The sequence below is a fragment of the Parasteatoda tepidariorum genome, chromosome 4 (genome assembly GCF_982258835.1).
Source record: "Parasteatoda tepidariorum strain Cologne lab strain chromosome 4, Ptep-v5.0, whole genome shotgun sequence".
NCBI lineage: Eukaryota > Metazoa > Arthropoda > Arachnida > Araneae > Theridiidae > Parasteatoda > Parasteatoda tepidariorum.
Genome location: NC_141758.1, coordinates 3,300,040 through 3,365,937, shown reverse-complemented (window position 1 = coordinate 3,365,937; position 65,898 = coordinate 3,300,040). Strand labels below are relative to the sequence as shown.

Sequence of the window (65,898 nt, the reverse complement as noted above, 5' to 3'; positions counted from 1 at the left end):
GATTTCTTTTTATTTTATTTTGGCATACAAAAAACAACGTGCCAAGATAACTTAATACAAGACATAATAACAATGCAGCTTAAAAATTGTTTTTTAAATTATTTCAATGAAATGCTTAATTGAAACTGATTTCAAATAGCATATTGATCACAATAAATAATTTTTTTAAATTATTTTTTATATGAAATAATGTTTGGATTAATACGTTTTATAATTGTGTGCGCACAATTTTCGATTTGTTTAAAAAGTTCCCTTGCAAAAATTTACGGTGTTTTTGAGGTTTATTTGAGGTTGTTTTGAGGTGTCAAGGTTAATTGAAAGTTTATTTGAAGTTGACTTCAAAAACAACTTTCAAAGATCAATCTCTCAAGGTGTATAATGAAGGTGTAGGAAGTTGTTTTATTTACACCTGAGGTTGTTAGAAATCTCTTTCAGTCGTAGTTCATTTACGTCGCACTCTGCACAATGGGCTATTGGCGACGGTCAGGGAAACATCCCTGACTATGATCCGAAAACATGTCATCACAATTTTGATCCTCTGTAGAGAGGATGGCACCCCCTAAATCTATTTTAGAGCAACCAGCTTAGAGAGGTTATTTTTGAAGTTTTATTTATTTATTTATTTCAAATGGCAAAGGTAATTGACATGAAAAAGCAAAAACATAGGAACAAAACAAGAAAGTAAAAAGTCATTTCCTTAGGAGCGCTCTTGCTTCCCAATATCGCTCAGTAGACGACGACCCGCGGAGGGCCCTGCAGCACAGGATGTGGCTGCCATCCAAAACAGCTTGGCTCATGCATAGAGAACAATAGGGATCAGTTGCCAGCCCTAAACGAAACAGGTGCGCGGCAAGGCAGTCATGTCCGGTATATAGTCGAAACTGAGCCACGGCTTCGCGGCGCGGCTAGTCTGGAATGGTGTTCTGTCGAAGATCTCTCCACACTTTGGTTTTTACCCTTTCTGACAATTGATGGTGGAAATCCCCATTGATTTTTGATCTAATAATCCTCTTTAAAGTTGAAACGGGGACTGGGCTACTAAGAGCCTGGAGAATTCTTGTGCCTCTCTTTGCCAAAACATCAGCCCTCTCATTTCCTGCAATATCACAATGCCCGGGAATCCATTGTAGGGCTACAGTTTTGCCAAAATGGTGAAGTTTACGTATCGCATCCTGACATTTTAGAACGTCGCAATTGGAAGGGCGATGCACAGATTCAATCGAGCAAAGCGCCGCCTTCGAGTCTGAAAGGATAACCACGTTTGAAAAAGACTCAATAAAACAAAAAAGCTGTTCAAGAGCAATACGGATTGCAACAACTTCCCCGTCAAAAGCAGATCTATTGGCACCCACTGGAGCACCAAAGGAGAAGAGATTACAAGAGATACCAGCTCCAGCATTTGGTTGATCCGGATGGAAAGAGCCATCCGTAAAAACTCTCAGCCAGAGCGGTTCCGGGTAACGGATTCCCATTGTCTCCAGCGCAAGAAGGTGGAGAGCAGCGGTAGATGTTTCACTTTTAACAATGTCCTGTTCAAGAGAGAGCCTGACATTAATTCAAGAGGGCTCACCAGTTCCACCTGACCTTCCAGTTGGGGTGGATCGATCCCAACCAATTGATCTTTGACAGTCTGAATAAATTTATTTTGAGTTTTTAAATTACGAGGAGTAAGTTGATAGTTAGTCCAGAAATTATCCATTTGGGTAAGTTTAAAGTATAGTAAGACAGCCCTTTCCCTAAAGACAACATCCAAAGGTTTAATGCCTGTGAGCAAAGTCATTGCGTCTATAGGTGTAGTTTTTACAGCACCAGTTATTAGTCTAAGGGCCTGGTTTTGTAAGACCTCAAGCTTTTGAAGTGAAATGTAGGCATAGAGAAAATTGGAAGGATGTCTTTTTGATAAGTCAGAGCGAGGGTAGACCAGGCACATCCCCAGAGAGTGCCAGCAAGTCGTTTTAAAATAGGGAGGCGTCTTATTACCCGTTCGGCAACAAATGCAACATGAATCAAAAACGGTTCCGAGATAAGTGAAGGAATCAACATTTTCAAGCGTAGTGCCAGAAAAAGAGAGATTTGGTATAATAGGTCGATGCATTAGTGAGAAAGTTTGAGTGGCACATTTATTTCAGATTTACTACCATATTAGTTTCCTCACGCCAACGACTGAGGGATTCCAGTGCAAGATTAAGTGTAGTCTCAACAGTTGATTTAGCGTGGCGCTTTGATGCTGTGGTCCAGAAAACAAGATCATCCGCATATAGGAGGCAATGGATGTTAGGCACTGCCGTTAAGGTGATTATCAAGTCATTGATGTAGACGTTGAAAAGAGTACAGCTGGTAACAGCTCCCTGTGGGAGACCAGTACGGAGATTAAAACTTCTCGATTTTCCATTTCCGAATTCAACTATGCAGCTTCTTCCACAAAGGAAAGATCGAAACCAATTAAGCATTCATGAGTGGACACCAAAGTCAGCGAGTTTTTGTATCAAGAGTTCTCTCCAAACGGAGTCATAGGCAGATTTAAAATCTATATAAACAGCAGTCAGTACCTCTCTATTATCCAAGGAATCCTTTACCACCTGACTGAAAAAGGTAACTTGGTCAACAGTGGATCGATTTCTTCTAAAACCTGCTTGCTCGTGACGTATTAAATTGAAATGTTCCAGATACCAGTTGAGTCTCGTATTGACCATTCTTTCCATTAGTTTGGCAGTAGTACTTGTCAGAGAGATGGGCCTAAAATTTTCAATGGAGTCTGGGCTTTTGCTCTTTTTTTAGATTGGGATAATTTTGGCACTCTTCCAGCAATTAGGTACGACTCCCCTTTTCCAAAAAACATTGAAGATTTCTAAAAGTACCTTTTTTGCGTAATTTCCCATGTGCTTCAAAAATTCAGAGTGTATCCCGTCATCGCCAGGAGACTTTTTTTATAGGAAGTCTTTTTAAAGACAGATCCAATTCATATTCGCTGAAAATATCAGAGAAGATATGATCGTCTTTTTGCCGATCTTCAGCGTGAGGGCCATTAAATTTTCTCTTGAGAACCTTCGAGTTCTTTCTTGCAAAGCAGCGCTTTCTTTGTGAAGAGTGATAGAAATTTCCAAACGCGTTTGCAATTTTGGTTTCATCAGTTAGGCATCGATGATCAGCATGGATAGGTTGTCTTTGAGGCGGGGAAAACTTATTCTGGATTTTGCTAAGGAACTTATAAGTTTTGGTACTGTTTTCCCTAAAGTTGAGGTTGTTAATAAAACGCTGAAAAGACATTCGTTTTGCAGAAAGTACTGCCTTTTTAAAAAAGGCTGTCTGTTTCCTCCAAGCAGAGATATCTACAGATCTTCCAGTAAGCTCAGCTTTTCTTCTGAGACGGTCTCGCTTTGTCTTAATTTCATTCAATGTTAAGGACCAAAAACACTTATATGCCTTGGGTCTACCTCTTGGTATAGATCTACGAGCTGAGTACATTCTGTGTTTATTAAACTGGTTGATGAAGGTAGATGGGTGAGACGACAGGTTAATAGTTATTTTTGAAGTGAACAAGCTATTTTTTCTAAAATTCAAGCGAATAAATATATTTGAGGTGTGAATAATTTTACCCAATCTCAACTAAAAGTATTGCTGAGTTATGTATGACGATGATTTTATGAGGTGTAAATGAAAGTAAAATTGAGATTTATTAATAAGGTTATTGTTGGTGCGAAACATAACCTCATTTTTTACCACAAATGTATTTTTTTTTTACTTTTGTCAATCGCAAAACATCTTCAAAAACCTCCCACTTTTTTTTGAGGGTTACTCCGATGTGCTACGTAAAATTTACTCGAAACGTGAAATTTACATTAAGGGGTCCAAACATTCGACCACGGTATTGGCCACGCTATTAGGACCCTATTCTTCAGAATATAATTATCTTATATTTTAGTGTTCGAAAATATATAGATAAATACTCGTAGAAAAAAATATAGGTATGTTAAGCATTGTTTTCGTGACATGTCTCAAAAGAGTCTGATTTCTTAACTAAATTTATTGGTAAAACTAATTATTTAGCCTATTTTAGGCCAACTACTTAAGCCGTAATACGTGATCATGAGAATGAAATTTATTTAGGGCAAAGCACAGCAAGATTTAAATCAATGTTTAGTGGTATTTGCATATTACACATTTAGTTCAATATAACATTACTTCATCCATTATATTATCCGCTTTCAGATTATTTCGATTAACATTATATCGATTTTATATTTGACTTGATTTATTTAGATAATAATCCCCAACATTTTAATTTGATTTGTTAAGAATGGATCATTTTTCTTAACAGTTTAAATAAATAAATGAAAAAATACTAACATTTGGTCTTATAGATAATAAATTATGAAATAAATATTTGTTCGAATTTAAAATTGATCTTAAAGCAACACTGATTGAAAGTTGCTTTTATTAATATTTACATAGACTTCAATAGAAATATTTGAAATTGTATTCCTAATAAATGCGTAACCAAGGCGATAATCAAAACTCGGAACCATTAATTCTGTGCATAAAACTATTACTTTTTTCAAAGCTATCATAACTTTTTTTTATATGTATTTTTCACACTGCTTAAAGCAAAGGCCAGTTTCAAATGAGCCAATATTATAAATTGTTTGTATTCAATATTTAATTTTTTTAAAAATATTTAATTTTAAATTTTTGGAAATTTTACGAAAAGGACAGTGAAAATATCGAGCAATAATTTTTTTTAAATAGCTTAAGTTAAATTTGATTAAAATCATTTAAAAGAGTCGAATTGAATGAAATCATTTATTTGAAACTCATTGTATAAAAGGTAATCAAAATTTAACTGAAATTATTCATTGAAATAAAAAATTGCAAAATCATTTAAAGCAGTTAATTTTGAATGATCGGAAATAAAGATTAGATTGAAATCGTTCTGAAAATAGAGATTTACGGAAGAATTTATAAAAGGTAAGTTTGTAATAAATAGAAATTTTTTGTATTTTTTTTTTCAATACTTTTAAAGATGGGTCACTTTTTCATTTGGAAATGATTGGAGTTATGTTTGTTGAGAATTTAGAGTTGTAATAAAATTAGTTTTAAATGTTAAGTGTTTCCTGTAATTCCTTGGTTATTTGTCAATTGTTGAACCTGGGTAACTGTTACCAAAGTTAAATTTAGCGATCACAGCCTAACCAAAGTTTGAAGGGTAACAGTACAATTTTGAATGGATAATTGGTAATCAAAGCTGAAATCATGTATATAAATTATATAGAAATGAATGATAAAATCCAAATTTGATTAAAATCAACGAAATTGAGACATAATAATTTTGAACGTTTCTAAATCAGTTGAATCGAAAACAAAGGATACCAGATGAAAGAAAAACATGCAACAATGTCGTATTAATGATATAATCATAATAACACAATAGTATTATAAGAGCAGAAATAATACTTTAAGCTGAAGTTTTAATGAAATCAGGGACTGTAAATGTTTGGGCTGAATACAAGAACAGTTAGACTGAAATCGTTCCTGTAACGATATCAGTATTGTTGAGAACATAACTACTATAAAGTATTGGTTAAATGAATTGATGTAATGAAATTTTGGTTTTAAATCATTATTACAAAGATAAATAGTTGATTCAAAATAAATATTTAGTCTAAATCATATCTACATTAAAGGTTCATCTGAAATCATTTTGAAAAGCATTATGACTTATGAAGAGGTAGCATTAAAAAGATTTTGCTTAAAAAATGATACAACGAAAACAATTAGAATGAAATCATTGCTAAAATAATGCTTGATGGAAATTTTGACTTTTTTGTTACGAAAAGTTTCATGTAAATTATTGATTCCAATGTAAATTTGTATGATGTAAATTTTAATTCCTATGTCGAAGAGTCTCTCTCAAAACCTTGTCGTGTCGAATATTTTTCGAAATGAAACATGAATTTCAATTTATGAATAGAACATGAATCGACCTTTCAACTTATAAGATATCGAAAGTGTAAGAAGATAATCTAATCATTTAAGGATTTAATAATATTTAAACTAAATTGCATTTAAAGTATTCAGGTAAAAAGTATTCTATTAAAATATTTAAAATAAATTATATTTAAATCAACCTTTCTTAATTAATAGTATTTCATTGAGAACAAACATAAAATCGTATAAAATATTCTACCCTAAGTCTAATTGTTGGCCGAAACGCTCTGTTCAATCTTACAGAAACTGGTTATTGTGGTTATGTTGAGTGTAGATATAGATATTAATTCAAGTCAGGATTCAAGATATCTCTTTGTTTCATCATTTGAGATAAAGAAACTATTGAACATTATTCATTAATTTGAATCCAGTTTCACTCTAACTCTTTTAGTGTTTCAGATAACAAGACTTTTGATCATTATTCATTAATTTGATTTCGAGCTTAACGGTTATTCTTGGGCTTAGTATTTCAGGTCATGAAACTATTGAACATGATTTATTCATTTGACTCGATTTTCCCTATATTTTTTTGTTTTAGTATCTTAGATAACGGAACTATTGAGGGAATCTATACGAATTTGACTCACGATTCATGATATACCTCTTAGTGTAAATATTAGTCTAACTCGAGTTTTGCTGAAAATTACTGAACTATTGAGTAAATAGATGTTTATATGACTCAAGCTTCACGATATCTCTTTTAATATTTCAGATAATAAAACTGCTGAACATTATTCTTCAATTTGTATCAAGTTTCACGACATCTCTCTTTTATACCATTTCCAATAACAAAACTAATAAGCTCGATGCCTAAGTCAACCTTAGAGAAACTTATCATTGTGGTCATGCTAAGTGTAGGAATAAATATTAACTCTAATCGGGCTTCACGATATCTCTTTGCTTTAGCATTTCACATAACGAGAGTTATGGCTGTATCGAAAGTCATACTTTGCCTGTATATGGGGCAAATGCCCCTAAGTATTACTTTCATTCTAGGCTTTTCATACGTCTTGGTTCAACTGCTTTGGTATTCCTTGTATATGAAACGATGTAGAATTCACAGGTTTTTCAAAATCTTGGCGAGCAACAGAGATAAAACGAAGGATAAAAGGATTGTCCAATGCACAGTTGGTTCTGTCATTCTTCTATTTCCTTTCTTTGGCGCTATCGCAAAGGACTTGGTCATCAATATCTTGCACGATAAAAACCCTCGAGTAAGCTGTGAAACTTTCAACGTACCGTCTTACTTTCCTCACTTTTGGATCATCAATTTTGTTATTGCCACTCTATCATCATACACGTCATACTGTATGTTTTTTGTGGTGACTTTGCTTTACTGTCTGAGTTGTTGGCTTGTAGTTGATCGATGGAAAATGAATGAACTGAGTTCGATTGATCCATGGATCAGTTGCAAAGAGCAGATTTCATTCACAAAGAAGATGGAAGATATAATGTCCTTTCCGATCTTTGGTGTGATTTGTAAAATCGGAATGGACGTTTTCACTTTGGTGCTGATGCTTACTAGTCCCGGGCATAGACGTGGTTATGACGTTACCTTTATCGTTGCCTGTGCTCAGCAGTCAATTATGCTGGTGTGTATAGTTTTCAGTGCGGATTACCTACAAAAAAGTTGTATGAATAATATGAGAATGGCTATACGTTATAAAGCATTCGGAAAAAAATCTGACAGAGAATTGGAATGTGTGTCTTTGCTCAAAAAAAGCAAACTCACTGGATGGAAGATATTTCACATTCGGAAACCCTTTCTCATGACTTCTGTGGCAACGTTGCTGTCCTATAGTATTCTTCTAAAAGAACTGAACAGTGAAGACTGAAGTTAATTCACGCGAAATAAAAAAAAAATTCTATTCTGCTTTATTATCCTTTAATACACAGTGTGCACGAAAAGAAGAAAAGAATCGGCGCACAATTCGAAAATTTTTCGACTGTTATTAAATAAATTTATGAAAAAATAATAAGCAGTCATCAAAAAATATTTTCTACATAGAATTTTTTCTTTAGAATTTTGTTGCAAAAACTTCTCAATTTGCTTAGTGATTTCTCGATTTGCATGGAAATTAACATTAAGGGATTTAAACTTTCGAAGGCTTTCTTACTTAAACTATTAACTAGCGGTGCAGCCCGCAAAAAAAAAGATATCACCCTGAATAACTTTCCTTCTAATGATCGGATTTTCACGTACTAAGTGCCAATCTTAATGGTTTTTGGGGGTGACCTCAAATATGCTAATTGGTGCTAACTATTAAATAAGTTGCAAAATTGAACACAAAAATGTACTTTCTCTGAATAAACATGCATTTTTTTACATATTTGGATTCTTTATCTTCAAAATATAGGGGGTAACCGAAATCTGGTAACCGAAATGTGATCCCCATAGTTTGGCCAGGAGAGCGATTCAAAGTTTGGAACCCTTAATAATAATTTCACTTTTTGCGTTTTTAGTCATATATTAAAAACTAATTAAGATATTCAAAAAAAGTTGCACCTACTTATAAAACTCATTTACCCAAGGATAATGTCATGCAAAAAATAATTTATAATAACTATTTATTATTTTTTATTATTTAATTAAATTGAGGATGAAAAAATATTGAATTATAAGTTAGGAATTTTTATTATACCATATTAATCTACATATTTTTCAATTGAAAAATCTAAAGTTTCAACTGTTTTTATTTCAACTGTCATTATACTTAATTTTCTGAACTATGAAGCTCAGAAAAATTAAAATAAATTATTTTTAGAAAAATAATTTGGCGACAATGAAGAAATAATTAAATAGGGAGATTAATATTAAAATGTGTTTAACTTACGAGGAACTTGACGTTGCGTGCATAGCGTAAAATTTCATTCATATTTTTTTTCTCTAATAATCGATTGCTAATCTTTTTATTTTAATTTTTTTAAAACTGTAAAATACGATGGTTTCTTTAGTCTCTGATAATTTATTTCCAATTTAGTAAAGAAATTTGAATAAATCATTTTATTGAATAAAAAACATTATATTCAACGAAAGTCGAGTTTTATAAAAGCGTGCTTCTGATAGAATATGATTATACACCACATTGTGCTTATTTAATGTGATTATTTTTTATTTTTAGTTAGTTTTCTCAATAACTGATACAATTTCACTAATTTACTTACGTATGCATAGATTTGGAATAATATATTTATCAATTTCTTAAATATATATTTTATAATTGTCAGTCGTAACCTTTTACAAAAGAAATAACGCAAAATTCTACAAAAACTAATTCACCATTTTATTATTCTTTTTCATCCATCGTCCAAAAAACCAAAACAAAAAAATGATCATATCTATAATATCAAGCTTTTAGCTCGCAACATCAGAAAATGCGTGTTATTACATCACGTGACCCTTTGTCAGGGTCACGTGATGTAATAACACGCATTTTCTGATGTTGCGAGCTAAAAGCTTGATATTATAGATATGATCATTTTTTTTTGTTTTGGTTTTTGAACGATGGATAAAAAAGGAATAATAAAATGGTGAATTAGTTTTTGTAGAATTTTGCGTTATTTCTTTTGTAAAAGGTTACGACTGACAAATGCGCGGGGAAACCCCAATGGATTTCAAAATAAAAGATTGGTAGTTGTTTGTTCTATGAATTTCAAGTTGTTTGATGGAAGATAGTGAGTTATTTAGATTGTCTTGAAATTGGTTTAGGAAGTGGCATTTTTTTTTGTAAGAAGGTGCAGTTTAGAAAGTAGTAGGTGAAAAATGGCATTTTTAGGAAGAGCTTTAAAAGTAGATTTGAAGTGTTTGGCGGAAGAGTTAGGAGAAACGGCAACGGAAGACATGAGAGTTACCGAATTAAAGAAGATTATATTGGCAAGTACGGAGTACGAAGAGGAGTTTGTGAAGGAATTATTAAAAAGAATAGTTAGTGGAAGAGAAGAAATAAAGCGCCAACAAAAAGAAGATGAAATTAGGCGACAAGAATATGAAATTAAGCAACAGGAAAGGGAAGACGAATTAAAGCGGCGAGAACAGGAAAGGGAAGATGAATTAAAGAGGCGAGAACAGGAAAGGGAAGGTGAATTAAAGCGGCGAGAACAGGAAAGGGAAGATGAATTAAAGCGGCAAGAAAAGGAATATGAATTGGAGAGGTTGAAGATAGAAGCTTCATTGGTACATACTGGTACTATAGGAGAGACGAGCAGCTCTCGAAATGAAGAAGCAAGAGAACAGGTACCTGGTGGATTGCAAAAATTAATGCGTACTTTTGATCCAAAAGAAGGTGATATAAGTTTTTATCTAATATTGTTTGAAAGACAAGCACGAAGAGTCCATATAAAAGAAGAAGATTGGGTAACGCATCTTGTTGGATTATTGCCTCTAGAAATGGCGAATTTAATTGCAAGGGAGCCTGAAGAAAAAGCAAATGATTATAAACATGTAAAATGTATGTTATTGAAAAGGTTTAAATTGAGCCCAGAAGCATTTAAAATAAAGTTTAAGAGACATTGTAAAGCGGCTGAGAGCACTTGGCGAGATTTTGGATTTGAATTGGCGAACTATTTTAACGAATGGGTTTCGGGACTAAAAATTAATGATTTCGACAGCCTGAAACAACTTGTCATTGTCGAACAGATAAAAGAACGAGTACCTGGAGACATACAAAATCATTTTATTGATGAGTGGAGTAGAATTTGCTCAGTTGACACACTTGCTGAGAAGTTAGATTAGTACGAGAATGCAAGGAAATATAACCAAACTACTAAATTCATTGCTTCTCAACCATATAGGAACTTATACCGGGAAAAACCAAACATGGTTAGTAGAAGATATCATACATTTGGTGAAGGATATAAACATGAGCATAACAACCATGGCAGAATTGATAAGCGGAGTTCTTCCCAAAATCCAGTCACATGTTTTAATTGTGGACGAGTAGGACACTTGGCACGATTTTGTCGAGATAATAAAGAGAGGAGAAGAAACATTGAAGGCAAAGTGGCCGAGGTTCAAGTATCGGAAGGGCAAGTATCCGAAGTTAAGGTACTCAGAAATGGAAATATCGAAAGCAAAGTAGTCACTGCAAGATTTAACGGTGAAGTCATGATAGGAAACAAAAAATGTAAAGGCGTTCAACCAAAAATAGCTGCCCTTAAGAAAGTTAGAATTTCATATAATGGAAATGAATACGAAGCTGTAGTAGATTCTGGTGCACAAATAAGTGTATTTAAAAACGATATAGTGGGTAAGGAAGTGGATTACAAAGGACATATAATACTACAACCTGCGTTTGGCGAAAGTCTAAAAGCTGAGTTAAAAGAAGTGGAAATCGCTTTGGTAACGGAAGGATATATTACGCCTATAATTAAAACGATGATAGCAGCCGTCAATGGGTTAAATGCTGACATTTTGTTGGATGCTGAAACTTATGAGGCATTATTAGAACAAAAAAGAGTATACAATCCCAGTTTTACTGCTGCTATGAAGCTAAGATCAGATTCCCGAAAGGAGCAGTTATATATGAGTGCAAGTGACGGAGAAGAGCAGCAGGAGCCAACAGTAGGTGAATGCGGTGATAAAAAGAATGGAAATGAAACCGAACGATTCAAGATACAACAACAAAGTTGCGATACTCTCCAAGAAGCATGGAAATTGGGGAAGCAAAATAAAGGAGGGTATGTGATACAAAATAATATACTATGCCATGAAGAGTTGTTGGACGGGAATAGAATACAACAATTAGTAATTCCCGAAATTAGAAAAGGTAAAATACTAGAAATTGCCCACGAGTCAGTATTCGGAGCACATCTAGGAGCTCGTAAAACAATTCAAAGAATTAAATTTTCCTTTTATTGGCCAGGGATGGTCAAGGAAATTAAAGCTTATTGTAGCTCATGTCATGGGTGCCAAGGTAGAAGAGTTGTTCGTTCAGTAGACAAAATTCCGATAACACCTGTGTCACGTCCTGAACTTCCATTCCAAGTGGTGAACGTAGATCTAATTGGTCCTCTAGATCCAGTATCAGCACAAGGACATAAATATATCCTTTGTTTGATGGACCAACATTCAAGATGGCCTGAAGCAGTCCCGCTCAAATCGTTAACGGCAAGGAATACATGTGAAGCACTGCTCGAAATATTCTGTAGGACAGGAATTCCAGAAGTAATCGTGGTGGATAATGCGACAAATTTTACGGCAAGTTTAACGCAAGAGTTTTTGAAGGTTTTAGGAGCTTGTCCGCGATTTTCAACGCCATACCATCCGGAAGGGAACGGATTGATTGAAAGATGGAACCAAACTTTCAAAAATATGCTACATCACATTATTAGAGAAGTAGGAAGAAATTGGCATCGACACATACCATTTGTACTATGGGCTTATCGAGAAGTTCCAAATGCAACTACAGGAGTACCACCTTTTCTGCTAATGTACGGGAGAGAACCGAAAGGCCCGTTATCTATATTGAAGTCAATTTGGGCCGGAGATATGTTTTTACCTTTGAATATGAAAGGATCAGCGGAGGAATATTTAAAAGAGTTAAAAGGAAAATTAGAAATAGCAACCGAAAAGGCAAGGTTAACAAGTGATGTGCAACAAAGTAATTATGCCAAATATTACAATAGAAGGAAAAAATACCGGGAATTTGCGCCAGGAGATCAAGTACTTGTGCTAATGCATGATTCATCCAATTCATTATATGCCAGATGGATAGGTCCAGTAAAGGTAATTAGAAGAGTGAAACCGAATTCGTATTATTTGCAAATGCCTGAAGGAAATTTAAGATTATTGCATGTTAACAAAATGAGAGAATACAAAGCGAGAATTCAAACAGTTGGAGTTGTCTATGATATTGATGATGAATTTGGTGAAATATACGAAACACCAACTCTTCCTACAGATGTGGAAAGCTATGAAGCATTGAAAGGATTAAATTTGGATTACTTACCCAAAATGCAACAAAATCAATTGAAAGATCTTTTACATAGACGCAAAACGTTGTTTTCGGGGAAGATAAGGATAGCTAAAGTTGGGAAACATGCGATAAAGCTGAAAGCTGAGGAGGATACGATGAAACCAAAAACGTATAAGATACCAGAAAACTTAAAGGGGAAAGTGGATGCACAGATCAATGAATTGCTAGCGTTAGGACTGATTGAACCGGTGGTAAGTGAGATAGCACACCCGGTAGTATGTGTTCATAAGAAAGACGGAACAATCAGGTTATGCATTGATTTCAGAAGTTTGAATGCTCTTACCGTTCCGGATGCATATCCAATGCAAAATATGATGGAGTTGAATTTCTTAGTAGGAAAGAAGAAATTCATTACTGTGCTAGATATGTTGAAGGGATATTGGGCTATACCGATGGAGAACGGCAGCAAACACCTCACAGCATTCCGAACTCACCGAGGCCAGTACCAATGGAATGTATTACCCTTTGGATTAAGAAATGCTGCTGCAACCTACCAAAGAGCTATGTCTAAAGCGGTTCAGTCCATGTCTGATTTCACTTGTGCTTATATCGATGATTTAGCAGTATTTTCTGATACGTGGGAGGAACATTTGATTCATCTTGAAGAAGTTTTTAAGAGATTGGAATATTTTAATTTCTCCGTGAACTTGAGAAAGTGCGAATTTGCTAGACAAAAGGTTAAATACTTAGGACATATTATTGGTTCAGGTAAACATGCTCCTGACAAAGAACGAATAAGAGTAATACAGAAATTAGAGGCACCCAAAACCAAAAAACAACTGAGAAGTGCTTTGGGATTATGCAACTTTTACAGGCAGTATATTCCAAACTTCGCAAAGATTGCTCTTCCACTAACAGAGCTTACTAAAAAGAAAGTTCCTAATGAGATTCCTTGGAGCGAAGAAGCTGAGAAGGCATTCAAGGAATTGAAGACGTCGCTAGGTAAGATCGCAGAGTTACAAGTCCCAGACATAGAGAAACCATACTACTTGCATACGGATGCATCTCAAAATGCGGTCGGATGTTGTTTAGGTCAGTTAGATGAAGAAGGAAATATTCGTCCCATAGCTTTCGGTAGCCAGAAGCTGAATTCAACTCAACAGAAATGGTCTACAATTGAAAGGGAAGCTTATGCTATTATTTGGGCTTTGCAGAGATTTGAAACCTTACTCTGTGGTGCTAAGATTATTTTATTAACTGATCATAATCCCCTAGTATTTCTGACGAGTGCGACACCCCAAAGCCCGAGGTTGCAGAGATGGGCGTTAGCCATTCAACGCCATGATATTGAGGCAAGTCACATCAAAGGATCGAAACTTAGTAATGCAGATGCATTGTCCAGACTGTAAATATAAACTAAAATAAGACTCTGAACATTTTTTCCTATTATTATTATTAGGTGATTAAAGTAAATACCTAGTGTTAAGTTAAACCTAAGATTCAGTGAATATTTGGGTGAATGTGAAACATAGTTTGTCTATGTGTAAAGTGTGACCCTTAAATTATTTGCCATATTCGATCTTTGGATCTAATATGACTCTGGGGGGAAGGTGTCAGGGTCACGTGATGTAATAACACGCATTTTCTGATGTTGCGAGCTAAAAGCTTGATATTATAGATATGATCATTTTTTTTTGTTTTGGTTTTTGAACGATGGATAAAAAAGGAATAATAAAATTGTGAATTAGTTTTTGTAGAATTTTGCGTTATTTCTTTTGTAAAAGGTTACGACTGACAAATGAATGCGTGTTATTACATCACGTGACCCTGACACCTTCCCCCCAGAGTCATATTAGATCCAAAGATCGAATATGGCAAATAATTTAAGGGTCACACTTTACACATAAACAAACTATGTTTCACATTCACCCAAATATTCACTGAATCTTAGGTTTAACTTAACACTATGTATTTACTTTAATCACCTAATAATAATAATAGGAAAAAATGTTCAGAGTCTTATTTTAGTTTATATTTACAGTCTGGACAATGCATCTGCATTACTAAGTTTCGATCCTTTGATGTGACTTGCCTCAATATCATGGCGTTGAATGGCTAACGCCCATCTCTGCAACCTCGGGCTTTGGGGTGTCGCACTCGTCAGAAATACTAGGGGATTATGATCAGTTAATAAAATAATCTTAGCACCACAGAGTAAGGTTTCAAATCTCTGCAAAGCCCAAATAATAGCATAAGCTTCCCTTTCAATTGTAGACCATTTCTGTTGAGTTGAATTCAGCTTCTGGCTACCGAAAGCTATGGGACGAATATTTCCTTCTTCATCTAACTGACCTAAACAACATCCGACCGCATTTTGAGATGCATCCGTATGCAAGTAGTATGGTTTCTCTATGTCTGGGACTTGTAACTCTGCGATCTTACATAGCGACGTCTTCAATTCCTTGAATGCCTTCTCAGCTTCTTCGCTCCAAGGAATCTCATTAGGAACTTTCTTTTTAGTAAGCTCTGTTAGTGGAAGAGCAATCTTTGCGAAGTTTGGAATATACTGCCTGTAAAAGTTGCATAATCCCAAAGCACTTCTCAGTTGTTTTTTGGTTTTGGGTGCCTCTAATTTCTGTATTACTCTTATTCGTTCTTTGTCAGGAGCATGTTTACCTGAACCAATAATATGTCCTAAGTATTTAACCTTTTGTCTAGCAAATTCGCACTTTCTCAAGTTCACGGAGAAATTAAAATATTCCAATCTCTTAAAAACTTCTTCAAGATGAATCAAATGTTCCTCCCACGTATCAGAAAATACTGCTAAATCATCGATATAAGCACAAGTGAAATCAGACATGGACTGAACCACTTTAGACATAGCTCTTTGGTAGGTTGCAGCAGCATTTCTTAATCCAAAGGGTAATACATTCCATTGGTACTGGCCTCGGTGAGTTCGGAATGCTGTGAGGTGTTTGCTGCCGTTCTCCATCGGTATAGCCCAATATCCCTTCAACATATCTAGCACAGTAATGAATTTCTTCTTTCCTACTAAGAAATTCAACTCCATCATATTTTGCATTGGATATGCATCCGGAACGGTAAGAGCATTCAAACTTCTGAAATCAATGCATAACCTGATTGTTCCGTCTTTCTTATGAACACATACTACCGGGTGTGCTATCTCACTTACCACCGGTTCAATCAGTCCTAACGCTAGCAATTCATTGATCTGTGCATCCACTTTCCCCTTTAAGTTTTCTGGTATCTTATACGTTTTTGGTTTCATCGTATCCTCCTCAGCTTTCAGCTTTATCGCATGTTTCCCAACTTTAGCTATCCTTATCTCCCCCGAAAACAACGTTTTGCGTCTATGTAAAAGATCTTTCAATTGATTTTGTTGCATTTTGGGTAAGTAATCCAAATTTAATCCTTTCAATGCTTCATAGCTTTCCACATCTGTAGGAAGAGTTGGTGTTTCGTATATTTCACCAAATTCATCATCAATATCATAGACAACTCCAACTGTTTGAATTCTCGCTTTGTATTCTCTCATTTTGTTAACATGCAATAATCTTAAATTTCCTTCAGGCATTTGCAAATAATACGAATTCGGTTTCACTCTTCTAATTACCTTTACTGGACCTATCCATCTGGCATATAATGAATTGGATGAATCATGCATTAGCACAAGTACTTGATCTCCTGGCGCAAATTCCCGGTATTTTTTCCTTCTATTGTAATATTTGGCATAATTACTTTGTTGCACATCACTTGTTAACCTTGCCTTTTCGGTTGCTATTTCTAATTTTCCTTTTAACTCTTTTAAATATTCCTCCGCTGATCCTTTCATATTCAAAGGTAAAAACATATCTCCGGCCCAAATTGACTTCAATATAGATAACGGGCCTTTCGGTTCTCTCCCGTACATTAGCAGAAAAGGTGGTACTCCTGTAGTTGCATTTGGAACTTCTCGATAAGCCCATAGTACAAATGGTATGTGTCGATGCCAATTTCTTCCTACTTCTCTAATAATGTGATGTAGCATATTTTTGAAAGTTTGGTTCCATCTTTCAATCAATCCGTTCCCTTCCGGATGGTATGGCGTTGAAAATCGCGGACAAGCTCCTAAAACCTTCAAAACCTCTTGCGTTAAACTTGCCGTAAAATTTGTCGCATTATCCACCACGATTACTTCTGGAATTCCTGTCCTACAGAATATTTCGAGCAGTGCTTCACATGTATTCCTTGCCGTTAACTTTTTGAGCGGGACTGCTTCAGGCCATCTTGAATGTTGGTCCATCAAACAAAGGATATATTTATGTCCTTGTGCTGATACTGGATCTAGAGGACCAATTAGATCTACGTTCACCACTTGGAATGGAAGTTCAGGACGTGACACAGGTGTTATCGGAATTTTGTCTACTGAACGAACAACTCTTCTACCTTGGCACCCATGACATGAGCTACAATAAGCTTTAATTTCCTTGACCATCCCTGGCCAATAAAAGGAAAATTTAATTCTTTGAATTGTTTTACGAGCTCCTAGATGTGCTCCGAATACTGACTCGTGGGCAATTTCTAGTATTTTACCTTTTCTAATTTCGGGAATTACTAATTGTTGTATTCTATTCCCGTCCAACAGCTCTTCATGGCATAGTATATTATTTTGTATCACATACCCTCCTTTATTTTGCTTCCCCAATTTCCATGCTTCTTGGAGAGTATCGCAACTTTGTTGTTGTATCTTGAATCGTTCGGTTTCATTTCCATTCTTTTTATCACCGCATTCACCTACTGTTGGCTCCTGCTGCTCTTCTCCGTCACTTGCACTCATATATAACTGCTCCTTTCGGGAATCTGATCTTAGCTTCATAGCAGCAGTAAAACTGGGATTGTATACTCTTTTTTGTTCTAATAATGCCTCATAAGTTTCAGCATCCAACAAAATGTCAGCATTTAACCCATTGACGGCTGCTATCATCGTTTTAATTATAGGCGTAATATATCCTTCCGTTACCAAAGCGATTTCCACTTCTTTTAACTCAGCTTTTAGACTTTCGCCAAACGCAGGTTGTAGTATTATATGTCCTTTGTAATCCACTTCCTTACCCACTATATCGTTTTTAAATACACTTATTTGTGCACCAGAATCTACTACAGCTTCGTATTCATTTCCATTATATGAAATTCTAACTTTCTTAAGGGCAGCTATTTTTGGTTGAACGCCTTTACATTTTTTGTTTCCTATCATGACTTCACCGTTAAATCTTGCAGTGACTACTTTGCTTTCGATATTTCCATTTCTGAGTACCTTAACTTCGGATACTTGCCCTTCCGATACTTGAACCTCGGCCACTTTCCCTTCAATGTTTCTTCTCCTCTCTGTATTATCTCGACAAAATCGTGCCAAGTGTCCTACTCGTCCACAATTAAAACATGTGACTGGATTTTGGGAAGAACTCCGCTTATCAATTCTGCCATGGTTGTTATGCTCATGTTTATATCCTTCACCAAATGTATGATATCTTCTACTAACCATGTTTGGTTTTTCCCGGTATAAGTTCCTATATGGTTGAGAAGCAATGAATTTAGTAGTTTGGTTATATTTCCTTGCATTCTCGTACTCATCTAACTTCTCAGCAAGTGTGTCAACTGAGCAAATTCTACTCCACTCATCAATAAACTGATTTTGTATGTCTCCAGGTACTCGTTCTTTTATCTGTTCGACAATGACAAGTTGTTTCAGGCTGTCGAAATCATTAATTTTTAGTCCCGAAACCCATTCGTTAAAATAGTTCGCCAATTCAAATCCAAAATCTCGCCAAGTGCTCTCAGCCGCTTTACAATGTCTCTTAAACTTTATTTTAAATGCTTCTGGGCTCAATTTAAACCTTTTCAATAACATACATTTTACATGTTTATAATCATTTGCTTTTTCTTCAGGCTCCCTTGCAATTAAATTCGCCATTTCTAGAGGCAATAATCCAACAAGATGCGTTACCCAATCTTCTTCTTTTATATGGACTCTTCGTGCTTGTCTTTCAAACAATATTAGATAAAAACTTATATCACCTTCTTTTGGATCAAAAGTACGCATTAATTTTTGCAATCCACCAGGTACATGTTCTCTTGCTTCTTCATTTCGAGAGCTGCTCGTCTCTCCTATAGTACCAGTATGTACCAATGAAGCTTCTATCTTCAACCTCTCCAATTCATATTCCTTTTCTTGCCGCTTTAATTCATCTTCCCTTTCCTGTTCTCGCCGCTTTAATTCACCTTCCCTTTCCTGTTCTCGCCTCTTTAATTCATCTTCCCTTTCCTGTTCTCGCCGCTTTAATTCGTCTTCCCTTTCCTGTTGCTTAATTTCATATTCTTGTCGCCTAATTTCATCTTCTTTTTGTTGGCGCTTTATTTCTTCTCTTCCACTAACTATTCTTCTTAATAATTCCTTCACAAACTCCTCTTCGTACTCCGTACTTGCCAATATAATCTTCTTTAATTCGGTAACTCTCATGTCTTCCGTTGCCGTTTCTCCTAACTCTTCCGCCAAACACTTCAAATCTACTTTTAAAGCTCTTCCTAAAAATGCCATTTTTCACCTACTACTTTCTAAACTGCACCTTCTTACAAAAAAAAATGCCACTTCCTAAACCAATTTCAAGACAATCTAAATAACTCACTATCTTCCATCAAACAACTTGAAATTCATAGAACAAACAACTACCAATCTTTTATTTCGAAATCCATTGGGGTTTCCCCGCACATTTGTCAGTCGTAACCTTTTACAAAAGAAATAACGCAAAATTCTACAAAAACTAATTCACCATTTTATTATTCTTTTTCATCCATCGTCCAAAAAACCAAAACAAAAAAATGATCATATCTATAATATCAAGCTTTTAGCTCGCAACATCAGAAAATGCGTGTTATTACATCACGTGACCCTGACAATAATTATTAATAAAAATGTTTAATCAAAATTTATAAGCATCTTAAAATTTCTCAACATCTTATATATCGTCTTAATCTTAAAAGGAATTTTTTAATCAGCTATACGGGAGTGTTTCTCAGAACTATTTTAACAACTATTGAATTTATTTTAACATTTTTGAAAATCTTATTCTTTACGCTACTACGTATATTATTTCTTCATTAATATACTAATCACTTTTCTTAGTACTTTAATTTAGGTTTTCTTTAAAGTAAAGTTCCTTTTTAAATTATTGTCAAGTTTTTTTTTAAAGAAAACTTAGAATTATTGTCTTCTAGCTAAGAATAAAACCCTGTTAAGAAATTGAGAGTATTCCGCTGTTAAAAATTATTTGATGCAAAACAGCTGACTACTTACTAAGCATACTATTTTTTTCAAAAAATAAATATAAACTATTGATTGTCTTTTTTTCTGTTTCTTGTGACTTCAACATAGATTATCTAAAATAGTGTTGATGTTTTCTAAGTCACTACAAAGAGCATAAAAATACCGAACACAAAAAGCTGTCAAATACATAGCCAAAACTTTTAAGCGTCTTAAAATATCTCAGTATCTTAAATGCCGTCCTAACATCTTATAAGTTGTGAAATTAAATTTTTTATTATCTGACCACGTGTAATTCACAGAAAAATCCAACTAATTATTTCATTATATCTTTTACTCTTTCTATATGATACCATGTAGAATTTGTTCTGGATAATATACTAAACTATTTTGTTTAAATTTTAACTTTAGCTTGATTCCCAAGATATTATTGTAGTATAATTTGTTATCAGGAAAATGCCTTATTTTGTTAAGCATCAAATACTAAAAATTGAAATTTGTAAAAAGATTCCGAAGCTGTGCCAATTTTAGAATCATCTGATTTAAAAAAAAAAATGCAATAAAAAATACGCGATTTCCGTACTTATTTTGATTAAAAATAGAAAAATAAAAATTTAAAAAAAGTGGCAAGAAGGTTAACATACGTTTTACAGAAACTGTGAAAACCAATTTTTCCTACATTTCGTCATGAAAGGATAAGAATGATATTGCTCCAAGGAACCAATTCAAAAATTTCGTTAATTCCATAATAAAATCTGTTTGATCAAAACATATTATTCATTGAAAATTAAAGCAAGAAAAAAATTAACTTTTATTATTTATCTAAGCTTAATCCATTTATTTCATGATAGCGATATTAAGGTTAAGGATATGCGATGGAAGCCCCATTTACTACAATACTATAAATGCATTAAATCATATAGCTTGAATAATTTATTTAAGCAAATTATTTAATAATTTTAAGCAACTGAGGGCGTAAAAATAAGCTCGATCGAAATACTCTCTAAAGTATACCCTAAAATATATGTGGAATAAATTTTGGAATCGATAGATAAAAAATATCTTTTCAAACGACATTGAGTAGAATGGAAACGCTAACTTGTTTGAAATATTTGTTCTTGTAACTATTTAATTTCGATTCTTGGTGCTAGGGGACATTCCATTTTCGCATTCGATTTTTGAAATTTCAATTGTAAATGGAATTTTTTTATGTCATTAAGAAATTTTAAGGCTTGCAGCAAAAAAGAAGAAAAAAATTTTACTCCATTGATTTTTTTAGAAAGTGAATTATAATTCTTTCAATCTGAGAACCTGTGCTATATCTTACGTAAAACTTATTATAATATCGAGTGAAATAATTTAATATGTTGTGTTACTAAGTGGATAATCCCAAGAAACTGAATCGAAAATATAAAAACTTCATTGATTTAAAAAATAATAGATGATAATAAAAATAGACATGTTTTAAGCGTCCAATCATTAAAGTCACGAGTCATTCAAGCCTGACAAGTCTTGAGAATGGGTGTTTATATTTGAACGCTCGAAACATGTCGACTTTAACTTCCCTCTGCATATTTTTTGAAGCCAGTTGAGTTTTTATCATCAATTATACTGTTTTACATTTAGTCTTGATCATTATTTCGATGAGGATTTTACACTCTTTAAAGTAAACATATGCATTTTAATATTTTAACAGGATTCATGTGGCCTTTAAGAGCGTAAGGGCATCAATATTGCAAATGTTAACTTTAACTTTCAAATTAAAATTTTGAGACCAGATATTTTGAGTTAATGGAATTGAATATTTTATCTTTTAAGTTTTTGTGCCTCCATTTCAGTATCTTAAAAACCTTACAAGCTCTGTTTAAAAAGAGAGTATATATATAAGAAAACAAAAACAATCATAGTAGCAGTATTTGGTGATAAATGTAGCTTATTGAAATTGAAGAACATGCTGTGCTATATTTTATGGTGAATTTGCAAACGTAAGTTTCGGAATGTATCGAAACATGAGGATGCTATTGGCAAATCATCTTTATTCAAAGAAAACCATGCAACCTAAGTATCTAGCAGAATGAAGCGATTTTTTAAACAATGAATCGTACAATATGCAACATATTATTTCAATATTTTATTCTTAAACATAACATATTTCAATGTTTTTAAAATGATGCTTAACATTCGGCAATGCCTTGAGTTACAGAAAAAAGAAATATCGTAAATTATAGAAACCCTTGTGAATGTGCAATAGAATTACCATACAATATACATCTTATTTTTCAAGCACTTTTTTTGTTTCTTCACACTTTCTTGCCTAGAAGACTCGATTAAAGCTGTAAAAATGATTATCCCTTAAATTTTGTATATAGCTATCATAAGTTATGTTAGTTTTACTTTAGTATGAAATCCTCGCATAAATATAGTAAAAGGAACCTAAATAATGTCAGATAAAAAGTTCATGCATTTAAATTCTAAAGGCTTAAAAAATTATAAATAATTTATAAATCAATTCAAATTTTCTTTTCAAAGGAGATTAAAAGAAAAAAAATCGCTGCTTTTTGGACAGAATATTGTTAAAAATTGTCTAGAAACTATAGAAACTTCGAGATATCGCATTAACTATTAATTAAACCTTTCCGAGTAATTACAGAACATTATTTCAATTTTTTTACAGTCAGAACTTGGTTGCCAAGCAACCAGAGCTTGATTGCTTAGCATTCCTCTTTTGAATTAGTCTATGGGTTATCTTAAAATATTCATTTGCGGCGGTGACTTTCGTTGACTGTTTTCTGGATTATCGCCAAACGTATAAACCTTTATTGCGACCCAATTTATGGCCCAATTTATTCAAAATTTTGTCTCCCTCCAATATTTCAATGGTCAGAATTCCAAATTTGTAAAAAAAATATATATGTTTATTCAGAGAAAGTGCTTTTTTTAGTCTGATTTCGTAACTTAATTAATAGTTAGCACTAATTAATTAACATATTTGAGGTCTCCCCCAGGAACCATTAAGATTGACACTTAGTTCGTGACAATCCGATTATTAGACCGAAAGTCATTCAGGGTGATATCTTTTTTCTTTTTGCAAACCGTACACTATTTTAAAGATAAAAGCTACCACTATATTTTGAGAGTCATGTATAGAAATCCATAGAAAAAAACGTATGTTTAATTAGAAAGCGGAAGTTTTTGCATCTGATTTTGTAACTGAAAATATAGTCTGTACAAATAAATTAACATATTTAACGTAAGGCCTTTCAATCACGTTAAGATTGAATCTTTTTGCGTGATATCCCAATATTTAGAAAATAAGTTATTCAGAGAGTTCACTTCCTTATTCGGAGTTCTTTTACAAAAACTTTGTTTCTCTTTATAAAAAAAAACATGAACAGAATATTTCAAAGTTCAGAATAATTTAGTTTTGGCTGTCTTGCAATAAAAATGATTTCAGAGTTTAAAAAAGAATTAAAAATACGTTTTGCTACAATAAAAAAGTAAATTTTGTAAGCAGAAACAAGATTCGAACTTATTGCAAGATAATTACGGCTAGTTTAAAGAACTTAGGTGAGAAAAATGAGATGATTTTACTAAGCTTTGAATTTAGAAAAATGAAATGATTTTATTAAGCTTTGAATTTTGAATAATTATGTTTCTAACGAGAGAACTGAGCGATCAGGAAAATTTGCTCTCTAATATAATAATGGGCTATTTATCAGTTATAAAATATTGTTAAATGGACAGTAACCGAAGATTCTATCTTCCATAAAATTAAACTTTAATACATGATTACATTTGCTTCAAATTCTTTCCGTCACTTGATGCAAGAAAACGTGATGTGTTGAATCACTTAACTAATAAACAATAAGTGACGATTATATATTTAGATCCGTTATTTGATTGCGTGACAAAGCAATCCAACTGGTTATCTTATGAATCACGTGAATCAAGCGAAGAAAAGGAATGTAAAGAGATGTAATGTTGATACCCGTTTTCATTCAGAGTATTTCACACAAAACTGTAACAGTCTATCTTCGTCTCTCAATGACTCAACAATGAACAAGTAAGTGTAGTGATTTCATTTCTTTTTTTTCTTCAACCTTCAGAAATTACTTATAAATAAAAAAACATTGCTTTTGAAAGCGATAAAATCTTTTCAATTAAAATAAATGTTAATTGGGCTTATTATAAAGTATTTTAGACTTAGGATGGTCACCCCCACTTGATGCATTTTCCAGCTATGACGTCATCAAAAATAGCTGTAACTCGATGACAAAAATAACATTTATGTTTATACTTAACTTATTAGAAGAAAAATTTAGTTAGTATGTTTTAATTATTATTTATAAGTTCATTTAAAGTCTAAGGATGTGCTGATGTACAAAACTTCTGGTCGCCATGGCTCCTGAAAAGTCTGAACTGGCTCCCAAATTTATATATTTTTAAATTGCTTCTTAAATTTAAAACTCGTTAATAATTATGATTTCAATAAAGAAATAAACAAAAAATCTATAACATCCAATTAAAACATTCGTAAACTATTATTATTTGTAGGAAGAAGGCAAGGAATTAAAACTTCATCTCACCTTAAATGTGACAGACAGTTTGTTGTTGACAATCACATAGTCGCTTTGGTAAATGTCTGAAATATATACTAGATCTAGCTAAGTTAGTTATACATTTGCCCGGTATGCCCTACATCAATGTTTTTTAAGGATAATTGCCACTGCCCAGTATGTACTTGCCCAGTTCTCCGAGCACTGGTGTTTCTTCGAATCTATCCTCAGAAAATATTAAAATATCCAATAAATATAATGATATCAGCGAATAAATTAATATCAAATTGGATATAATAAATATTTCGGACATTCACCGAAGTGACTATGCGATTGTTGACATTCACCGATGAAAGGCGACATTCTTTTGATTTCGGTCATTCACTGTAACATATCTCTTTTTTTCTGTGTCAATATGAGGTCATACTTTTTTGTGAACAGACTATATAATGGACTATGAAAATCATAAAAAAAGGTATCTTTAAAAAAGGTACACTTAAGTTTATAAGTACCTGCATAAAAAAGGTGCGTCGTGTAGGCTAGTAAAGCACTTGTATTAAAAAGGTATCTGTAAGCTATTAAAAAAAAGTGGAACTTGAATAAAAAAAGAATTTCCAAGTTGCGTCAAAGACTTTCTATGAACGTGATTTTTTAATTTCATCTAAGAATAAATAGAACTCGTATACACTAAACATACCTAACCAAATATTAAACAAATAATAGATACATAATAATTTGATATTGCATTTAATATATACCTTTTTTTAATTTTTGAGAGATCTTATATGTTTATCGCTCACAAAGAATATGCAGCTCAAAAGCCAGAAAATGTCCCCATCGTTCTACTCCATGGTGTAACGAATGCAAAAGAAACATGGGATGATTGCGCGCAGGAAATCGCCAACAGGACGGCCTCACAGGTAATAACTGGTTTATGGTTTTGTTAGGAAAAATGTAGCAAATCTTAACCTTTTATTTCAAGGCAATGAGTTCAATGTGATGTGGATGAAAATAAATTATTTTAATATTGATTAATCTACCAATGAGTAAAAATTGTAATTAAGGAATGAAACTGATTTATACAAATTAACAAAAAGAAAAAATTAGGAAATATTTAAAACAATAAAACAAAGTGGAAAAAAAAGCATATAAAACCAAATTTGTCTTATTTTAATAATTTAGAAAGTTAGAAACACAAATCAAGCAAGAAGCGAAGAAATTATAAAGATATGTATGTCAGCAAAACAGCACTTCATCAGGGGACACACTGTCTGCCAACATGCAGGAGAGCCTTTCTTTCGTCAATACAAATAAAGTTACAGTTAGATTAACGAATTAGTTAATCTAACTGCAACTTTATATATTTTTCTTATATGCGGGAGTTTCATTATTAGTTCTTACTCAGTGATGATTTTTCATTACATTCAGATTTCAATTTTTGAATTTTTGATTGCTTTTTCTTATTTAGTTTATCTATTTGGATATGGGGTCTCGGGGCACAGTCAGTTTTTGGTATGACGTAAGAAAGGCTTCTGTGTGTTGGCACAGTGTGTCCCCTGATGAAGTGCTGTTTTGCTGACTTTCATATCTTTATAATTTCTTCGCTTTTTGCTTGATTTGTGCTTCAAACTTTCCAAATTAGTAGAAATTGCATCATGCGTCATCAAAAAAGAAAATAGTTTTATTTTTGTTTGACTTAAAACTCAGACGTAGGACGCATCGCTTTAGAAAGATATTTGGTACGTGATAATATCGATGGTGATTATTACAATGTTGACGATGATTTATTGCAAAAGTATTTCGTTTTATGTTTAACGTTTCAAGTCGGCCAAAAATAAAATTATTTTCCCATCTACGGTGGAAGGGAAAATGTTGTTTTTAAATTTATTTCATTTCATTATTTCATTGATTTCAGATAAATTTGAGTCTTATTGTGGAAAGCAGTCAAAATTTCTATTAATAATAAAAGTGCCTTACTCCATTCAGGAAACTAACTTGTATTGGCAACTTAAGTTCAAATTTGAGCCCTCTAATTTGTCGCTAAAAGTTTAAACTCCGATCGACAATAAATTCTACTTCGCTATAAAATGGAGACACAGCTAACGTTTGTCAGAAAATGAATAAAGAAAACGAATTGTCATATGCCACGTTTCTGTAATGAGTATAGAGAATGAGCGCCTTAGCTATTCCATAATAAGTCGTAAATTCCAATGCAAGATTACAGATTCCATCGTCATCGATACTTTTAAATTTTACAAGATAATGTATAATAACTTTCAAAAATAGTTTTTAATTATTTTGTAATGTTTGTCATGAAATTAAAGGAAATTATATACACTGCTGGACAATTGCTAAGGACGGATCACAAATTGCAATGTAGCATAACATTAAGCGAGACAAGAGGCCTAGTAGGATAAAATATGGTTACCTCCACTGTTCAGACATTAGAATAAAGAATATTCATTGTTCTGGAAAGTGCAAAAGCTATGAAACATCTGAAAGAAAAAAAATGTTCATTTGATGCTGCGTACGGAAAAATGGAACAATGCATCTAAATGTCAGCAGGCAACTTGAAGAAAGGTGTCTTCCACGGATATGTGGAGTGTGATGCAACACCGTGGAGTGTGATGCAACATTCTACACGTCGTATCATACTTTGCACAACATTATCCAGCAGCTGTTGAGGCAATTTATCCCATTCCTCTGTCAGTGCACGGATGATGGTGTTCTTGTTTGTCGGAGGATAGTTTCGACCAGCAAGTTGCCTCCCCAAAGCATCCCAAACATTTTCAATGGCGTTTAGATCTGCAGAACGTGATGGCCATACGAGGCGTTGAATACCCTCGCTGTCTAGACATTCCTGAACAGCGGGTTTTTCGATAACATGTTGCGTTGTCGTCCATAAAAACAAATTTATCTCCGACAGCACCACGGAAAAGACGAACATGAGGAAGTAGAACTTCATCAATGTATCGTTGGCCAGTCAGAGTCCCATTCGCAACCACATGTAGGCGCGTGCGGCCATTGATCATGATGCCGACCACACCATGACACTGCATGTCGGATATCGGTCCCTTTCCTGGATATTTTCTGGACGATAATCAGTACCACTCTCATGCCAGATCAGTTGGCGTCTACAATCCGATGACAGACTGAACCTACTCTCATCTGAGAATAGTACGCATGCCCAGTCCTGTTCAGTCCAATTGTGATGCTCACGACACCATTGCAAACGGGCAGTACGGTGCTGTCTGGTCAATGAGGCGCTGCGGGGGTATAGTCCTCCTCCCCTGCAACAGTTTTTCGGGAGATCTGCTTTCCTGTGGCAGCAAGAAACTGATTTGCCACCTGCTGAGCTGTGGTGCGCCTTTTTGCTGATAGGACGATGTCTCTGTCTTCTGCAGGCGTCGTACTTCTAACACGACCTCCTCCGTGCCGCCTACTACACATTCCAGTAGTTTTACATGATTTCCACAGCCGTGAAACAACGCTGTGAGCGATGTCGAACTCCCTGGCAACATCTGCTATTTTTCGCCCTTCTTCGATCTTTCCAATAATTCGGCCAAGCTTAAAATCACCTAAGTGATATCGTGAAGACATGCCGAAAATTTCAAGTTCGTCAACTAAACCTTTCCTGTAAAACTTTGACTTGAAACAACAACTCTCCACACGCGTCAAAACCTTTAAAGCTTTTATCAGCGCTATCACGTGATGAACAGACGTGGGAAAAAAATTTGCATACGCATACCTCTTCTTACTATATCCCGCACTTATTCTAATTTTCCACATTTTGCTTCCTTTCATTTTGTGGCTGCTATAGATGATAGTGTTATCCGTCCTTAGCAATTGTCCAGCAGTGTATAAATTGAAATATTACTAAATCAATGTATATAATATCGAATAACCTTTAAAATTATTTCATGAATAGAAATCAATATATTTAAAGCGTCAATTGTAATAAGAAATACTAAATTTTGACTTTAGAGTCTTAATCTATAATAACTGAATAATTTTTTTCAAAATTGTATAAACTAAAAATAAATTTGAACTAACTATTTGAAAACAAATCTGAACTTATAAGTAGTATGTACCTTTCAAGGTCTTCTGTCTGGATGCCAGGAACCATGGAGACAGTGAATGGACGGAGACAATAGGTTACGATAGTATGGCCGAGGATGTTGTCAATTTCATGAATTCGCGATCCATTCCTAGAATCACCATTGTTGGACACAGTATGGGCGGAAAGACGGGAATGGCTTTTGCATTCAAATATGTAAGTTTTTACTTGTTATCTTTAATAACGAGATTAAAACAAAACCTTTTAAGCTAAAAGACATTTATCCTACTTCAGCTTCTTAACTGCACTATTAAAAAAAAAGCTTTATTCGATGGGATTTAGTTTTAGAATTGAAACTTCATATAAATTAGAAAGACGGATACATTAAAAAAATTAAATTGGTTACAACTTAAGAATTGAATCAATTCGAGGACGCAGATTAAATGAAGTAGTTAGTTTTCTCATATTCTTAACATAACATCTTTTAATGGTCATAGAATATTTACTTTTTGACATAGAGAACTCTACATAGTTTTTTTAAAGAAATAAATATGTTTGGGAAAAGAAGTTCTCGCGTTGCAACAAAACAATAATGCGCCCAATTAAACAAATTTACTCTTTTGTAAATATTTTTATTGATTTTACAAGAAAAAAAAAATTTTTTTTTAGCCTGAAAGACTGGAGTCGCTGATTATCGAGGATATATCGGCACGCAGTCCATCGAGCAGTAGAACAGGGATCAGTTACTACATGAAACAGAAAAGAGATGTGTTGATGAAAATCCCTCCTGATACAGAACTGGCAGAAGCTAAGAAATTTGCTGCTTCCTATTTATCGGGAGGAGAAGCTGCTGCAAAGGTAGGATACATTTAAAAATTAATTAGCTGCCGGCTGGGATCCAACACGTTACCTTTGGGTTCGCACCCAGGTGCTTTAACTGTCATGGAAAAGAGTTTACTTCCTCAACCTGGTTTAGTTAGGAATATTTACATAGTTATCATCACGCACAATCCTCGCAGCGAATAAGAAAGTTTCCTTCGTTTTCGATCGTAAGCAGTTTTGTATGATTGAGAGATTACAAGTCCGTGAGGGAATTAGTCATTCCAAAACGGCCCAAGCCTTGGTGTTAATTGAATCCCATGCAATTTTTTTATCTAGTTAAGGTGAACCGTAAAACGAGGCAAAGTAGCTCAGTGTCGTCTTCTATAAAAGATCAATGCCAATGGTTCGTCTGATGCCAAAATAGGCATTTAATATTTTCTAGCCATAAAAATTTCTTTCAATTTTCAAATTTATATTTTTTGATCATTCTTAATCGAATTTTATTTAAATCAAACCAATTATTTAATTTTTAACACGATTTATAAAAAGTAATTTAAATATTTTATTCTTTTCTTTAAGAATGTAACGGCTGACTTTTAGTTTCAATACAAATGTAAAACTCATGCATTCACTGTCGCGACTTAAATCGAACAACTAAATCTATTTATAACTCTTTATTCTTTATTTCTCACCACAAAAATGTTTCAGTTACAGGGTTTTACTAATTCTCTCACTCTTTTTTTTGGCGATTAGATTTGGCCAAATTATTTTCAAATTTAATATTGATTACGGAGGTTGGCTTTATTTTCGGCTATGCTTTCTTTCGTTAAATAGCCAACTATCTCTCCCCATGCTGTCCAATGGGAACCAACTTTTAATTTTGAATTCTTTGCATGGAGACTGGGGAACTTCGGTCTCTCAGCCATAACCGTCTAAGTTTCAGTTTTACAGAAACTCGTGATGCTAAAAAAGTGATTCACTTGATCCCTTTGAAAGAATTCCTTTCTTTATTTCAATATTTCTAAGTAAGGCCATATTCTCTAAATAATAAATGAATTTTTCTCAAATGAATTTGTTTATTTCTCTGTGACAAATATCTCTTCCTAACAAAATTAGAATGTGTCTCACACGTCCAAAAATTAAACTACAAAAAAAAAACATTCACTATACAGCAAGGAATTTGGATTAAACTGCTACGAAATAATGATGCCGGGCACCAAGTGATTGTTCGTACCGAAAAAGTTTTTGTGTTTTCCTCTATAATATTTTCAAATATTTCTTTTTCCTCCGAAATGTATATGTTTTTTGAACGAAATGAGCTTATGTCATTAGTGGGCAAGCATCGGAAAACAAGTGACTAAAAGAAAAAATATGCGTTTTTTTTTTTCAATACAACATTAAAAAAATCGTTCTAAATCGTCATTCTTCCGTTCTATAACTTGCTGACGCTCTAATCGAGAAATGTAATTAATGAACAAAAATAACTTATTTGTTTATTTTAGAGAAAACTGCAAGTAAACACCATTGCGCCAAAAATATGGGACGGAAGAGATCTCCCACTGAGGATGACTTCAAGCGGAGATTTCGAGTGGAAGACAAATCTAAATGTCATAGTGAACTCCATGGAAAGTGGAAAATGGTCACCTGTCAGCTCTGATGGCCTTTATGAGGGTCCAGTTTTTTTTATCTACGGTACTAAATCTCCATTTAAAGTGTAAGTGGCACGATCAGTTATCATTTCTAATTTGCAGAATACGACAAATAGTGCATGAAGCGCTGCTGAATAATGATACCCTATGCTCTGTTCTGCCAATGTACGAAATTCCATGGATTTTACAGTTAAAATTCGCAAAAGAAGGAAAAAAAATTAAATACATAATGCTTTTTTCTACTCGAACTAAGCAGCACTCGTCGCGATTCGCGAAAGCTCTCTTAGTTGTTGTTTCTAATGTTACTTGCCAAAATCAGCAAGCCTGCTCGGTGAAAGCAAGCGAATTTAAGGCAAAGGGTGCGTTTCTTGTTTTTCAGTGGCGCCGTCTATGGCCAAGAATCCGACTTCAGCAACACACGCCTCACAACCCGTTTATGGGGTGAACCCATTCATACATCCATTCTGTCACAGATCGCAATTTTGATCCGAACCAGGGAACGATTAATCTCCAATTCAGTACCCCTAAAAGTATGATTTGCTATGAGAACATGGATGGCTTTGTGACACGACAGATTTAACTTGCACCAGTCAATAGTTACTACACGGGGAGTCTCCGGCCAGCAGGGTTCGAACCCACGACCTCTTGTACATGAGCCCAACACCCGACCCATCAGGTTATCACGGCCTACTCGTTTCGTGATTTGTATGAGTGTTAGCCAGTTTTACGAATCACTTTTCTCAAATCTTATTGTCTTAATTTATAAGTTATACAAAGTAATTGGTATTGACTAGATTTATGACTAACAATGCGATGCGTATCAACTGGATTTACGAATCACATATCGTAAATCCTACAATGTATCTCAAACAATGCATCTCAACAAAACAATGTTAAGAACAATGCATATCAATTCCTATTTTTGCGGAAAAAAAACTGCATTTTCTTTGCAGTTAACTGCAACTAATTTATTTAAATGTAGCGACTACAAACTACTTTCGAAACCACTGATTTCTCTACTTTCAAAAGACATGCTTCACCGCGAAGAGCATATTTTGCATCAATGTTCAAAATGGCTTAGAATTAAAAAAAAATTGCTTAGATAAATATGAGAAGTTATTAAAAATTCACGTTTACATGATACAGTTTGTTATTCTAAAGCACTTTTTACGAATTTGTTGCTTTTAACCTTCAAACTCAATGCACTTCTCGAAGGTGAATATTCAATTTAAGAAACGTTAGGAAATTATCAAATAGTTGAGATTTAAGTGATAAATGCTTTTTTTATATCCTTTAAGATATAAAGTGCAGTGTGCAAAATATAAAACGGACCATCCTGAATTACTTTATTTCTGAAGATCAGATCTTCACGTTCTAGGACTCAATCTTGATGGTTTCATTTTTCCAATGATTCCTTTGTTAACAAGATATCCAATGATAACGAAAGAAATGAACAAATAACTTAAGAAAAGGAAAGAAATAACTGCTACTAACCAAAATGAATAAATAAAAAATTTCTGGAGCGTAGGTCTTATTAACGCTTTGCCAAAGAAGCATTCTCTTTGCGGTGCGTTGACGGACCCGCGAAGGATTTGCACCACTCAAATTCGGAAAATATTTTCCGAATGATCCTTGTTTCCTTACTAAACGTAAAAAAATCGCTACAAACTACTGTTTTTTGTAACTCACTGTAAACTAAACTACTCCTTTTACAAAGTAGTGCACTACACTACAAACTAAGAAGAAAAGTTGCAACAATGTTTATTCAAACAAGGTGTTTTCATTTCCATTTCGTAATTTTAAATATCGCATATTAAAGTTTCGGTCTACGAGCCATTGAGATTGGGTGCGTGAACATTTTAGCATAAAATCAAAAGTTATTCACCGTGTTCCATTTTTTGCACGCTGTACACTTCCCTAGGTCGATTTTTGTACAACAGCCACAAGTATAAATCGCAGATTCTTCTAAATGCTTGTAGCAAAATATTTTAAAAAAGGAAAATCTAAAGTATCATGATATATATATATTTTTTACCTTTAATGAATAATTAATAAATTCTTTGTTGCAGGTTAGAAGATAAAGAGGAATTTTTAAAACAGTTCCCAAAAACAGTCTACCAACCCATACAAGATGGAACCCATTCTCTGCATATCGAATATCCAGAAATATTTACTAACTTAGTCTGTGAATTTATATTAAAGATAAGAGCTTCAACAGACAAACATAGGACAGGAATATGAATGAGTCCAGCCGAATACACTTAGTTTTGATACCCTGAATAATGTGTCACAATTGTTGCTTCCTTACACCTGCTTGCCCACCATAATAAAATGACCTAGTGCAAATAATTGTTTCAATTTAACAAATAGAATATTATATTGCTTTTATTATGATGATTATTATCGTAATTATTTTATTTTATTTATTTTTATTAAAAAAAATAAAACATGCACTACCGAAAACAAATTCAGTACCAGTCATTCACAGTAATATATATATATATATATATATATATATATATATATATATATATATATATATATATATATATACGTATGTCACCATTTGGTGAATGTATGAAATATTTGATATCTTTAATTTATTATAATTATTCGATATTTTAAAATCTTCTAAAGATAGATCAGGAGAAACATCACAATTCGGAGTACCGGGCAAATGTATACCGGACAGCACTTAACTAGACCTAACATATATTTCGGAAATTTACCAACGCGACTATGTGATTGTCAACATTCACCGGTGGTAATATTGACAACATACGAATTTTACGTCAGCAACCACCATTTTCGGTCATTTACAGTAACACACGCATATATATATATATATATATATATATATATATATATATATATATATATATATATATATATATATATTGAAATAACTTACAATAAAATATTTTTTATAAATATTTTACTATCAATTTTAAATATTTTTTTTCCATTTGCATTAATTTAAATATCTAGATTGCATTTATTAATTGAAACTTATTTAATGCCTAAGAAAAATTAAAAAAATAAATAAATGGGAAAGAAATCAAAATTCGGTATGAATTTCCATTTTTGGCCTCTAAACATATGTATAAAATAATAATTTAAATTTTTAACATTTGTAATTTTAGTTTTAGGACAGAAAATTGAGGCAGCGAAGTGGGTTGAGATTGCGTGAGCATGGGGCATAATATAATTTAAATAAGAGTTGAATTTTAAGTTTCTAATTTATTTTAGAAATGTTGATTGTTATGGTATAACAATATCAACATATAGCAATATCTAGATTAGTGTGTCAGTTAACAGTTTCATAGTGGTCTTCATATGTGAAAAGAATCAGCGAACTATCTACGAACAAAGGATAGTCTGATGTAACTAAAATAAACTATTAATGTTAATAAAGTATAAAAACTGAAGTATTGAACGAGACTAAAACAAGAGTGATCTCAGATCACGAAGAGATTTGAAAATAAGTGTGCAGCAGAATTTTCAGGGTTAATGAGTCATAGCGAGAAGGGGGGGGGGGGGGAGATTACCATAGTTTTATTGAGTGGTTGAAAAAACTACATTATTTTTGCAGCTTACTACAGATATAATTACTTTGTTACAAATACAGCAGCTACTTTTTTATAAATGTGATCAATACAAACTACTTTCGAAATAGTATTTGAAATTATTTGTAGTGACTACCTTAAGGAACCGAACTTTTCTGGAGAAATTAATTGACACATTATGTTTAAAATGGTTTTGAATAAAAAATCGGCTTATATTAAACGTGAACAATTATTGGGAAATATTTATTCATGTTCTACAAGACAGTTTGTTATTCTAAAACATTTTTTTTCGAATTTGTTCATTTGATATTTAACTTCTTATGGATGATACTTCTAGATACTCCATACTTTTTAATTTTTCTTCTAAACGTCGATCTAAAAACAAAAAATTTTATTTATTATCTGAGTTATCATTCGATTGAAACGTATCGGCATATATCAAATAGATAAAAATGCTTTTGACTGAAATGTACAATCAAATAAAAGAAATGGGATGAAATCCAATTGCATCCTACTTGGAATCTTGTGGAAATCTTCACAAATTTATATTAATCTTACAGAGCAAGAATGATGTTTTCTTTTATGCAAGTAATACGAGGAAGATTTTAAATGTCAGCCTCAAAATCAGCCATTGCTAATGCCAATTACCCATGTATGTTGTCATGCATGAATAAGACATTAAAAAAATAGCTATTTATTGATAAAATGATTAAATAGCATGTAATATGTTTAAGATTACTATTTTTTATCTGATTTTTGAACTTCTTGACAATATTTTTACTTAATCCTAGATTCGAGAAAAATAAAAAAGTATACAGGTAGTTCCCATTAATTTTATCACGCATAATTAATATAGAGGGTGGAAAAAAAACATAAATTTTTGAATTTCGGTGAACGGTGAATTATACGGTGGCTTTCATACGGTGAAATTGCCTATTATTTTTTAACTTTAGAGGTAAACATGTTTGAAATTTTGTGCTTGTTAGATGGTTTGAATATCCTAAATAAATGAAATTCTGACTAGTAATTTAATTTTTACATTCGCGCAACTTTTTAGAAAAAAAAAGTTTTTATCTTATTTTTCCCAATTTTCACAATGTGGTTCTTCGCTCATTAGTTCCGTTGTAGCATTATTGTTAGATCCGATCATTCCGTTAATTCACCATTTGAAGATGGTTGCAAGTTAAGTTCCACCTACACCCAATCTAACCAACCTTTCATTTTTTAACTGATTTTTCCACTATGTTCATAGCTAGTTCTAAACAGAGATGGGCATTCGTTATTCAGAATAATGAATAAAGAATAATTAATAATTTTTCAAAATCTTCCTGACTAATGAATAAAGATTTATTCATTAGTCAGAAGCATTTTGAATAAAGAATAAATCATTCATTATTTTCAATCATTATTCTTTATTCATTAGTCAAGAATAAGTGAATAATTTCCCTGATGAACAGAAATGATCACGTAAAACTGTAATTGATTACAAATGTAACAACTACAAATAAAAAGTACCTAGTAATAAACTACTTGTAATCATTTTTATAGGTTACAAGTTACGATATCCGATAAAAAAATTATTATGATTACCTGTAATCACGGTAACTGGTTCGATTTTGAAATATCCGAAATCTTTTATTTTAAGCAATCAATGTAATCAAATGTATACCAGGCAGTGGCACTTAACTAGACCTAGTATATATTTCGGATCATTTACCAAAGGTCTAGTCATACTATGTCTAGTTAAGAGCCACTGTCCGGTATACATTTGCCCGATATACCCTACACTGATGTTTTTTTAAGGTTCAGAGCCACTGCCCGGTATACATTTGCCCGGTATACCCTACACAGATATTTTTTAAGGTCAAGTGCATTTGTCTGGTATATATTTTCCCGATACTCCAAACACTGATGTTTCTTCTAATCTATCGTCAGTAAGTATTAAAATATCGAATAAATGTAATTATATCCACGAAGAAATTAATATCAAATCGGATGTAATAAATATTTCGGACATTCATCAAAGCGACTATGTGATTGTCAACATTCTCCGGCGAAAGTCAACAACCACCGATTTCGGTCATTCACAGTAACATGCACATCATTTACATAATAACCTCATCAGGACGTTTATTTCATACTTTGCCTAAATAGCATTTGTCATTCTATTTCGAATGCCTAGGCATTATATTCAATGCCTGGGAAAGTATGAAATGATTCTGACATTTCATACTTTGCCGGTACCATATGCGTGCAAAACACGTACAAAATTGTAAATACAATAAGCATGTGCACACAATGTACTTACGTATGCACCATATAATAGCAATGCATATACGTTAGTTAGCTTACACAACGTACCTCCATATATATGTACAGACGTACATAAAAGAGTTGGGCATCGATCATAGGCAGTTACAGCTATGTAATCAATTACTTGTAATTGTGATTAATATTTTCAATATTTATCACAATTACAATTCACGTATGCACACAATATGTGTGTACAATTATGCATACACTGGGTATACATAAATTGCACATCTGTACATACATACATTCGACATGCATACATTGTACACATTTACCTACATACATTCGACATGCATTATTGTAATTATGTGAATACCATATATGTCTCTTCATGAATTTTATATGCATAAATACGTGCACGTTCATGTATAAACAATGTTCTTGTGTACAATGGGCGTATATACCTACATTCATATTATGAATGTACTAGCTTGTATATACATGCATACGTACATACATATATTGTCTTTACATACGTACATACAAAGCAACATATATGTTTACATGCATATTATATGCAAAATTACGTACATGTAATGTACACAGAAATGATGTTTGTGCATACTTAATTACATTGTATTTACGTGTGGGCATTCATACACGCATCTTATATGCATGCGTCAGTTCATACACAAACGTGCATACATACAAATATTTCATGAGTTTAAAATATATCTATGTATGAGCAATTGTACGCATGCTAGATATATATATATATATACGTCTACATACATACGAACTTACATGTATTGCTCGAATATTAATAAATTATATTTATGTACATACGCTCATTCTACGTACATAAAAATATATTAACACATACATATAGATGCATACAAACTGAATGCTTGCATTTTCGCTGGTTATTCAAGATTTTAATCAGAAAAATTAGTCATGACTAATGAATTATTCATCAATCATTATTCAAAAATTTGCATAAATTTGCTTTAATGAATGATGAACAGTGAATAAATTTACATATGAATAATCATTCAGAATAAACTTATTCTGACTAAATTCATTTCTGATAAATTTAGATTGAAATTTTATTTCTGATAAAATTTCCGTGAATGATGCCCATCACTAGTTCTGAAGATAGTAGAATTCTTTGGCTTAATGCAATTGTATATATTTTTGTTTTTTATATCTGTTACTGTAAAGAACAGAAATGGGTGGTTGTTGACTTCCACCGGTGAATGTGGGCAATCACATAGTCGCTTTGGTAAATGTTCAAAATATATACTAGGTCTAGTTAAGTGCCACTGCCCGGTATACATTTGCACGGTATGCCTTACATCGATATTTCTTGAGGTTCAGTTTCACTGCAAGGTATGCCCTACATCAATGCTTTTTAAGGTCAAGTTCCACTGCCCAGTACGCATTTGCCCGGTACTCCGAACACTGATGTTTCTCCTAATCCATTCTCAGAAGATATTAAAATATCGAATAAATATAACAATATCAATGAATCAATTGATATCAAATCGGATGAAACAAATATTTCGGACATTCACCAAAGTGACTACGCGGTTGTTGACATTCACCGGTGAAAGTCGACATTCTCTTGATTTTGGTCTGTCACGGTAACATATCTACTACACTTTTAAAGTATGATTTTTTCGGAGAAATGAGGTTTAACTGGCTTCGGAAGAAATCTGTATTTCGGATGTAACCATCTCTAGCTTCATGTTTCCGTATTTTATTCGAAGATTCTGTAACAAGCTTAACAATCCGTTCCCACAACTTAAAAGGGGGGAATGTAACTTTGTTATTTCTCTAATACGAATGATACCTGAATCGATGAGAGATTTATTATTATATTCACTCAAGTCTCGTAACATTGTTTAAGGTAACTCATAAGTTTCCAATTAATATGATTCCAATGTAATCCAAAACTTGAAAGTTAATCATCGGTATGGGATACGAAATTCGGTCTTTGCTCAACAAATTGTCAGCCTGTAATATCTGCTGCACGTTTTAAATGCAATCATTTTGAGGCATTGGCCAATCGCGATACTGTTCCTTTGTCCCATTCCAAACATCAAACCGTCGAGTTCTTGATTTACATATAAGAAAGATCTTAAAGGCAAGGCGAACCACCCCAAAGAAAAAGACAATGAGAAAATTTGTACAACCCAAGATGAAACTTTCAAGCTTCTAACTACCTTAAAATTTATTATTTGGAATATTTATGTGATATACCCTCACCCACCGCTGCACGACTAAAGAGAATATTATATTAATCACTCTTTAATTATGAAACTACCCCTACAGAGTGTCAAAAAAATCAACGGTCTGTCAAACCTGCGGCAGAGACTTCGAGTAAACTATTTGACCTATCTAGAGTCAAATATTTATCCGAGGTACATCAAAGTATTTGCCACATTTCTCCACAAAAAAAACAGACTTTATATGTGTAGTAGTTATAAAAAAGGAATCTTAAAAATACGATAAATCAAAGAATCCTATTACATTGAAGCTCTTTATAAATAAACTGCAAATACGGGTGCAAATACTCCACGAAAAATTTGCATCGAACTGGATGTGCAATTATTTTTAAATTGTGAGTTACTGGACTGTTCTTATCTAACATAATGAGCAAAAAGATATACAGTGAAAATTACTAGAAATTGGTAAACTTGTGTTTTTTTTCCAAAACGCTGCACGAATGTTAAAAAATTAAACTGGTCATAACGTATTTAATTTCGGTTGTTCAAACTATGATACTAGCATAAGAAACTAAGTTGTGTTTATCTAAAAAATTTTAGACAGCTTAAAAAAATTTAAAAAGACGTGGTTTTAGTTAATTTCCGTGTTCTATGCGCTAGTGAAAGATATTAACCGGTTTCAATTTTTTGCTACTTTTATTCTTATTATAATCTACAACTTTTCAGCTATAAAGTGTTCCGAAATTCAAAAAAAAAAAAATTTTCTTCTTCGTCCCACTTTTACGAATAGCACATTAAAAATATAGTTGTAATGATTAATGGCATAAAATTATGAACTGACAAATAACATGTTTAAGATTACTATTTTTTTTTATCTTGTTTTTATACTTTCTTGATAATACTCATAATTAATCTTATATTCCAGTAAAATACAACAAAAGTGTATATATGTATTTTTTAAATAAGTTAAGATGATTATTTAGAAAATACAACAAAAGTGTATATATGTATTTTTTAAATAAATTAAGATGATTATTTAATAGTAATGATGATGCATATTCTTCTGTAAAGCACTGTTTATTAGTCAATAAGTTAAATAAGTTTTCAAAGTTTTGAAACACAAGTTTTGAAGTTTTGTTTCACAGTTAAAGATCTAAATTCGGGATGTGACTCAAATCTAAATTTTTGCTTGAATTTAATTTAAATGTCATTTTAAATGATAAAGCACGAAAATTAATCGGGATAAATTGTATAGAGTTCATTAAATTTTAAAGAGTTCGTAATTTTTAAATGTTTATCTTTATAAATATTTGTTTTACATACTTTATTTCTTTTGTTAAATAATATTCGCAATAAATTTGACAAATTTAATTTGTTCTATTAATGAGTAACTACTTGTTTATGGGATGGTTTTAAAAATGCTCCACCAGACAAAAATATTTTTGAGCAATAATAATTTTAGTCAACAGGAAATAAATTAAATAATTTTTAAGTATTCATTGTATAGCATGTTATCACAGTCAAATGTGACTTGCATCCGTCAGCCAGTTTCATAAAGATAACATATTTTTTTGTTATCTCAGCTTTATTGGCGATAAATTAAATTCACATTTCAGACTCAGAGAAAACAAATTGCCCCCGAATCCTATTATCGGTTACACTCAATGTATACACGATTACCTTTCTAAAATACAAAGAAATTTAATACATGCAATCATGAAATCTGTGAAACCTCTGTTCCAAAGTAATAAGAGCTCACAATGCCGGATCGGAACGGTAAGACATTGGATTAATTCTCGTTCTTCTTATTCATTCATTCTGTGTTCTATAATCATATTTAAAATGCTTTTTTTTAGAATTCGTAAAAAATTAAGTTCGTATGAAAAAAATTCACATAAGCAAATTTTCATGAATTAACTTTTAATTTAAAAAAAAAAAAACATTTTAAAATGCTCACAAAAAATCATTAATGAAAGTGAGTATCTTATAATTGAAGTACAAACTATTTTAACCGTAGACAAACATGAGATGCAAAATAATATAATCTTAGAAATTTTGAGATGTTAACAAGAAAAACAAATGTTTTGTAAAAAACGGGTTCAGCCACCCTTCTTAATCCTATATTTGAAAGGTAACATACTGAGCACCGAATGCGGTTATCAAAAAATAAAGTACGTAAGTAATAATTTATTATCGCCAGCGTTATAACTGTTTTTCCGTATTTATTATTATTCGTTACTATATTACTTGTTACATTTAACAACGAAATCTTATTCCAGAAACTGAACATACTCACAATTTACGCAGATGTCATATTATACAAGTACAATAATAAATAAATAAAATAGCAATAAGTAAAACGAATTTATCTGCTATTATTGTTGTGAAAATATAATTTATCAAAACTATTGAAATGGCAATAATTTGAAAGCACTCTTTATTAAAGGAGACATTTTACTTTTAACTATAAAAAGCATATAACTTAACTCAAGCGTTTTAGGATATATTTGAATGCTTTAAAAGAATAAAAGAAAGTAGCTTTAAATAAAATCTTCGATGCGGTAGAAGTTGAAGTATCTACGCAAAAGCAAACAAATTGCAAAGTATGGAATACTTTTATCTTATAATGAGCATATAACTAGTTTTATGGGGAAAAAATAGTTCGTTAAGTAGTTTCAAATGAGTTCAAAATCAATAACAACTTGTTTTTGAGGATTTTCAAACTTTAATTCCTAAAGAATAATCGTTCTTCACCCCTTATTGCACGATTAATAATCACGCACTTCGTTTTCCAATCAATATATACTCAATAATATCGATTGAAGGGAGGTTAAAAACACAAACCAAACTATCACAATTATTTTATTTAATGTCATATGCATTTTAATTATTTCAAGTATGCTTTATATGGATATATAAACTATTAAGAGTAAATAACTCAAGAATAAACATCATACCTATGTACTAAGGTTTAATCTATAGAAACTAAAACTTTATTTGTACAATCATTAAAATACATTCACGAATAACAAAATACTTATAGAACATGACACGCAAAAAATGTATCTTGCTTCTCATTTTATTTTCTTCACTTGTTTTTTTAACTATGAATAAAATACCTGTAAAAGCCTGCATTTTATTATTATATGTGGAATTTTATATTCATTAAAGATCTGACATTTTAACCACTTTTTTTTCAATCATTATAGCTCCAATAGTATCGATATAAAAGTTGGGAAAAACAAAAACAAAAAAAATACCACAATATTTCTATTTTTTGGCATATATTATAATTAAACTATTTCAAATACGCATTTAATTATTCAAGTGTTCGTTAAACTATTTAAAACACGCATTTTGCAGGCATTTCGTTCATTTTTGGAACAAAATGATGAATAAAATGCTTATATAAGCCTACATTTGATGATTTTATATGAAATTCATTTCATTTATTAAAGATATGTAAAGTAAAAACTCATCATTCTGTTTTGCATTAATCAATTTCCTGATAATTCACTAATTTTCATAAATATCTGAAATTTTTACTATTCAGTTTTTAACCAGGCAACTATTGTAGATTAACTTGTGTGTAAACAATTTGAATCTTGGGAATCAAATTGATTTTTATCTAGACAGAAAGTTTCCAAACTATTTAACATTAAATAATTCCTTAAAAATAACAATCTATACATAAGAAAAAAAGAAACTCGTTCTCAATAGGAGGACTAGCCAATTTTTCTTTTCAATTCGAATTATTTATTCTCTGCTAGCTTTTAAGACCTGACTTGACTTAATGAATCTAATTTTTGAATTAATATTCAAACTGAGAATCGACATGACAAAATATCTCCACTTATTCCAGAAGAATGTTTCCAAGACGAATTCATTCATCTTACGAAGAACTTTTCTTACCAGCTCAACATCTTCCATACTCAATTAGTCACGAAGAAATGACCTAACTTGAACACTAAAAATATTTTGTAAAAAATAGAGGCATATTTTCATTCTAAACTTAGAATCGCAGTCCTACCCATTCTAGCCAATATGAGAGGGATAGAAATTAAAAGAATCAATGACACAACGATTATCTCGGGTTTTGATCAACCAGAACTCTTAAAGTTATTGTCAGACACATTAAATTTCGAATATGAGATTCTTGCTCCCTCAGATTATTCTTACGGTTTCAAGGATAAATTCGGAAACTGGACCGGAATGGTCTTAATGCTCGTAAGGAATGAAGCTGACATGGCCTTTTCTCTAATAGGTATCACCGAAGAAAGGTCAACTGTAATGGATTTTAGCTTACCTTACTTCTATCTCGAAAAAACATTTATAATGAATTATGCTTCACTTCTGCCAAAAACATCAGCTTTCTTGTATCCTTTCAGCTCATTCGCATGGATTTTATTCTTGATCGTACTGCTCTTTGTAACAGTGCTATTTGGAACATTGATTTCTCCAAAAGATTCCATTACTTCCGTTTTCTTCAATTTGTGGGGATCTTCTTTCGGACAAGGAATAAACTACAACCCTCGTTCAATGTTCTGACGGATACCACTTGGAATTTAGTTCGTTTATTCATATGTTCTGATTCTGTGCTACAGCTCTGTCCTGTAGTCCTTTTTGACATCCCCCATCAGAATGAAACAATTAAAAGATTTCAAGGATCTGTACGCCGCAGTCAAAGATGGGAAAATGGAGTGCCGGGCAGAGATTCGAACACTGGAAGCAGATTATTTGTCAAAAAGCAATATACCCCATTTCAAAGAATTAGGTGAATACATTAAAAAGAATAAATGGTATTATCAATCTTTTATCGACACAAGTGTTCCGGAAAACGTAGCAATACTTGGGCCACCCTTTCTATTTAGCACGACTTTTGGTTCCCCAGAAAAGTATTTTAATTCGAAGGACATTTTTGGAAATTTTCCGATAGGGGTTGCAATCAGGAAAAACTTTTGCTGCAAAGAACGCTTCAATACAATCCTTCTCCGAATTTTAAGTGGTGGCTTATACAATAAATTCATGGACAATATCCTCTTTAAAAGCGAAGTCTTGAGAAAATTAGACATTGACCATTCTCAGCGAACATCAGAATCAGTTTTAAAGTTGTCAGATTTAGGTGGAGTGTTTATTATTCTTTTTATAGGCTGGACAGCAGCTACTTTTGCTTTGATAATTGAAATCACCTACAGTCGATGGTTACGCTCAAAACCGCGCCAAACCAGACATGCAAATCACTTTTTGCTAATGCAGCGTTCACTATCACTGTTTTTCAATTTCAGGTATATTATTACGATAAGGTTCGAAAATCGATTTTACTAAATCATATATTAGCTCCAAAACCAGATTTCTATGACATAATCTTTTATAACTAAAATGAACCACATTATATTCAATGCGCTTTTATTGATTAGAGGAAAATTACTTAAATTTTGACTTTCCAAAATCGTACCTTCTCTAGTATGTAAAGAAGAAGGAACAAAACATTGTTTTAAGAGCACTCTATATGCATAAAAAAGAACTAAAATATTGTATATGTTCCACTTATTCGCTTAATCATAAAACCTCAGTAATTTTGAGGTTAGTACAGTTTAGGAAACAAGTGATACGAATTGATAACTTGTATCATAAAACGTACATCTTGAAAAGCTCGAGAAAAAAAAATAATTTTCAGTATTTAATGCACATGTACTATAACCAAAATCATAATATAATTAGCTGTGCTTTACTGTTAAACTATTTCGAATATCATTGTTAATGATTTGCGATCGTTAAAAACATTTATGTGTGGAAAGTGGTACGATTTTCACAACTTTATTATGTAATAGTTATTATAAAATAATCTTTCAGTCTGATTGATTTTTAAGTGATTTTTGGAATTTTTATTTATTTATTTTTATTATGAAAAGAACATTATTACGTATCTCTCAATTATCGAGGTCATTGAGTCATAATGAAATATTGTTTTTCATCAAATTAATAGTGTGTATCAGATAATATTGTCTACAGAAACACCAGAGACGAATGCAAAAGAAAATTTCTATAACATAATAACGCGAAACCTCATACGTCTTTAGAGTAGGGTTTTTTTTCATCCAACTTGTATCCCTATATAACTACCGCTCTTTCAAATATCTGATACAGTTATTCCCTTTTTTTCACATGATTAGTTTAGAAAGCTGATGATACTCCCTTTTGTTCATAGTCATGATTCAACCTACTCACGGTATCCGAGCTATTTGGGAATTTTTTTGTTGTTGACGTAAATACGCATTAATATGTGAGCACATATTGCATAAGCATAAATTTCACACAATGACTAACTCCCTTTTTCGAAACATCTTAAATTTAAGGGTCAATTTTAGTCATAGCTTTTTATATTTAGGAACTATTTCCCCAAATAATAAAGAGTAGCACCTCTAAGCGATAAGAAATTTTATACAAAAAAATATTTATTTTGTAAAAGGAATTTTAAGTAACAATGCTAGTAACAACTTTTTCATCAAATTTTAAACTGTTTTTTATTTTATGTAATTAATCAATGTGTGCAGTGAATGAATCATATAATCATGTACTCTAATAAAATAAAACACAAATCTAAGCAATTTTAATTTTTTTTAAAAATAGTTCTGAAAAGTAATATCTTTTCCAAATTTCAGTAAATTATCCTTTTTATATATTAATATAATGTATCATTTAAAAGTTAAAATAAATAAATAAAAATATATGAGAAAAAGTGAAATTTAAAAGTATTTAAAGTCATTAGAAGTACAATATAGGGGAACAAACATTTTATTTTGCCCTCCAATTGAGATACAAACGCAATTTTCCCCCTTCTAAAATAAGGGGCATTATTATAATTATTTGTTACTACTAATTAAAATTATCATTGTTAATGAAAATTACTTTCAATTACATTTTCAAATATTATCTAAAAATTTACAAAACTTTTGTGTCGTGAACTCCTTTTAAAATAGGTTGCGTGCAAGATGAGTAGTATGTAAGAACAAAAATAGTGGGACGTTCGAAAAACTCAGTCTTGTGTTATGATTAAGAAGATTTTTCGAGTTATAGTTTTGTAGACAACAATTTTGAGATATGCAGCATTAATTCGTTAACTGTAATATTAGTAAAATTAACATTAAGGGGTCAATATTTTGTATCACTCTTCTGGTCAAACTATTCGGACCCTATTTCCTAGATTGCGGCTACTACCTTCTATATAGTTTGGGGGTAACATATCCGTCGAAAAAAAGGTATGTTTATTCAGGGAAAGTTTCGTAACTTAATATATCATCTGCATTAATTAATTAACATATTTGAGGTCACACTCTTAAACCCTCAAGATTTAATCCTGGAACGTGAAGATCCGATCAAAAGAAATTCAAAGTAATTCCTTTTTTTTCTTCGCTCTGTACGTTAAAAAAATTTTTTCTTAAATTTTGAGCCTAATTTTAAAAAATTTCAGTTTTATTGAGCAACTTAGATAATACTTTAGAGCTAATAAGATGTTCTAATTGATTTATGGAATAGTAATTTGATGGTTGAAGCAATAGTTAACATATAGATTTTTTTAAAATAATTAGAAATATCTGGATCTTCCTTAAAAAACTTTAATCTTATGTTATAAGTTATAAATAACATCCTACCTTCGTTATAAGGTACGAGTTACGGTTCGATTTTTTTGGGGTATGAATATTAGTTAAATAAGGTTGATTAGGATTTAATTTCTTAATTAGACACAAAATTTTTCTTACACTAAATAAGTGCAGTCTTAACGAAAATAACAAAAAAAAAAAATACTCTCAATATAGTTAATATTATTAGCTGTTCATAAGATTATCTGAAACTTTATCACGTGTGTTCCTTTTAATACCTAATTAGCGTAAGTGTACTATTTGTTAAACTGAATTTATAACAGAATTTATTAAGTATATCTCGAAAAAGTAGAAAACATGTGAGAAAATATCATTTGATTTATATTTGATTGCTTAATTGCTGCTGACTCATTCATTAATCATTTGTTTGCATTTTTTTAATTTTTGAAATTGCTCTTTAAACTTTGAAAGGGATTTTTACCACAGAATTTCTAAGTGAAATTAGTACTGAGGTAATTATGAAGCATGAGACAACACCTCTCATGGCTAACCCGACGGCAATGAGACTATTATTTATTTATCCATCCATTTAAAAAATATGCGCTAGTTTTAAGTATAACTCAGTTTGGAAAAGATAGGAATAAGAAATTTAAAAATAAATTTTTTTTGGGTAATTTAAAAGCTTTTGTCGCCCATACAGCATTAAATCAGTTAGAAAAATGTTGTGATTGGATAAGATTAAATTTGTTCCTTTATTTTTAAAATCCATCATTTAAGTCCTCAGTTACCTGTGTGTATGACAGAAGTGGTACTCGATTGACTGTGTGCATCGGAGAGGTCCTCAGTTGTCGGTGTGTGTACAGCAGAATTCCACTGTTGATGATGAGTATAGCAGAAGTGCGCAATTGCAGACGTGTAAACAACAGAAGCTCTTAGCTGCATGAGTGTTTTAGTAACTTTTGTCTGTGGTTCCAGTTATTAGACATACATGAAGTGTTCTACAAGTATCAAGCACCATCTTGATTATTGATTTACGTGAATTTTATTTTTTGAATGCATATACATGCCTGAATACATCTGCTCATTTATCAGAAATGTCTTTTTAATTGATAGAACATTTAAAGGATTAATTTTGATAAATTAAACTCTATTTTTTCTTCATTAGCGTAAAAAATTAAACAGGCTGTTCTACTTATTAAAATTAATTTTTTCTTATCTTAGAAATGCTTAAAAGAATTGCTAAGCATAAGCAAATTGAAGTCAGAAACTAGTAATTATTTCAAAAAATCCGCAAGTTGTAAGCCGGAGGGGTCAGAGACTTTAAGACACTGCAATTTTGCGACCAGTGGCATAATGGTGGCAATATGATCTGCATTGCGCACCTGCCACCTTTTCTTCCCAGAGAAGATGGTTTCCATCCATTACAAGTTGGGTGAGCTTAAAGCCGTAACCGGAGACAGGACCCTAGCATAAATACATTTTTAAAAAATGTTAAAAAAAAAATATACATTATATGAGAGCTGAAAGGAAAAATTTTGAATTTAAAGATATAATAGATATGAGATGATTCCGTATCTAAACGTGAAACATATCTATCGTTCGCAATGAAATTTTTATAAATTGTAAAACACAAAGTATATACATCTCAGAACTAGATGTTTTTAAAATTCAAATGATTTCGAAAAGTCTAACTCGATAAAAATGTACGCTCTACAACATTTTCAACTAAAAGTCCTCGAATTGCTGTGTAAAGTGTGTAGGTTGTATATAGAAGTTTTCGCTTACCTTGCAAAACTGCTTACTTTGAAAAAATAAAAATATTTTAAATTTAAGGTTTAAGCTATTATTTATTCTGTATTAGAACATATATATTAGAATATATATAGAGAGAAAGCAAGGGGCAGAAAAAGAAAAATAATAATAAAATAAATAAACAAGAAACTGGGAGGAAAAAAAAATTCCGAAAAAAAGACAAAAAATTTTAAAAAATCCGGAAAATAAATTCATCAGCTCACACAATTATAACCGCAAAAAAGAGTGCTTTCTAATATTGTATCAATATTGCCAAAGCAAAATATATCAATACAATAGTGTGAGGAGCACTCAAAAAATTTACAAAAAAATTACAACAAGTAAAATAGAACATAATAAGTATAAATATCACTTAAAAACAGAAAATAAAATATTGTTGTTATTGTTAATTTACGTCGCACTAGAGCTGCACAATGGGCTATTGGCGACGGTCTGGGAAACATCCCGGAGGATGATCCGAAGACATGCCATCACAATTTTGATCCTCTGCGGAGGGGATGGCACCCCCGCTTCGGTAGCCCGACGACCTGCGCGCGAAGTCGAGCACTTTACGGTAGCACAGTTTAACGAGGACCAATACCGCACACCCTCGGTCCCTACGCAGACTGATCCAAGTGGTCACCCACCCGCACACTGACCGTAGTCAGTGATGCTTGACTTCGGTGATCTGCTGGGAACCGTGTCTTAACGATCAGTCCACTGCGGGACGAAAAATATAAAGAAAAACAGAATATAACATGAAATGTAATCTATAAAGCGAGTAGCGAATTCAAATGAACTTACATGAACAGGAAATTTTTCAAGAATGATTTAAAATATTTTCGTAACAAGATTGCCAGATTGCAAAAAATGAAAACAAAAGCGCAAATTAAACTAGAAGCGTTACTAGAGAAGTTTTGTATTAAAGTGCGTTCTTAATGCATTACTGAAGTGAGTTTGATTTGTTAATTACCAAGGATGGGCCCGAAAATGTATGTGCGCAAGGTAATATTATACTGGATAATTTAAAGAAGTTGACAGTTAATAATTTTAGAAAATAAATATTTATTTAAGAAAAAAATACAAAAGAGAAAGAAACACGAATTGCCTGTTTTGCACATAATTTTAGCCACAGATTTGCCCGAAGTGGATTTGCACATAGAAAAATTATATAAATTAACAAAGAAATTTTTAAGTAAATAATTTTAGCCACGGATTTGCCAGAAATGGATTTGCACATGGAAAAATTATGTAAATTAACTAAGAAATGTTTAGTAAATAATTTTAGCCACGGATTTGCCCGAAATGGATTTGCACATGGAAAAAGCATATAAATTAACAAAGAAAATTTTTAGTAAATATATCTACAATAATATACGATTGACTCAATGATTTTATATAGAATTTTATTACTTTAGTTGGGTATCCATTGTTTTTTTATCAAATTTTGGAAGAGTTCATCGATTTGTTTTTTTGGATAAATAAATATTACTACATATTCTTTTAATTCTATTCATTTCATTAAAAGTGGTATTTAAATAGATGCTCCTAGAAACATTAGAGCTCCAAGTAATTAGTTTATTAATATTAAAATCATTTCTTTTATCGTATAAATCAACAAAGCAGATATTTTCAACTTTTATAATACCCAAATCTAAAATATTGAAATTAATATTATCACCATGATTACGAAGCAAGATTAATTCCTCGGGGTAAATATCATTTAATTAATCCAGCTCACATTTCTCTCTAACACTTAAGACCAGCCGCCGAGTGTAAGAAGAAGGCCTCTTATGTTTCTGTTTATATTAATGGATGTTTTTGAAATTGTAGGATCTGTAAAATCATTGGATTTTCTTGCTTAGCTAATCTTTCTATTTTTCAGAGTTCCGATGGTACCATTGCTTATAAAGAATTCACTCCAAACCAAAAATCATTAGATTCGGAAAACATACCCATTATTTTACTCCATGGACTTATGAGAGGGAAAGAAACATGGGACGAATGTGGTCAAATCATTTCCATTCGAACAAATACCAAAGTAAGTAAAACTACTTCAAGCAATTTTGATCCGATAAGTGAATACCTAGCATGCATTGTAAAAACTGTGATGTAATTAATATCTCTCTAAATTCGGCGTTGAAAAATCCAAAAAAAATGTGTAAATACAGCACCAAGCTCATGCGCATTTACGCTATACGTGAATTATTTTCCCTGACAAAAACATCAAATGAAAATGCTGAAATGAACAACCCATCTATCTTTAAATGCGCTTTCAACATCAAAAGTCTGTAATGGACGTAAATGGGCCACCCATATGAATCTATATAGGCTTCCCATATAAATAATCTCTAAATGGCCTCAAATGGACAACCCATATAAATCCAAACGGGCTATCTATTTGAACTCAAATAAGCAACGCATAAAAATTTATATAGCCATTTTATGTGAATTATCTACAGAAAGGGATAAGTAGGCTACTCATATAAATCTATATGGACTTCCGACATAAAAAAATATACCATGGATTGAAATGGGCTGCCCATAAAAATATATATGGGATTCCCAAATAAATAACCCCATGATGGGATCAAATGGGTGACCCAAATGAGTCTATAAAGGCTTCCCATGTAAATCCATACGGGCTGCCGATAAAAAAATATCTGTTTGGTCTCGGATAGGAAACATATAAAAATCTATATGGACTTTTCATGTGAATTACCTCAAGATAGGGATAAATGGGGAGCTCATCTAAATCTATATGGACTTTTCATGTGAATTACCTCAAGATAGGGATAAATGGGGAGCTCATATAAATCTATATGGACTTCCGATATAAAAACATCCGTATAAAGTATCCCTAGGTTGAAATGGGCAACCCATATAAATCTAGACATAGACTGCCGATAAAGGAATTATCCATATGGGATGAAATGGGCACTCCATGAAGTTCGATATCAGCTACCCATATGGAAATCCAACAGACAGACGTTGATGGGCAACCCCCAGGTAGATCTGCATAAATTTTCCAGTTAGATTATGTGGATTTTCCATGCATTCAGAAAAAAACTAAAATTAGTTTTTAATAAGGATTTGAATTTTATTCTGAGTGGAATACTTCATATTCGTTTATTTAGTAAAGAAACAATAATAATTTTACGTTGAGGGCAGAATTCTATCAGTTTGATTATATTCGTTGGATATGGGCTAGAGACGGTGTCCATAAGAACCCGATAAATCCAAAAGAGTGTGAAGAAAATGACCATTTTTTTTAACTGAGGGGTGAGGAGAGGACAACAATGTGTTGCGCAAACGGTTTTAGACCTGAGGTGAAGATTCGCTATCAACGACTTCAAATCTAGAATTTCATCAGAGGAGGCTCTCAGTAATGTGGGATTGGAAAGATATGGTGTTTTTTGAACTCCAACAAAGGAACGGAACAATCAATTCGCATCTGTACTGCTGGCAATTAGACAATTTGAACGAATTTGTCATCCAGCAGGGGCCATATCACCAGCTTCACGGAATCTGATTCCGATCGAAATTAAGCTCTCGTGACGTCATAAATTCGTGAATGTCAGTTAGGCCGTTTAACGAGCTCTTGATTCCGCTCGGAACTAAATTTCGATGCGAAATAATGACGAATCCGATTCCGGCAGCTTTAGAGCAAGGGAAATCTAAATTCCGATTGGAGTTTGTTTATTTTAGTGATCAAAATGGTGCTGTTTTCCGTCAAGCAACTAGCTTTTGCTGAAGAGAGTGATCGAAGCACTATTAAAAGAAAGATCTATCGGCCCCAAAGATTTAAGATCTTTCAATAGCCCGACAAAGAATTTGGAAGTCAATTTAGATTGACTGAAAACATTTGTGTCGAACTCATAGAAAAACTTCGGCCAGCGTTGGACTTCAAGCAGAAATGCCTTCTCTGTAGAAACTAAAGTAAGTACGTAATTTTATTTTGTTCTTTTATACAATAAAATATGTCTCTATAATTTCTTAATTATCAGTTATAACTAGTTTTTATTCAACTTAAAACTTATGTTTATAAAAGTTGGAAACATGGGATTTTGCAGTGATTTATTATTATTTTACTTAGCTTTTTTTGTTTAGTTATTGTTCGATAACAGTCATAAAGCATGGGGATAAGATTCGCATGATTATATATGCTTCCAGCACTAGGTAAGCATTGGCGAATTTTTACAATGTAAGCAGATAGGAAAAAAATCGCCAATGCTCCAAATGGAATTTATACTCGCTAACTTAAAAATATATAGGTATCTAAATGTTTGCCTTGCCGTAAATCGCAAAACGGAAATCTTTCCAAAATTTTGATGGGTTATATTTTAGTTCAACTCCTTATATATTTTCTCCTTCCCAAAATTGCTTGCAATGAAAATAATTATAGACCACCTTGATTTTCCTTCTGGAATTTTATTCTAATTGTATTCAGAAGTGGATATTAATATTCTGATAAAATTTACACATTTAATGCATTTATAACTTTAAGAATTGATTATGATAATAATTTTTAGATATATTAGAAATTCAGTTCATATTTTTTATTACATTCAAATAATTTTTTTCCTAACATTGTTAGAAAGTTGTGTTCATATTTTTTTTTCATTAAACTTTTCAAATATTATTAAAGTTTGAAAGTTCCTTTTAAAATAATGCGTTAAACTATTCCTGATTTAGTTAGTACATTTAATGTTATGGGTAGAACTTTGTACCACTTTAAGCTTTGTACTAATTTATTTATTTAGGTGATTCTGGCTATCCACTAGAGCCATGGCTCATAACCCCTATCGCAGGAACATCAAAATTGGTGGAGGAAAATTATAATTGCAAGCAGACTCGGGAGGAACGTCATTGAAAGATGCATTAAAAGGAAGATTTAGATGCCTCTTAAAGAAAGAGTGTTACACTATACACCAACAATTGCTGGCATGATTGTGAATGCCTGTGCTGTACTGCACAAAATGTGTATGAAGGATGGGTATGTTATTACATATGATACCCTTTCAGAAGATGACATGTCATTTAATACTGGCTTGCCAGCATGTGAGGGCAGAAACGCTGCAAGAATTCGTGGCAGAATTGTTACCATGATGGAATAAAAAACTTTCGCTTTTTTGAATAAACATTTATAAATTAGTTTCAGATTTGCTTATTTATTAATTTGTTTACTTAACTGTGAACAAATTAGCAATGTTTAAATAACTTCGTTATAAGCGATCGAAAAAAAAACAAGTATATCAACTATGTGATAATGCTTCAAGTTAGCAACAAATACAACAACTGCAGAATAAATTGTTACTAAAAAACCAAGAAAAATATACAAAAGTTTAGTAAATTACAGACGCAGAGCACAAAAATACTGAGCCAATCGAAGTGGCAGCATTTCTCCCTTTGAGCCTTTTAAAACTGTACAAGAAAATTTGGAGAATTATGGTTACATTAAAATACTTTATACCGAGTTTTTTTATTTGCATTTAATAAGCCATATAATTAAAAGACATCTAAATGTTGAAGGTTCCCAATACTATTAAAGATTATTGAATTTTAAAAACTCATTTATCTCTTATTTAATATAAATTCATATTATTCCTTTTAAATTTTAAGAATTATTATTTTATTAATTAATTATTTATTAGTTATTAGTTAATTATTTATTAGTTATTAGTTAGTAATTAATTATTTATTAGTTAATCATTTTAGAGCTGTTAACGAACAAATGGAACAAAATAACTTTCGGAATTATGTTATAAACTGTTGTGATATATTAAAAAGCCTATCTATTAAATGTGATGTATTTGAAAAATGCCCTACTAACAGTCTTAAAAAAATACTTTATTTTACTCGAGATTCCAATGCTACCAAAAGCAAACTGCGCCCATTATTCATAAAATATTAAAGACACTGGTAATCACGTGGCAAAGATATATTTTACGCTAAAAATTATCAAACTACTATGTAATTTAATTTTAAAATAAGCACTAATGAAACAAATATATAACTAACAAAAATTATTTTTATTTGACAACACTTTGTTCTCGAAAGCTATGGCTTTTCTCAGTTCAATACCATTCTTCTCTTCCGATCAGCCTCATTCATCTGCTCAGCTGAATTTTTAAGCCTTCAGTCCTAAGTTAATGATATTTTAGCTCGCATAGAAGAAGAGAAAACAAACATATCGCTGCCAGATTAATAAATTAGAATTATAGAAATTTTCTAATTGGTCAAAGTTAGTCCCGCCTGCAAACTTTAATTTCGCCGGAATCGTACGGAATGGCGGTAACGATTCCGGATTCCGATATGCTCATGTTACGGAAAAGTGGGTTTTACGAAATTGGTAATCCGATGAAAGCTAGTTTCCGAGCGGAATAAATTTCGGTGAGTTGGTAATAGGGCCCCAGAAACGTCTAGAGCTCGTCAATCGTAAAGGAGTAGTGTTCCAGCACGACAACGCAAAACCACATACATCATTGGTGACCGGTCAAAAGTCATCAATACTTGGATGGGATTTGTTACCCCACCCACCAAACTCACCTCACCTTGCGTCGTCACATTCCCAGTATCCTTCTTTTCATAACTCCTTGTGTGGAATAATGTTAAATTCAAATGAGGATGCAAATCAGCACCTTGTTCAATTTTTTGCAAATAAGGTCAGGTTCTTTTACAAACGAGGAATTCACCAAACAATGTCGAAAGGTCGTCGAACACATATCATTGATTAACCTTTAAATAAGTATATGACTTTGAAAAAAAACGCACAAAGACTTTTAAGTCAATCCAATATTATAAAAATAATTTAGCTATTCTTAAACCCAGTAGAGATGACCATGACAATTGTTTTTATAATTATCACATTATAGTTCTATTTTACAACAACAGATAAATAAATGAACGTTTGTCTGTGTGTCCTTTATAAACTACTAAGCCAACCAACCGAGAGTGAGGAAATTAGGCATACTGATTGTTCAATGCAAGGGAAAGGAACTATGAACCGTTTGAGTGGGCTGAGAGAAAAATAAATGAAATTATCTTATTGGTTAACCATTGTTTTAAATTTAACTCTTGACGATTGTATCTTCAACTACATTTGCTAGCTCATAGCTCTTTTTGATCAAAAAGATAGTTTATTACACATACTTTAATAATTCGTTCATTTTTTTTCACTATGTCAGATGTTAATGTGGAAGCATGAGAAGACTGCGCCATTCAATTACTATTTCTAAAGTAATCCGAACTTGATAGTATGATGAAATTCTGATAGTAGAAAATTTCGACTATCATTGAGTTGGCTGTGAACAGTAGCATCGTACGGAGTGATGCTGAACACAGTTAATCTCTATTCTGATGGGATGAACTACAAAAAAATGTTTTGCTTAATTTTATAACGTAAAGCCACCGGAGCAGCCAACAAATAATAATAAATAAAGAAATAATCAAAATTATTTCAGCGTTATAAATGGTGTCGTTATTATTACTGTGTCATGCCACATTGCGGGTCTCGCTAATTCGTGTATAATTATTTCCTTTAGTATGATTGAATAGTATATTATAATCTAATACCCGACAGAGTTTGAATATTATAGGATAATATGAAGGGAAGATATAGGCCCATATTTCTATGCAGTAGATAAGCAACAATTTCTTCATATAACGCTATTTAACGCACTTTTTAAATATAAACATGCATACTTAAATAATGTGCACGTTTTAGGCTTTTAATTTGTCTATAATAATGTCCTTTAGTATAATACTATAATATGTTGTAATGTAATATCTGACCAAGTTTAAATATTATAGGTTAATATTAAAGGCAGATATAGGACCATGTATATATGCTGTATATGATCATCAATTTCTTAATTTTTGCGCTTTGAAACGCAATTAGAAATCTATGCATACATATTATACCTTTCAGTTTTATGCAAGATTCCGTAGTATTGTTTAGTACTAATTTAATGATATTTTTTTATTCATCCAGCACAAAGAACGGGTTTGCAATAAATGTTCATGTTTTCTTTTTTATTTAGGTTTATTCCTTAGACGCCAGAAACCATGGAGACAGTAAATGGGTTGATACGATGGATTACGACTCCATGACTGATGACGTAATTCACTTTATGGACAGCATGATGATGCCGAAAGCCATCATTTTGGGTCATGGCATGGGTGCGAAGACCGGTATGGTTTTAGCCCTGAAATACGTAAGCATATCAAAGACTCAACGATTAAAATTTTAGTCAGCACAGTACACTCTCGCTATCTCAAAAACCTTGTTACGTCAACAAAAAAAAATTTCCCTCTTTCATTATTTATCTTCCTGTTATTTTGAATTCCTATGTTGAAGGGTTTCTTCTCAAAATCTTGCTATGTCAATTTTTTTTTCGAAATAGAAAATGAACTTTTCCGGAAAAATCACAGCGTAAATTCATTGTTAACCAATTCTTTTCTATTTAATGCGTAATTGTTCTCGTCTTACTTTTAAAAATAAAAGTATCATTGTTTTGTTTAGACTTATCGTCAACTATCATTACATATAAGGTTTAATAGTCTTATGTTTCAGGATTCTTACTTTTAAGAGCAATATTTTAGATTTTTTTTTTTACTTTTTAGAACTTAAGTTCGAGAACTCGCTTTCTCGAAATTTTTTAACGTCCCTAACTTTGAGTCATCGAGAGTATACTGTATTTGATAGAGTACGGCCAAATGATGGTTTACATTTCTTTCAATTTCAATATTTGTTCAATATTTTCTCAAATTAACTATATTTTCTAACATTTTTCCCTCTGTATTTTCACTCTAATATTTGTGTAATATTTTTTCAAAATAACTATACTTCCTAACCTTTTTTCCCACTTTTCTCCAGTCCAGTATTTGTAAAATTTTTTCCCAAATTTACTATATTTAGTCAAAGATGCTATGGCATATCTTCGGATCATTCTCAGGGATGTTTCCCCGACCGTCCTCTATAGCCCATTGTGCAGCTCTTGTGCGACGTAAATAAAGTACCTACCTACCTTACTATTCCAACTTTTTTTTTTACTATTTTCTAAAAATAATTATTTTATTAGAAAAGAATAAGAATAAAAGATTTCATGGTGAATAAAATTGATATTTTCAAAATTGCTTAGTTCAAAAAATAACAACGCCTGGAATTTATTTTGCTCATGATACAAGCTAGATACAAACTAGAACTCAAAAATTGTAAGCTTTTCACATGCCATTTCAAGCATGTTAGTCTAAACAATACATAACCGGATGAAGGTTTTGCGAGCCGAAACATCTTTTTTGAAAGTATAGTAATGAAAGTGTCTAAATAAATGTAACTATTCATTACAACAAAATTTCAACCAACATTCACTTACAACCGAACTAACCTTCCTCATTAGAGCACATATGATAAGTAAGTACAATAAATGAACATTACATGAGTTAAAACACTATATGAGTTAATACATATCATGATAAAGGTCAAAATTTATTTTAAAGTAAATTTACGTAGAAAATAAAAATCACCTGCTCGGGCAGGGCATTGTGAAATTTTTTTAAAGATTTAAAGCCAATCGAATTATTAAAACAATATCACTATCGGTTTTGTTATCACATTTAAATTCAAATTCTCTATGTGTAAAATATATAAAAATGCTATATATATATATATATATATATATATATATATATATATATATATATATATATATATATATATATATATATATATATATATATATATATATATATATATATATATATATATATATATATATATATATATATATATATATATATGCTACGGCCATTTCGAGAAGTGGCCACGATGTTTTGGCCAAAACTCATTCAAGAATGCCCGGTCAAGAATGTAAATTTTTTATGTTGACCATTTTACTACTTTTTTAATATCTTTTGTGTTTCTAATAACTTTAACTTCACAGAAGAAAAAAATTTTTAGTAGTATATTTTTTCACATACCGGGCGGTGCGGTGAGATCACAAATTTTTAATATTTGTTTTATTAAACAGTTAATAAAAATATAAATCTGCTAATTTAGAATTATTAAAAATAGACAAGTTTTTAAATTAAAATTTAAAATGTAAATAAGTTTAAATTAAATTTTTTTAATTTAAATTAAAATTTAAAATTTTTGTCTCAAATGGCCACATCCCACAGCAGTTAGCTGCGGGTACGGCAGCTAGTAATTTTTAAAGAAAGAAGTTATGGTTATACAGAGCTAATAATATGTGCCAATGATTTTTTCTTCCAACCTTGGCTGATCCTCTCATGACACTTCGTGATCTGGCCGGCCAATTCCCGAAATCAGGAAAAGATCGGACATTGGCCAGCCAATTTACAGCGATATAAGCTATTTCGCGATTTGGCCGGGCAATTCGCGAAGTTGCCGAATTCGGGCTTTGGCCGTAACATATATAAATCTAGTGTTGCAGTTTTCCAATTGTTGTCAATACATTTTTATTGGCTCTAAAATCACAATGGTATAGGAGCCAATTTTCCCGCATTAATTTTTATGCTGGTTTGGTTGTCATCAGCATAAATTTGATATAAATGTGGGATCGAAAATGTCAACCGTCATTTATGAAAAGGTACCCCGACATAGAGTCGAGTTAACATGTCTTATATACTAGTGAATTGTAATTGTAATTTTGTTGTGGTAGATACCCTACATAAATCATAAATTTATTGTTTTCCTATAAATATTTTTGCATCCTTAATTTAAAGGTATTCGCCTGTATTGTTATTATTACGTTTTTGATTTTTTTTTCTAAATTAAGAGTTTCCAAGGATTGTTTTTAGCATTATTATTAGAATAATGTAATTCTACGTTACATTTTAAGATAAAGTTATTTAAATAGGTATCTGATCTTATGAACCGTTTTACAATTATTATTTTTTGGTGCAAATTACATTGATATACTGTAATGAATTACGGTGAAAGAAATTCATTAAATGATTTAGCTTCATGCATAAAGAGATGAATGCAAAAATTGTATTTAAAATACATCCGGTAAGGAAAAATATTAAATTACAGTTATGAACTCACTAACAACCTACTTTTAATTTTAAATGTTATGTCAAATAATCATTAGTTAGAAAAATGATTTCTGCTCACTAATAGATCTTAATTGTATAAATTAGGAAGAGAAATATTTTGACATGGGAAGTGGAGACACAAGTGTTCTTTTTAGTACATATATTTTAGTCATAATTTCAACTGTTTCATGCCAAGAAATCGCAATTAATGCGAAGCAATCATCAAAGTTGGCGAGCGTCAGTGAACAGGGAGCTTAGCCCCCTAGTTCAAAAAAAAATAATTTTGTTTGAATTCTTTTATACATAATCAAAGTTTGAGTGTGTTTATACAACTTTAGGCTGTCTCTAATGCCAACGATGACGATGATCGGATGATTTTCTATCACGTTGCCTTGTGGGAGATGTAGAAAGTGCATGCCCGTCAGGAGTTTTAACACGCTTAGTTTCCAAGCACAAATACGCGATTGCTCTTGATCAATGGTTCAACTTGAACAGAACGATTCATGGTGAAGGAGAAGTGTGCAGCTTCTATTGGTACTAGTATTGTAGACGCCCGATGGAAGAAGACTGACCGTTGCCTTTATGCTTTAGCTGGGTATAGTGGAATGGCCTTCACGCCTTGGGTGACCCTACCAGGAGTATTAAACTCCGGACGTACTTCACCCATTCCACCCTGGATCACCAACCCCACCACGATGAGGCAGCATAATAGGACTGGGGGGAGGGGGTACCAAAGAAATCGGTAGTGAGTTTCTTTACCACAAACAAACATCTCTATAGTTACCAACCTAAGATTGTTTTAGATGGTTATGTTCTTAAGTATGAAAATTATCCAAAATATCTGGGTTTTACACTTGACCCTGAGATTACCTGCAACAGACATATAGCCAATCTGGTGGAGAGGGCAAGACAGAGACTCAACATTTTGAAATATATTTCTAGATGGGACTGGGGAGCAGATGCCAATACCCTAAGGACAACTTACACTTCCTTCATCAGACCAATACTGGAATATGGATTCCAGATTTTACTGCCAGCTTCTGCCAGTAATATAAAAAAGCATGAAAGGATACAGCTGAGTGCTGCACGGATTCTTAGGGGCTTACGTAATTGCAGTCCTAGTAAGATTGTCTTATACGAGGCTAACCTACAACCATTGATTATGAGATGGACTTCTAGAACCGCAAAATATTACAACAAACTATACAGCTATGGACACCAACATCGCACTTCTATCTATTTAATGAATTGGACAGATGTTCAGAGATTAAAAAGAGACAGTCCCTTTCGCAGGGCAGGTAAATTTAATCTGCTGTTCCCTGACAAAGAACACTGCTCAATAGAACAGAGTATGAACCCATTGAAAGACCTTCCGAGGGTCTTCTTTCCCGAGGAACTTTTGGCTTCCAGTACTAAGAAAAATCAGCATTCAGCACTTCTTAGACAGTTGGCATTGGAGACAATCCACAACAACCCAACTGAAGCAGTACATATTTCCACGGATGGAAGTAAACTTGATAATGGCAACACTGGTAGTGGTGTTGTCATAAAAAACCAAGATGTCATCACAAAAATTAAAAGGCGTGATCCAAACCATTGTTCAGTTTTTAGATCAGAACTAATCGCCATAAACGCGGCTCTGGAACACATGATTTCCATTGAGAGTACAGAGAATATTTGAATTTTCACGGATAGTAAGAGCTCAATACAATATCTGAGCAATTGGCGAAACATCGGTGACAGTATTGGCCTGAATATCATTAACAATTTGAAGACTTACTCTTCTCTCAATGACATACATCTACAGTGGATCCCCTACCCCGTAAACCTTTGCTTTAATGATCTGGCCTATGAACTAGCCAAGGAGGCTGCTAATGATCCTATGGATAGTAGTGGCCTTCTAACATACAATGAAATCTATGCAGAAGTAAAGACAGACAATGCAGGATGAGGAAAAGAGCTGTCTCTCCTCCCCCTCTCCTCCCTTCTACTGCCTCCATTATTTCCAGCGCACACAACTTCCCCGCCCCACCACCATTCCTTTTTAATGGAAAAGAAACAGTCTTCGTTTGTTGTTGAACGAATTAACTTCATAGCCCAGCCGGGGCTGATGTTTGTGCAAACGGGGCAGACGGTTCATATTTTCCTAATCATTTCATATTTTTCATAAACTATTCCTATTTCACCATATATGTAAATTCATTTTATTATTAAATATTTCAATCATCGAAAAACCTATTCATTCCTCTAAAACACCACAAAATTAAATAACAGCACTTGGAGGATTCCACCCAGTCATGATTGGTATCCTGGTGCTGCTCCTGGGCTGCTAGTCCTGGGGCTGCTCTGGAGCTAAAAGGTGATAGAAAACTGTAGACAGCTATCATAAGACTAATCAGTGGTCATACCAGCGGACTAACATTTGTTCAGGGTCAAAAGACTTTCCCTGCATGCCTAAAATGTAATGTACACCAGGCTACACCTGATCATTTGCTGTCCTGTATGGGGCTAGAGAAGAATTTTATCTTGGAGGGTCCGGCAATGGTATATGACTTTCTGTCGGTGAACGGTCTTCTGGGTTTGGTCTAGCCTTCTGGGCCAAGTAGAATAAGTAACAACAACTTGAATAGAAACAATCTTCAATTCAGCTCATTTTTCTGAGTTACAATATTTTTCCCCGATTTCATATTTCAATGCATTATTATTCTAGTTCAACGCTGAACCGTTTTTTCTGAAATTGTAGACATAATGGAAAAGTAATTTGATTCTTTACGTTCATGTGTCCACTCTCAGACCTCAAATCTTTTTTACCGTCCTAATCTTGTGTTTGTTCTCAACGATTGCAGCAAAGAATGCCTTATCTCAAACAGATCACTGAAACGGTCTAACTCTTCACTCAAATGGATAGGTTTTGAAAATATTTGCAATTTAAAATAATATTTTACAAGTGAAATTAGATTTACGTACAATAAAACTTCATTTCCTTGAAAAATTTCATTATGTTTCCCACTATCCAATGTATTATGTTCGTTTAACTTTTCATATGAAAATACAGCAGGAAGCCTTGTTACAAAAAGAACACTACTGATCCAAAAGTATTAAACTAAATACTATTAAAATTGTTATTATTACTTATCCAAAAGCACCCTGGGAGTTCCAACCATGGGGAAGATTACTGTCAAAATTGAAACATTGAATTACGAACTGTTCCAGCTGGCCGATAAACGAATAAAGCTTTCTTATTGTTTTAACGCTTGCCATTGATAAAAATTGAATTGCAGACGATTCCTTCATTTTATCAAATATTTTATGGATAAAATTTGTCAAAATAACTCGATCAACGAGAACGTGATAGCATTGGCGGACTACGTCACTAAATTAGTATTCCTGAATTTATCTGAAACCATGTGTTTATTTTGTTTGTAGTTACGCTTTTAAAACGTGCATTTGTTAAACTAAGCAATTTAAAATGCAAGGTAAATGAAATTAAAAAAATTAGTTATCGACTGATAAGCCAAATTAATACTGAAATAGAACTGAATCATTTAGGAGAAACGTAAAAAAATCACCATCTCAACGCCAATCTTATTGCCGGAAATGATTATTAAATAATTTTGGTAATAGGAACTAATTGAAATTAAAAACTACTTACTAAGAAGCAAAATTTTTGGAAGAAAAGTAATTTTTAGCAAATGCGTGAAAAATCGTCATACTATTATTAACACCAATGATGCTTCATTAATTTTGGTAATAATAAGTATCAGTTAACATTAAAAAAAATGAACTATGTTCTTAAAAGCAAAATTATAGAAGGAATAGTACAAATTCTTTTCGAGAGTCATTAAAAATTGAATAGCTATTATTGACGTTCATGATGCTTACTTAATTTTGGTAATAAGTATTATTTAAAATAAAAAAATAAAAGTTGATCCCCGTGTATATCATATTTTACGAAATGCTTCAAAATTAATGCCCTATGTTATTAATAACAAAAGTTTTTTAATGGTGAAAATGTTTAATTCTTGAAAAAATAGTCACGTGTTTCAAAAATGTCTACTGTTAAAAATACTGCAGCTGTTAATTGCCTGCTAGCAAAATTTTCGAATTTCGCTCTATACTGCAAAAGCGATTTGTTTTCATTTGACCTTCTCTCATATTACTTTCTTTGCTTGTTATTAACTTTCCTCTTATTTTCTAGCCTGAAAGAATACATTCACTCATAACAGAAGACACATCTCTCAACAGTCATTCGAAAAACAGAGAGCAGCTTAAAAAATCGGTGGAAAAGTTTGATGAAATACTAGAATTCATCTCATTCAATAAAGGTTTAAATAAGGCGAAGAGGGCGGCCGTTTCCTGTATGGTCGTCAGACACTATTACTATACGATTAAGAAGCGGCAAAACAAACCTAGAATTTGGGACGGAAGTGATTTACCTCTCAAGCCTAATAAGGATAGGAGTGGATTCGAATGGAACCTTAATTTGAAATCCATAGCGGAGAACATGCCTTGCGAACCATGGAAGAAGAGTGGGGTGTTTAAAGGTCCGGTCCTGATGATATATGGGACAAATTCTTCAAATAATGTGTGAGTTTTTTTTTAATCAATGAGATCTAAATTATCTAACTAAATTCTGCATAACTTACCACTACTGTTGCAATTCTCATTATTGGGTGTCAGTAATTGTGCAGGCGTGATTATAAAGGTTTTATTAAATGCAAAGGTAACCATTCTAACAGGTTTTGAGTTGTTGCATCAGAAAAATATACCCAATCCATCTGATGAGAGAAACTTTGATGGTATATTAGATTATTTGTATTCTCCATAGAATTCACGGTTAGATTAAATTCTCCATCTATCCTTTTCTCTAATTGGGCGAAATATTTCTTTGCAGAATTTCTCTCTCGAAGTTATCAAATTAAAAAAAAATATGTAAATCTATCGTAAGTGCTATTTAGAAATATTTTTGAAATATTATGTATCTTAAAACTAACAATAATTTTAGTGCAACGATTTATTTTTTTAAAACAACAATGATTTATTTTCCATGTGATAAAAACATTCATTGTGCTATTACATGTTTTAGGTTAGATGAAAGAGTCGAATTTCTGAAGCTATTTCCAAGAGCTCTTTATAAAGCTATAAAAGAAGGAGTTGACTATCCCTTGCACATAGAATATCCAGACATGTTTGCCGAATTAGTTTGTGATTTTATTTTAAAACAACGAAGATGAGAATCTTTTAACTGCTAACTTTTAAACAATAAAACGTTATGAAAATATATTTGGTATTTTATCGAGTTTTAATCTATATCAATAAAAATATCTATAAGATTTTTTTAACTGCAGCATGAAATGTACAGTACGCAAATAAGTAAACGAAGCAAACTTAATGTCTTTTGATCTAATAATCGGATCTTCACATTCTAGGTTAATGGTTGGAGGGGGTGATCTCAAATATGCTAATCAATAAGTGGAGACGATAATTTAAGTTATGAAATCAGACACAAAAACGTACATTTTCTGAAGAAAAATACCATTTTTTCGATGGATTTAGATTTCTGACCCCCAATATATAGGGGGTAGTCGCAATCTCGGAAATAAAATTTTTAAAATCAAAAAAAATTTCAAATTTTTCAAAATTTTCAAAATTTTCAAAATTCAAAAAAATTTTCAGTCAAATTTCAAAATTTCAGGGTCAAAATTTTTTAGTCAGGAGAGGGGTCCGAAGTTTGGACCATATAATGTAAATTTGATTTTCTGAGTATTCAACTACATCACGAGAAATTTTTAAGCGAATTGAAAACTTTTTGCTCGTAATTATAGAACTCGTTTGTCCAAATATAATTCGACTAGAAAAGTAAATTTTAGTAAATATTTATCATTTTTTTGTTATTTTATTAAACAATAGTCGAAAAAGTTTTGAATTGAAGACAATTTTTTAAATCATCTTAAATAACGTAATTTTAGATGGCAAAATACAAAATTCGACCGAAATCGGTTGAATAGTTTGTCAGAAAAAGAGTCTTACACATTCGACAATTTAAAAATTCAATTTCTCAGGAACTATTGGACCTATTTTGCTCAATTTTTGCATTTTG

At 32.3% G+C, this 65,898-nt stretch overlaps 3 protein-coding genes across 3 annotated transcripts; 2 read left to right on the top strand and 1 right to left on the bottom strand.

The window, feature by feature from the left end:
• Window positions 1-2,907: 2,907 nt before the first annotated feature.
• Window positions 2,908-3,465, bottom strand: LOC147810155 (uncharacterized). Its single transcript, XM_087160436.1, has one exon. It carries the CDS (start codon window positions 3,463-3,465, stop codon window positions 2,908-2,910), a length of 558 nt encoding a protein of 185 aa, XP_087016562.1.
• A 20,669-nt stretch (window positions 3,466-24,134) lies between these two features.
• Window positions 24,135-33,647, top strand: LOC107453903 (sn-1-specific diacylglycerol lipase ABHD11). The gene is made up of 6 exons (XM_087160525.1): window positions 24,135-24,280; window positions 25,552-25,693; window positions 28,873-29,046; window positions 29,500-29,688; window positions 31,155-31,366; window positions 33,371-33,647. Exons 1-6 carry the CDS (start codon window positions 24,150-24,152, stop codon window positions 33,540-33,542), a joined length of 1,020 nt encoding a protein of 339 aa, XP_087016651.1. The 5' UTR covers window positions 24,135-24,149; the 3' UTR covers window positions 33,543-33,647.
• A 7,299-nt stretch (window positions 33,648-40,946) lies between these two features.
• Window positions 40,947-65,081, top strand: LOC107453902 (uncharacterized). The gene is made up of 5 exons (XM_016070915.4): window positions 40,947-41,124; window positions 50,626-50,781; window positions 56,783-56,956; window positions 63,997-64,385; window positions 64,885-65,081. The coding sequence occupies exons 1-5, from the start codon at window positions 41,065-41,067 to the stop codon at window positions 65,030-65,032; spliced, it is 927 nt and encodes a 308-aa protein (XP_015926401.3). The 5' UTR covers window positions 40,947-41,064; the 3' UTR covers window positions 65,033-65,081.
• Window positions 65,082-65,898: the final 817 nt, after the last annotated feature.

Excerpts from the sequence above, each read along its gene's own strand:
- LOC147810155 (XM_087160436.1), bottom strand. The coding sequence starts at position 3,465 with ATGTACTCAGCTCGTAGATCTATACCAAGAGGTAGACCCAAGGCATAT.
- LOC107453903 (XM_087160525.1), top strand. The coding sequence starts at position 24,150 with ATGAATCACGTGAATCAAGCGAAGAAAAGGAATGTAAAGAGATGTAAT. Across the intron at positions 25,694-28,872 it reads CCAACAGGACGGCCTCACAG|GTCTTCTGTCTGGATGCCAG; the intron begins GTAATAACTGGT and ends GTACCTTTCAAG. Across the intron at positions 29,689-31,154 it reads GAGGAGAAGCTGCTGCAAAG|AGAAAACTGCAAGTAAACAC; the intron begins GTAGGATACATT and ends TGTTTATTTTAG.
- LOC107453902 (XM_016070915.4), top strand. The coding sequence starts at position 41,065 with ATGAAATCTGTGAAACCTCTGTTCCAAAGTAATAAGAGCTCACAATGC. Across the intron at positions 50,782-56,782 it reads CCATTCGAACAAATACCAAA|GTTTATTCCTTAGACGCCAG; the intron begins GTAAGTAAAACT and ends TTTTTTATTTAG. Across the intron at positions 64,386-64,884 it reads ACAAATTCTTCAAATAATGT|GTTAGATGAAAGAGTCGAAT; the intron begins GTGAGTTTTTTT and ends TACATGTTTTAG.